A 72,089-nucleotide genomic window follows, 5' to 3' on the forward strand; every position below is an offset into this window, starting at 1 on the left:
GGACTCTTACGTTTCAAAGTCTGAAATTGGCTTCAATTCGAATAGCGATCAATAAAAGAAATACGCCTTAATACTTTACACAATTAGATAATGATTTTACATAATATCTGATGTAAACATGAATAAACCAGGAACAGGAACTTCGGTCCGTCTAACTCAAGGTCCGCAAACACGGCAGAGTAGTTTTCTACGGGCAAACCTAATAATCCAAGAGGCAATTTCGCCTACTTACTTATTTCGTTACTTTGAAACGAGCCGCCTCCAAGGAATCAAAATGAGATGAGCACTTAATATAAAAATGTCCATCTTATTATATTTTCCCTTAAGACATGAAACTTGCGTTATGATTCAAAGTTAATGGTCAGAAATATAAATGACTGAATGACTGAAAATCTTTATTTTCAGGCAACTATCGGCCCATAGATAAAAGCCTTATAAACTAACATACACATTACACCCGTAATAAAGAGACTTAAATACCAATTAGGTACTTCTCGTTGCGTTGTACAGTATGGGTCGATGACTGATGATGATTAAATACTACTCGTGAATGACATTTATTCAGGGACCAAAATTTTATATCCACAACGCAGGCTTCGTCACAATACAACGGTAAAATCTGTAACAGGCTTCGTCATTTAATCTAAAAGTATAAGTACATTAAAAAAACCTTACAAATAAAAAAGACCCTCTAACTAACCGCCAGTAGGCAGTGTGCCCAGCAAGCTGGCCGCATTTCCCCGTCGAATGGCGATGCTTCTTTGGGCAAAATTCTGACCAACCCTTTGGTCATCCGTGGCATCCATCAAACGCGACGCTAAATCCTTATAAAAACGTCGGGCGCTGGGCCCAATGGCCCTAACGTTTCCACCCCAAAATTTAAATTCGTGAAAGCCAAAACGTCCGCAATAGGTACTATTTTTTCACTTTTCTTTTTTTACGATATGAACAGAAACTAAATAAGTTATTTACTTACACCGCTATTTCAAATGCAATTTTCGCTATATCTTGCCCCTGGGAGAACTAAAGAGCAGCATCTGTTGAAAATGCCATTAACACCCTCACCTGCTAAGTAGTTAACTAGGAAGTCGAAAATAAGGAAGATATTTAACTTTCATTGTGTCTTCAATTGTGTGTTCAATCACTTAGTAAAAAAGATGTGTTTTCTTTTAGCAATAAGTATAAACAGCATTTTAATACATATTATATTGTGGAAACACTAACAATCGGTCAAAATATCAATGGAGTAAGTACTTCAAAATAATATGCTTTGGGTATGTACTCGTAAGCTAAGTATTTAAATATTAAGCCGATAGTGGACGATCACTTCTCCATTCAAACGTAGTTCATAAATTCCTCCCTGGGTATTGACAAGAAAAATTATTTTTACACAATTTATGCCCCTTCGTAAATTATTATAAAAGCTGGGAGGTTTTAAAGATTAGAATGGAAATTTCCAGTAATGTCAATATCCAGATAGGAAAAGCGGGAATACTTTTATATGGGAACTGATCGTCTCCTTTCCTCTCAAATACGCGTCTATATATTTCACATTTCCCCATGCCTAATGAAAATACATGAAGTATTAAAGATTTAAATTGTAATCGTCGCGTTCGACATAATGACATATCATGATTACTTAATGTGTGTAAACTTATCCGGTAAGCAAAAACACATACGTCTTTTTGTCTTAATTGTGAGCTTTTACTACTTACCATTAAACAAATTGATTTTGTTAATTACCGCTAGTGTCTTAAGGAAAATGGATACAAGGATAAACTACAGTGTCATGTTTGAAACAGTACGAATACGAATCATTTGCATTAAGCAGTAACAACATTGTGATTATTTCCTTGCGATTGGGTCTGACTTATTACAAATACACCAGTTGGCACCGGTCTTCATATGTGTTACTTAAATTCATGTTGATATAATAATCACTCGCTATGATTAGTGATCATAAGGCTCACTTATTGGAGTCAATCTTCTTCTTCTTCTCCTAAGCTTTTTTCCCATCATCTGGGGGTCAGCTCTCCTTGTCTGTATTTTCCATTTTTCTCTATCCTGCGCTGTTGCTGCGTCCATCTCGGTCTCCTTCAGATCTCTTTGGGCCGTCGTCAGCCAGGTGGCGGGGGGTCTTCCGTGGCGACGCGTCGTGGTGGGTAGGCTTAACGCTGCGTTTACCATGTGATCTGTAGGGCGGGGCGGCGGAGTATATGGCCATACCATCGCAAGCGACGTTCCTTGACCTTGTCAATGATGGGAGCGACTATGTAACTGCCTCGGATGTGTATGTTTCGAACTTTGTCTAGAAGTGTAGCGCCCGCTGACCAGCGTAGCATGCGCATTTCTGTCGCGTGGATTTTTGACAGATGTTTCTGTGTAGATGCCCAGCACTCTGTACCGTAAAGTATAGCTGGTCTTATCGCACTGCGAGTCGGGCAATAATTAATCAAATCATTTAGCGTAATTACTTTATTTGGCAACTAGAGGTGAATGTCTAAAGGCCATCTAGAAGAAGAAGAAGCTTTGAGTGAAGATAAAGATAGGTTAAAGAGATTTAGACGAAAACCATACCAAGTGATTGAATCAAGGTGGGAGAACTATTAGTAAAAGCTTTACAATTAATTAACTATTTTAATAGTGTTGCAAATGTAAAATCAGCGCGATTGTGATGAAAGTACCAGCAGACCAGCAGTTACTAAATTCACAAACAATCATTTTCTCTCATAATTACTACCAATATTTTGTCTTTTGGGTAAATCGATTGTCTATCGATCGATCGATCATCTATTGAGCATATTATTTAGGTAGAACGTAGTATAACATTATCGCCTGGCCTGGGATAGGATAGCAACAAAAAAGTTGATCCACTATTTTCAATAATATTGTTTTGTACCTACTTTTAGTTACTGTATACTGCGGCGCCAGCTTGTGAAGCTTGCTCGTTAGTAGTAATTAAGATCTTAATTATGAAAGGACATGTTAAGATAAGTCTGGCTTATTTTTCGTTTCAGTAAAAATATGCAACAATCTCGGTCTACTCAATCAGAAGAAGTAAGTAAGAAGTCAGAGAACAAAATTTTTCATTTCTCATGCTCTGGCCTTGTCATTGTTGTTCTCAAAAGTTTACAGAATACATTTCTGCACTAGAGCATTTTACTTTCCAAGTACGATTTTTTCATTTTTTTATACAATTTACATTCTAATATTTAACTTCCCATTCCATAAAATAATGATACTTTAGATCTAAGAAGAAAAAAATGTCTCACTAGATCCAATTTGGAACTATACACCGGATCTATCGAGAATGAAGGCTTTTATAAAATAAAGTACCCTCAAGAAATGCTATAAAAAATACTTAGCCATGTTTAAAAAAACACATGTAGGTTTTTTACTTTCAGCGTATTCGTAATGAAAAGTAAAATGTTTTTTTTTATTTGTATACTACGTCGGTAGCAAACAAGCATACGGTCCGCCTGATGGTAAACAGTATCCGTAGCCTATGTACGCCTGCAACTCCAGAGGAGTTGCATGCGCGTTGCCGACCCTAACAAGTCTAACAACCCTCACTCCCCTCGTTGAGCTCTCTGGCAACCTTACTCACCGGCAGCAACACAACACAATGAGTAGGGTCTGGTGTTATTTGGTTGAGGTTTTTTGTATGGTGGAGGTACTTCCCCAGTTGGGCTGTGCTCTGATCTAGAATGACATCCCCTGTGCTGGGCCCTACCACACAAAGCGAGGTGATATTCACAATACCCATACCTCTCTTGTGGGACGTAGTTTAAGGACGTACCCGGGTCCGTATTTGAATAAATATCAATATCAAAAAATATACAGACTGCTTGCCATCAGGCGGGCATTATGCTTGTTTACCACCGACGTAGTATAAAATAAAACTTAAATACAGTGTATAACGGCTTTAAATTTATTTGATCTTTCTAACAACTTTATAATTATCTAAGCAGACGTTATTTCAAAACTACGTTTAAGTTTATTACTCATTAAATTCTAATAGCGAGCATGTTTGATGCAATTTTAAAGCAAATTGCTTAATTTTCTCGAGAATTTCCATAGGTTGTTGCAACTTCGCATGCAAGTTCAAGTTTATTAGCTTTAATTAGAAATTAACCTTGCATCTGCGAATACATTTAGAGTAGTTATACATACATCAGAGTTCTGTGTTAAGAGAGTGCACGACCAATACTCCATGCAAACATAGTCCCCATTACCCTTTCTGGGTTTTGACGATGTACATCAACCACAGCTATTGCCCTTCGTTTTTTTAATTATTACAAAAATTAGAAGCGAGAAAATTTGCAAACTAATATGGAAGCTCGCAATTGATTTCATAAATCAAAATTCAAAAACGTATAAATAAAGGGCATAGCTGTCGTTAATATACATGTGTCAAAACGTGTACAAATATTGAGTCTCTCTAATCTCTGTATACATGTTTACTATAATGTTAACATGTATACAGAGTTGCGATGAAAGAAAAGTCGAATTAAAGTAAAAATCGGTATATAATACTCGTTTCTAGCAAATTTTTGTAACAGATACATATTACTTTTTATAAGTACATAATAAATTTTACCCCAATGGTTTAAGCTAACAACAAATATTATGATCTCACCTTATACCTACAATGTTAAATTCCATAATTTTATTATCTTTATACATTTCATCCTATTTTATTGTGTCATATTTGAACTACACAGAAAACATAATCTTTCATCTCACAAGTCCTCTATGAACTGTATATAAAGCTAAAACCAGCAAGTCCCCTCCATAATGCACAGAACCTTTCAACGTCAAGGTAGCTGACCCGAGCTTAAGGTTTTATCCTGCAGCATAAGTGTGCTATATAAGTAAACTATACTCCTATAGCCAATGGCGTAGCTGAAAGGTTTATAGAACCAATATACTACCTAGCTTCACTAGATAAAAAGACATAAGTCTTAAGAAAGTTCCATAACGATGTGCCTTTTAAGAATAAGAATAGGAACACCAGCTCACCTGGCCGCGACAGTTATTGGCTCTGAACGCAAAATACTTTTTATCGAAAACTGTTCTACGAAATAAAACGCTGCTGGGTATTTTTATTTTTCAATGACTTTCAAGTTTTAATTAATCTTTGCAGTTTATGAATGCTTAAGGAATACACCGTGTTTCATTAAAAAAAGATATTGATAACAAGTCAAAACTATAAAAAAATAATTTTGTTATTTCCAACACATCTCGCTTGCACCAGAATAAAGGTACGTATACGCGTGTTCGCATGCCTAAATGAGATCAAATAATCAATGTTTATTTAAGTTAGAATCAACCTTCTAACAATTTCATGGAGTTATGAGTTGATACAAATATGATTTCTAAAATTATACATAAACAAGCCAGACAAACATCAACATAATAATAATACTGCAATTTAAACATTAGTTAAAGTACACTTTATCTCTCTACACGTCTCTCTCTGAATTCTGAAAACAAAACTATTACCTAATGTTTGCGGTAACCGAGATTATATAGTTTACTAAATTAACTTCTATAAATAGAAGTAAGCGGATTACATTTTAAAAACGATGTTGAGGCGTGTTCTGATTGTAATAACGGTTATGAATTTGATTAGGATTTGTTATAGATATAAATAAACTGACCTTTCTGGGTGAAAAAAGTCGCTTTTGAAGTCTCAAAAGCGACATATCATATGCATAAGAGGCATATCATATCTATAACGTTAATTGTTAAATCAACAGCGTAGATCTCCACGTGTCTAGGTAGTCATTTTGACCACCAATCAATCTGTTTATTGGTTTGAATTGCCAAATTAATCTGTTTATTTAAACATAAAAGATTTTTAATATTGATATGGTCACTATAAGATGTTGTTAGGTTAGCTAATTACGTAATAACATAAAACAGAAGGTCCCTGAAGTAGGGACTGAATAAATTAACCGACTTGATATAACATGGATCTCATAAATTTTTACGGTAGAAGAACTGAGTTGCGAGATCGGTTTTTTTTCACAAGTTATATTTTAGATCGCTTCTTAGCGATAAGACCGCCTGTTGTTACCTAACTTTTACGTGTTTTTTCATTTCCTGTCTATTTTTAAATGTATGGTGCACAATAAAGAATAATAATATTTACTTACTTACTTACCTCAAGAAACCATTTGAAAATTGAATGATATTGTACAAATATGAAATAAGCAAAGTCATTGTGGATTCATTCTTATCACACTAGCTCCAGAACACACCTATCTCAATCTAGGAATCCCAGAAGCTTAGCAACTCATCCTAAGGACCGCAAAATATTCGATCAGGGCCATTATTCAAATTGAAGTTGCAGATTGCCCTCATAGTGACGTACCACGGATTCAATACTCTTTGCAAGAATAACTTGTTAATGCTAAAACTTCATATTAATTTTGATTGATTGATCTTAATCATAACAAAATAGCAAATAACCTACCTATATTTAATGCATTTTTTATTTTTAATGGCAGTCGATAGTTTTGTCAGATTTACATAGATATGATTCGGGTTGATTTATTCTACGGTAGTTTTATTTAAAGCTGTTTTTTTTACTCAAATTTGAAAGTATCCCACAGGCTGACACAATGTCCCTTAGATTTCCACGACTTCCGGTGATTTTACGGCTAAATGCTGAAGAAGGCGCCAATTTCATCCCGTCATCTCTATCTGGGTCTGCCACGTCCGCGCTTAACTTGCGGCATCCACTTGATGGCTATACTAACCCTTATATAACTTAACTTATCTATATATTCATAAATCTTTGAAGCTATATTTTGTGGAATTATTTGATTATTGTCTTTCAGTCATATGTATAAAATTTCCGAGAATCTTATTCAGCTGAGAATATTCCCAAAAATTCCTCCCATATGTCTGTAGACACATCACTAGCCGTTTCTTAAAGGTTTGACGCTTACGCTAACCTGTGGATGAGCGTGCAAATTTGACCATTTAAATGCATTAGATCGCGTATGAAACGTTGTCGTACGCGTGAATATATCTCGAGTAAATAATGGAAAGATGTATAGTTAAGATGAAAAGGTGGAAATCGACTCACACACCTGTGTTTAATAATTGAAACGAAACGCTACAGGTATTTCGAAGCAGGCGAGAGACTCGGAGCTGCAAGTACTTCTGCTACATATTCAATTAGAGTTTTTTTCAATCAATACTCGGGTTAATATAGCATGCAGACATAAGAAAGATAACATGTATATAACATATTTATATTAAGAGACCGTTATGTAATCCGTTTAATAATATTTTAAGTGAGAAGATACGTTAAGTTTGCGTGATTGTGCACCAATCAATGTTACCGATTATCGATTAAAAATTAAAAGTTTAGGTTATATATATTACAACTGAATTACTTCTCAAATCTGTAATGTCTTTAAGAGATATTACACTTCTAGTTTTTAACCCGCTTCTCTTTAAGTTCCATGTCAATGTAGCCGCCAAACACATCGTTTCCGTTGTGGGTGAGGTTTCCGAAGATCCGGCCCTTTGTGAACGGGAACCCTGAAGGTATAGCGGCAGTGGGGATACTCATGTTGTACATGTGATAGTCGCCCTGCGAAACCAAAACTTACAGTGACACCAGATTTGCAATGACAAAGTGTAGTACTGAAAAAATGGAAAATTTTAACCTTGAACATATGGTGACACTACCACACTCTGACAATGCCAAGTGTGTACCAAGTACAAACACAGTTGGCTCGCTCCATCAAAGTCGTGCGTGAGATTCGCGCCGATCACCAAGACAATCGTCACGGTCGTATCAAAACCGTTACAAGTTGTTCAATCCAAATCAGGGTCTTGGTAAACCTTATTTGCCCTTAAAAATGTCTTACCGGTGGATATGGACACGGCTCCTTAAGCTTGCCCTGTTTCATCGGGGCGCCAAAGAACGGGTCATTATGAATTAGAAAGCACCACCTAAAGTGCATTTCCACGAAGCTACGGCGATACTCGTTGCTCAGAAACTGGTAGAAGTAGAAGTCCGCCTGTAATATTTAAACTGCTTTAATTACTACTGTAATAAGCTTTTAGCAAAAAAATCTACTAAATTAATAAATTTTATGGCTTTTGCTACCATAGGCAACTTATACTCATCAAGACAATTCTAAACACCCCAAACATAATTAGGCTACGTTGCTTCCATCATGTCGTCCTGTCTTCGTCATCAGATCACCTCCATGGTACCATAATAATACATTGTCACCCGACTTTTTTCTTGGCTAATATAATGTTATGTTACTTGTTGTTTCTTTTTTTTTACCACGAATAAACACTCTACTCTAATTACATATGTATGCAAATTTTTAGGTCTATCGGATAGTGGGAAGCGGCTCAAATTTAGCTTTCAAGATTTGACCCACACTAACATACATACATACTAGCAGCGCAAGTTAAATAAAAGCTTGTAAATAAACGGACAGACAGACGGACATGACGAATCTATAAGGGTTCCGTTTTTTGCCATTTGACTACGAAACCCTAAAAATGGCAGTTAAGCCTCTTGTGTAGTAACTATTGTGAAACCTAGAATTTACGTTTGGAGGGCTTGAGTCAAATCTTCTTTAATCTACCATAAATAAATAATAAATAAATATTATAGGACAATTTTACATAATATTAACCTAGTCCCACGGTAACCTCAATAAGGCTTGTGTTTTGGGTACCTACTAGACAACGATAAAACTAATACATAGTTTTATATAAATACTTATAACTTATAAAAAGCGCTGGTGGCCTAGCGGTAAGAGCGACTTGCAATCCGGAGGTCGCGGGTTCAAACCCCGGCTCGTACCAATGAGTTTTTCGGAACTTATGTACGAAATATCATTTGATAGAAGGAAAACATCGTGAGGAAACCGGACTAATCCCAACAAGGCTTAGTTTTACCCTCTGGGTTGGAAGGTCAGATGGCAGTCGCTTTCGTAAAAACTAGTGCCTACGCCAAATCTTGGGATTAGTTGTCAAAGCGGACCCAGGCTCCCTTGAGCCGTGGCAATATGCCGGGACAACGCTAGGAAGAAAAAAAAAAAGACTTATATACATAGAAATACATAAAAAGAAAATACCCAAGCGACGCATTGCTAGAACTCGCTGGTAGCGTTTGAATGGACCCTAAGAAAGTGACTTCCAAAAAGCCGCGATAGGCCTAACCTAAGTGCTGATTCACAAGATTCAGTGGATGCTTGCTGGAATCGGATCCAAGCAGAAATAACTGGCGTAGGTAAGCGTGTGTTGGGAATTTCTAAGGGAGGCCGCGTCATCGACAAATAGACATGGCTAGGCTAGATACCGTAGAAGTACCGTCCGGATTCAGACTAGACCAGCATTACTGCTAAATACTGCTGTAGTCATGATAGTATATATATATAGTCCTCCTCATCGTTTTCGACGACGGCGACCCTAAATAAATATTATGGACTTTGTCTAGCATGAGCCCTAATGTAGCTGGCTAGGCCGAACTTGCTCTTAAATACTCTATGCAACGCTTGATAATAAAATTGGCCAGCTGCGTTAAACGTGCACACGTAGGAGAGCTTAGGGCCAAGGGTATCGTGGATACGACGTCGAATCGTGGGTATGTGTGTGCCCCACGATACTACGCCGTAACGTTGCACGACGCCGCAACGTGAGACGACGTCGTATTGTGGGTATATGTGTCGGCCCTTAGGTCTCTCTTTCCGTAACTGGCGTTTTATATCTAGGCTAGTGAGGCTTTCGTCAAAATAAAAAAAAAAACTTGCTAGTACTCGTATAGCTTGAATTCAAATACTTTCCTTAAAAGTATCGTCAAATTGAACCAGAGAATTGTAGTGGATGTCCACGTAATACATGGGGCTCCTGCGGTTCTTCCTAGACGCAGTGAAATTACAGTACGACACATATTGTGGACTGCAGTGAGTGATCACAGCGCGCTCTGTTATGAAATAATATGTTACCTGTGAAGAGAAAAAGTTTATCACACTTAACTAAAAAAAAAATATTTCTCTTTTCTCTCTCTCTCTCTCTCTCTTATCTAGAAAGCTTATTCTTCAGCTTATAATTTACTTCTCCTCTGATTGCACGCACAATCAATGTACGACACTATTATTTTCGAGTTTGAAAATACCTTCCTGAATAACTTAAGACAGCTAACTGTGTAAACTATCATAAAAATAACCCTACAATGTAGGTATAGTACCTAGATCATCTACTGAGAATACGTTTATGCAATGTTTATTTTTGAGCAAAATCTTTTATTAAAGATTCCTAAAATAACAAAAAATATGATATAATTGACACAAATCAGTTTAAAAAATATATTTTTTTAAATGTACATTATCCACATGTAGGATAATTTACACTCTGTTAACAGAAAATTATCACATAAGTTGTGACATATCCAGAACGTTGTGTCATGTCATACATTGGATGTTTAACATTTACTCGTCAAAAACGGAAATGGCTATCATAAAAATGTTTTTTTTTTTAAATAGCCTATTTTGTGTCCCACTGCTGGGCAAAGGCCTCCCCTTTTTTCCGCCACTCATCACGGTTTGGAGCATGTTCCCGCCAGTCGCTGCAAAAAGCGTCGAGGTCATCCCGCCATCTCTTTTTTACCACTATATTCATAATATTTGTACAGTATGTACTATAAATAGTAAACTGTGCAAACCAATGTAAGTGGCGTACGGCAAAACCCGACGATATTTCTAACTAAGTATATAATTTACAGTGTAATTTTTACCCTAAAATAACAAAACACAGTAGGCACTAATATTAGCAAGCATAAAACTGTTATTTTCATGACTTCACTGTAATTTTACAACTGAAGCCAACTACATAGGTACAGCATTGTAAATACAGTGATTGGGTTGCCACTACTATAAGTATATGTACTATATGTATATGTTCGTATGTGTATATATTATAACTGGATGTAATTTTGTTCAGAATGATGGTATGCAGAAATTACAAATCTTTATAAAACTAAATAAATAAAAACTAGTTTGATTATTAGAATATTTTATTATCTGATTACTACTTGAAATTGATCGTCAGATAAATTAGAGAGCTGTAATTAGGTACATTTCCGCAAAGTGTATTTACTATTTTCTTTATTATAAATTAAAGGAACGGGTCCAACACATTTAAAAAAAAAGTTACTTCTGTTCCGTGTCAACGACTCTGGTGCATATACATATATACCGTTTTACATATGTGAGTCTCAGGTACTGAAAAAAATTATCACACCTATTAGGGTGAAGTGATAGAAAACATCACGTGATCACCGACCAATCATCCTATTTATTTCGGTTTTTTGGATTGCCTAAAAATATTTAAAAAATTCAATGTGTTTGAGCAACCCCCTTGTATTGAGATAAAGTTACAAAACTCGATGTATTTTACCAACATAATAAGTGTTACAAAATAAGTTTCTGACGGGTCACCCCCGTCAGAAAATAAAAAAATAAAATTTTTTGACCCACCCTAGTTGCTTTACGCCACCCTAAGGTGTTTGAGCATTGAGGAAACGAACAATGGTCGCAGGTTCGAGTTCTACCGAAAATGTAATTTTTCAATTTTTCTTTTAATTTATAAATTTATGCTATAAAATGTATATGACCTGAACAAATGAGTCTAAAATAAACGCCAGCGTAGGAACAGTTTTTTTTTTATGGTAGAGGATGCAAACGAGCAGACGGATCACCTGATGGTAAGGGATTACCGCCGCCCATGGACACCTGCAACACCAGAGGGGTTGTAAGTGCGTTGCCGGCCATTAAGATGGGAGTACGCTCTTCAATAAAAAAATATCTACATTCTACCTCTTTTTCTCCTGTTGCGCAATTCTTAAGACTGTTCTACCGTATCGCAATGAGAAACAGAGAAACCTCTCTTACAGTGTTTAAATACCACGCAATATTCAGGTCAGTGGGGCCCTTGGACCAAAATTATGTAATTTTAAATGAAAAAAAAAAATGAAAAATTAATTTATTATTGCACACACAAGCATGGGTTCAACAGTGGGGAATATACACTAAGTTGAGGTTGCATGCATACAGCGATACTTTTATAATAAACCGTTTGAACAGCTTATATCAATTCAAATAAATGCATTGTTTGAATTGATATAAGATGCAGTTCAAATTGAGACTACATACCTAATCTATTAAATTACCATTTTACGTTGGCACAAAATAATCATTCGACAGTTTTCACAATCCAAGACAGGTGTTTGTTAAATTTCCTATCCATTTTTCCATAAAATATTATACAATTTTAAGTAAAACAAATTTTAATACAATAGCATAATGTGGTCCATAGCATATAATGGTGCATACTTAAAATAATTACATATTGTAAATATGATTTTAAAATTCGAGGCAAAGTAAAAAAGATAATCATTTCGTAATATAGGGTTAATATTACCTTCCACATAAAATGACATTCAAAATATAATTTTGATACAATTTCATATCAAGATTAAATCCAAATCTTTGGTTGATACATAACATATAATTATGTAGTTATATCATTTGCAATCACACGCTTAAACGCACACGCAATATATTACCGTTAATTGGATTGTTAAACCTTTGCGTTCAACTTTTAAAAATATAAGTTTAAATTGCATAGACAATAGAATCTGTTCTTAATAGAGAAAGCGTTTTTAATCATTTTGAAAGTAAATTTTGGTGGACTACAGTTTTTATAAAGTTTTAATGTTTAATAAAAATATTTAATAAGTTGCCTGAGGACATTAAAGACTAACTAAAATACATTTTTGGCGTTTCATGCCTTGCTCCATGTACAGTCAAGGTATTAAATATCGACACGGACAAAGTGCCAAAAATATGTATACACGGTCTTATTGCCCATACATTATACTAGTGTACATGTACATATTTTTGGCACTTTGTCCGTGCCCAAATTTAATACCTTGACTGTTCATACGGACCCTTTGGGCATGGAACGTTGCATTTATGAGCCATCGCAGCCTAAGGCTTGAATCAGGTCGAGGCGATTGCTCTAGTTCACGCCAACGATAAACAAATTACTGGTTGGGCCAAAACATGTATTCCCATCGCTTTCAATCGAATACGAGTCATATGTCCAGGCAATAGTAAACTTTATTGAAGTGTATTTAGGTTTATTTTGTACTGTATCTTAGTAGTAGTTAAAAGGGCTGCAAACCATAGCAGTATAATTTTAGCACAAAATAACCAAGGTATCTGATGAGTAACATTTTTTTAATAAAAGTATCAGAGTAATTGAGAAAAAAGACAGAAACCCGCGCGACGGCTTTATCTTCCGTCAGAAGCTTCGCGCGGCACGCCATATCTTTTGTTTCCTTCTGATTTCCTGGTTTTACCTCTTTATATCGTGCGAAGATCGCTAGTAGTTCTCCCATCACGCATTTTACACATACGGCCCGATTCGAAGAATGAGTTACGATAACGATAAGTTCTGGGTTAGTTAAGTTCTCATTTAGATATCGTTTGTATGTCGTATAATTGACAGAAGCAGCTCGATTCGGGCAACCAATGTCACTTTGACGTTAGAAATATCGTAGATAGATCTTATTGGGATCACAGCATTCACAGCGGAATCGAAATAAACGTCAATTTTGACATGTCGTTTAGTCATCAATCTTTTCAAGATCTTAAACGTGTCTTAATCATTCTTCGAATCAGGCCGTCATCTCTTTAATGACGCGTTCTATTGATGGAGCTGAAGGTAAACATTTTACCTCTATATTAAAGGATCCGCATGCATCCTCGCGATCGCGATCCTTGATGAACTGAACATCACAACCAGGCTGTCTACTATCTCCTTACGCAAATTGCTTGTATATTTTGGCCACATTGCGAGAAAAGACAGTGATAGCCTGGAAAACTTGGTAATCACTGGTAAAACCAAAGGCTATACCAAGACGCAGCCCAGTGAGGTGGACAGCCCTTCACTCAGCTCTGCATGAGACGCTCCACGGTGCCCTACATTCGGCTACAGGCAGAAAGAAGTGGCGGCAAATTGTGAAAGAGAAGCTGTTCCCTAGAAGTGGCCACGACCCTCAGTGGAAAGGAAAAATGGAAAAAAAGATTCGCGCGCTTCTGGTAGGCTTCCATAGCTCAGTTGGTTAAGAGCGATACACGGATTGTAGAGGTTTCAGGTTCAAGACCTGCCGGAAGCGGTAAAATTTTCAATTTTTCTTTTACATGCAATTTCTGAAGGTTAAGAAGGAAGTATGTTTTTATTGGTTTTCCGACACAGCTACTCGCTTCCATTTGATAAGAACACCGCAGCAACATAAAAATTGAGCTTTACCGCTCAGAGCATCTACTGTAATGAAATTCAAAACAATATCTATCCCTTTCTAACATTATATACCAAGTATATAGCGAAAGAGACAAGGCTAGCCCTGCCAGGCGAAGAGGCAAATTGCGTTGACTCTGCGGGGTCTAATTTTATAACCTAACAAGCTGGTGTTTTACGGTTTGAAGTTAAGTAGCAGACATGGGAACTTGCTGAAAAATGTAGACACTTTATAAAATGTAAACTATGATAGTTTATCTTATAAAATATAAACTATGTATGTGTATATTTTACGTAAATTAGCTTAAGCGTAGCCTAGCGGTTGGTAGCCTGGCGTTAAACACGAGACTTTCAATCTGGAGGTCGCGGGTTAAACCCCTGCTAATGAGTCGGAACTTATGTACCTAACGTCATTTAATATTTACCAGTTGCTTACCAATTAAAAAATGGTAAGGAACCCGGACTTATCCAAATAAGGCCTCTAGGTCCTCTAGGTAAGATGGCTGTGGGTTCCGTGAAAAAAAAATCTTAAGCCTACTTCAAATCTTGAGATTAGATGCAGCGTAAACTCCAGGTTCCCATGAGCTGCGATACTTGGATTATGGCTTTGGTTATATCAAGAGAAACAAGGTAAAAACACAAAAACATTTTATTTAACATTTAATCAATGCCCAGACAAAAGAATACTTTGTTCGCTCAACATCGTAGACAGAGGCGCTATCTCTTGGTGACAAAATGTAAACCTAAAACTAGACAAGTATTTGTGTGACCAGTATTCGATTTTATAATTATGGGGAGCGTGCATGAACTGTAGGAGGCAGCACAGGAGCCGTCAGATTTTTGGCGCGAGGTGTAAATGTGATGTTTATTGTTCCGATGTAGCCCACAAGATGGCAGAACCTACTATGCACAAGAAAACATGTGACGTGTAAATTTAATGTATATGTTTATGGTTCCGATTCAGGCCACAAGATGGCAGACCCTCCAACGCGCACGGTCCCTATAAACAACTTTGTCAGTAGCAAAAGCAAAATTAAAATTTGAAAATGGGACGATAACACTTCGCGCCTACATTTTTTAAATTTGCCTCTATTTTCTACTGACGGAAATGGCTTGACATACTATATTATAACAGTGATGAATAAAAATAAGAATAAGAAACCATTTATTGCCACACAATAAAAAAAAAACAGATAGGTAACAAAGTAAAAAGATTAACTTAAAAAAATTGGCATGCGTGCAAAAGGAACGGGCTCAGCATATGCTGCGTCAGCCATTTCATTACAAATTGACTGCGCAGCGCTGTTTTGTAGTCCGTCGCCTTCACTGAACCACATTGATGATAACCAGGACCAAGCTGGAAGATGTCGATGAGCTTATCATTGATTATCAAAGGCTTTTCGATTTGACTGAAATGAAAGGAATGTAATAAACTATTTTGTTCCCTACTACTTACTTAAATAAAAATTGGAAATTGCAAACTATGTGTTACACCGACCAACAGCCGGTTTGTAACAACAAAATCGGGTTTAGGATAAGTATCCTACATTTTTTTCTTGATAACTTTTTTTTTAATTACCCAATGAATTCGGTTAATTATTTCTTTCAGTGTGACTTTTTTATTCTGCTACCGTCAACGGGAGTGAATAGGGACGGTTTAGGCGAATAGGGACAAAACTTAAAATGTTATTACCTGAGAATTTGTTAGATAATACCCACACAAATTGTATTATACAGGAAGGAAGGGGAAAGAGAAGCAAAGCGTAGCCTTAACAATAGAAGTTTCAATACGTTCTTCATTTCCCTTGTAGGTTATTCCTTGCCATATATCAACCAGTTTATTTACTACGCAATATATTCATGATTAACTAACCCTTCTTTTAAAAAACAAGAAACATTTGTAGGAAATCCTCTAATTACTATTTGTATGTTTCTCGTACCATACCTTACCTTAACTGTTAAGCATTTCCCTAGAAAGCACTTGATTCCTTTGAAATAACAGAATATTCTCATTCAAACCGCAATCATATTATCTAAACGACATCCAACCTACACTCTGTCATAAACATGTTTGCATATTTACGGCTTATTCCAATGACATAAGATTTGAAATTCTATACAAGCTTAAAACCTTAACTTGGTCTTATTCAAAAACACATTTTCATATCTCGTAAAACGTAGTAATTTTATTTAACCGATGGAGTACCCACAAAATCAGGGGCTCCCAGAAAAAGCTTAATCTGGTTAGAGGACGGCGTTATGCGAGATGAGACATATATTTTATTGGACTTGGAATTTTTAAAGACTTGAGCATTTGTTGGCTTACTTGAATTTTCTTCATCGTTTTCTTCTTTTTCTTCTGCCTTATCGATGTAATTTAAGGATATTACGTACCCAATTAGGCATCGCAAATATATATATATATATATATATATGACATTACCTAACGGTATCGCAAATATTTGTAATATTATCTAACGCTCTTTCGACGACTAGTGTTTGTTAAAATAAACTTATCTTAGAATTGTACAAAAAGCCGTAGTAGATGGCAAAAAATTGTATTTAGTGCATAATCTGTGCATTCATTTCATATTAAATATTTAACACATTACTTGTATTTTTTTTACAATAATCATTATTTTATTTTATTTTACGTTGTATGAATAAAACAACCAAATTAAGGAACGGAGCAATCTGAGTCTATCTTTTGTTTCAATAGGTACAATATATTGTTATACCTATCTTGATACATGACAGTAAAGTTCTAGAATCAAGATATTACACTTTTGAATAACGCGATCCAAGAATCTTTTCCCTTTGACATTTTTATTCGATTCGTTAGTGTGTACGAAATTCGGTTACCGAATATAAATTGATTAATTTTAGGCCTTCTACTACCGCTAACGAAATGGTAATTTCTGAAGACATTTTCTTATTGCTTATACATATATTTTATATAAACACAACCATCATCTACATATCATTGTACTTTGTAGCATTTCATATAGCCACGGCTCAATCGTGGATCCTGGGGTGCGCACGGCAACCTTATCCAAAGAATTGGTACTGGCACTAGTGTTTACGAAAGCGACTGCCATTTAATTGACCATACAAAATAAAGGGAGTAGGGAGGATATGCCGATTCCAGCTCACTTTAGGTATTTATCTCCCCCTCCCCCCCCCCACCCCCCCTCACCCCCTCCCCTCCCCCCCTCACCCCCCCCCCCTCACCCCCCCCCCCCCTCGCCCCCCCCCCCTCACCCCCCTCACCCCCCCCCCCCCTCTACCCCCCTCACCCCCTCCCCCCCCCCTCCCCCCCTCCCCCCCTGCGCCACTTGGTAGTTCGGCAAAGATCCGTTAGAGGGCGCCACTAGCCCCCTTCCCCGCCGCCTCCCCGCCCTCCCCCGCCCCCTCCCCGCCGCTGCCCCTGGCCCTGCGCCCCTTGGTAGTTGTGCATATATCCTCGCCAGTTGGCGCTACTTTCTATGTTTAAGGTATTTATCTCCCGAGGGAAAACTTCGCTAAAATAGATGGCACCACTTTGTACGTGTACGACAAACAAAAAGTGACGAGGTGGCCTCCAGTGGCGAAGGTCGGATTCGAACCAGCGTCTTTAGCTAACCGGGGCGTCTTTAGCCAGTTAACGTCATGAACCCCTAGGCCACCCCGTCACGGTGAAACTGGTCCTAATTTCTCGTTACTGGCTCAATTTAGGTATTTATCTCCCGACGTGTTGCATCAGCCGCCACCGTGGCGCCGACGGCCACCTGCAAATTCCTACGTGGGCGTCGAGGTCGATCGAGATAAGAGAGAGAATAAGTTAGATTTAAAATATGCATATATATATTTATATGTTTATATATTGGCGCTACTTTGTATGTATCTGACGCCACAGAGCACGTGTACGCGTCAAGGTCCAGGTCGATGGCATCGGCTTGCTCCAGGTGCGGTTGGTTTTGGAGCTTGTGGTCAACAAATATATGGACTTTGTACTTTTCCAACTGCCCAATAAGTTTGTTTTAAAATATGCATACGGGCATATTTGCAAGAGCACATAATATAGAGTGGTTAAAACCGGATAGAAAAATGTATATTTTCTTGAATACCTGGGTATTCGATATTTATCCAGGTACTAGTCGTAATGTTAAACATACATGTTTTTACTTACATTACGGGATGTTTCATGTTAATCTAAAAGTTGTAACTATTTCTAGTTACATCTGGTAACATTTACATCACACTTTTTAGAAAAGGGAGTTTCTAAACCTAAGTATGTCGTTAACTAGCAAAGTCGAGTATATCTGTATGTGAATAATAAATAAATATCGAATATCCAGGTATTCAAGAAAAATACATTTTTATATCCGGTTGTAACCACTCTATATTATGTAATAGGTATTTTTTAGCTGACCTAATTCCGATTCCTGGTACTGGTGAACTTATTTATACCACGTCGGTGGCAAACACGAATACTGTCCGCCTGATGATAAACTGTCACCGTAGCCTATGGATGCCTGCAACTTTTTTTTTTATACCACGTCAGTGGCAAACACGAATACTGCCCGCCTGGTGATAAGCTGTCACCGTAGCCTATGGATGCCTGCAACTTTTTTTTTATACCATGTCGGTGGCAAACACGAATACTGTCCGCCTGATGATAAACTGTCACCGTAGCCTATGGATGCCTGCAACTTTTTTTTATACCACGTCAGTGGCAAACACGAATACTGCCCGCCTGGTGATAAGCTGTCAACGTAGCCTATGGATGCCTGCAACTTTTTTTTTATACCATGTCGGTGGCAAACACGAATACTGCCCGCCTGATGATAAGCTGTCACCGTAGCCTATGGATGCCTGCAACTTCTAAGTTGTTACATGCGCGTTGTCGATCACTGGTATTGGTGAACATTTTTATACCACGTTGGTGGCAAACAAGAATACGACCCATCTGATGCTAAGCAATCACTGTAGCCTATGGATCATGCGCGTTGTTGATCATTAAAGTATGCGAAATGTTGTGAAATTGCATACGGCGCGACCTGCCTGATTGTAAGTGTAGTCAGTGTAGCCTTTGGACGCCTGCAACTTCAAAGTTGTCACATGCGCGTTGCCTCGCCCCAGTTTGCGTGTTTGAGGACTACTAACGTATTCTAATCTAGAAGAACTTGTGTTATACAACTATATCTACAAGTCATGGAATTGAATAAATATAACATCACCCAATTTATCGATCCTGCATTTTATATGTACCAGTGGCGGCACGTCACAAATATTCATAGGGAACCCGGAGCTAATTTTGCTTTCCTTTTCTCCATGAACCGATCGTGAAAGTACTCAACGGGCTGAAATTAGACAAGCCGGTGGGAATCGAGTTCTATGAACGATCCGCCACTGATATGTACTGAGACGTCGGTGGCAAACAACCATACAGTCCGCTCAAGTAAGCACCCTAGCCTATGGACGCTTGCAAGTACTATTGTATGTACTGGTGAATGTTTATTTTCGGTTGGTTTTGGTCAGATAAACGCCAGTCCATACAATAAGTATGACCATTGGGCGAGGTTTTCGACAGAGGGGTAAGCTCTTAAAGGCGACTCCGGTTTAAATGCTCTAAGGATTGTAGGCATTTAACGGAAAATTTGAGGAAATATTCAACCTTAAACGCTTTGAAATAAGCTTCATTAATAATTCACGAGAGCTGATATTTGCTTGTAATTTCATACAAAATATTAAGGACAGTAGACCTTATTAACCTTAAATACGGCTTACCATATTACCATACCGTATTAAACCTTAAGCACTTTGAAATAATACAATACTTAATTCACGAAGACTGATATTTGCTTGTAACTTCATACAAAATATTAAGGACGGTAGATCTTATTAACCGTAAAACTCTATCTGTCAAAATCAAATATATTCTAGATTAACATAAAGAATAATGACAAACAACGATCAACTCTAAGTACTAGAAATAAAGTAGAATTTTACTCAAATCGGCCGGCTGTAATGCGACATGCATAATTGAGGCGATGGAATAAAAGTTTCACTTTAAGGGGCTCCCTAGTGCCAATGACCTTCGATCTGAATCCCCTTAGTTACCTTACCATAGCTAGTAGCCAGCTTACCATATTTACTTCAAGTTTATTGTCTTCGAGATATTTGGCATCAAAGTTGAACAATTTTAGGCCAAAAAACTGGTTTTCTGGACATAACTTTTGTGTTAGTTAACTAGTTAGTTTAAAATTAAATTCTCTGACGAGTTTTTAGAGACGACAGACGAACCCAAATGTGTAGATTTCGTGTACGTAAAACCCTTCACAGCAATCGAGTAACGAAAAAAGTGTTTTTATAGACAATATTTAAAAAAATCATAAATAAATAAGTGTTCATGTTTCTTTTAAAATCGGCAGACCAGAATGGAGATAAAATATTGAAGACCCGATAGCCGTTCGTCATAAAATTCTATCTATTGTGCACATGTAGGAGTAACGACTCAAAACTTGTCAAAAATCTGGACTGGGGACTGTGACAAGAACAAACAATAGCAACGCCTTCTCTGCTACTCCTACTGAAAGATAAATAGGACTATCCCGTTCGGTCATTTCCCCCACCGCTCATGCCATGGTTCAGATAAATGTTATCATAAATGAGACCACATTACCGGCAACCTGCCACTAGCGCATACGCATTCTAAAATTAATTAAAAATCAGAAAATAACAATGGAGTACGTAATTGAGCTCGTTGTGAGGCTGTGGTTCAGTAACAAGGGGTTGGGGTATAATTATAAATGCGGAGATAGCGACGGAACAAATATTGCTTTCATCTCATCAATCGAGGCGCTAGCACCTGACGTGGACATCTACAAGTGGGAGGCAGCCCGGAGCGATCTGAAGAAGCTGATCAAAGAGATTTTGGAGGAGAGGTCCGTCCTCCAGTTACACTCGGGATACCATGCGGAGGGGCTACTGCTGGAGGTGCTAAGGAAACACAACATTAGATCATTGCTCTCCGTGCCTGTCAAACAGAAAACTTTAATCTGGAAAGACGCGGGGTTGTGGTTCGTGGAGGTGATTAACCCGAAAATCATAAAAAAAATATATGTGTTTGCGGACTAAGAATAATTGTATTTGTATGCATTCCGAAAATAAAAAAGTTTAAAAGTGAATGACTAATTATTTATTTATTTACCAATCATTTAGGTATTTTATAACGTCCCCATGCAAAGGTTTTAATACCATCGTCTAAAATTAACCCTTTACCGCATACGAAGCTATGTATGGCGGATATGATATTCAACTATATTGACAACTGTTAAAGTTCAAATTTCAACAAATATCTTTATAACATGTGGTAAGGGGTTAATCTCTTTTTCATTCTTTTAATTTGTACATATTGTGCTTCATCATCATCATCTCAGCCAAAAGACGTCTACTACTGGACAAAGGCCAAATTATACATGTTATCATAAAGAGGTTTACGTAAGACTAAACAGCAAGAGCATTTATTAAAATTTAATCGTTGTCGTACAGGAGCGGCATTAATACCTTTCGTTTTTTACACATTTTAATTTTGTTTATTTATGTCGTCTGAGGCTAATATACACGCATACATTTTTTGGTCTTAACGCAACCAATTCTCGCACTATTCTCCATTTGTTTTCATCCTTCATCATGCCTAAAACTTTTTATTGACTTGTGGTAAATTATATACATTGTTATGAGAGGTCACATTAGAGTAAATTGTCTATTTATAAGGGGATTCTACGTGTTTGCTTCGGCTCCACGCACGCATACCAAATTTCAGGTCCTGAGATTATGTAAATGACAGAGATAATAATTAAGTAAGTAAATATTCTTTATTGCACCACAAACAAAACAAATTTTAAAACATATTAGGTAGCAACAGGCGGTCTTATCGCTGTAAGCGATCTCTTCCAGACAACCTTAGGGTATCAGGATATAAAGAACAGTAAGTTTTTATAACAGGTAGTGCACGAATATATTAGAGGAATAGGAAAATTACACAAACATTAAGCAGACAGTACATACAGTACATTTACAATTTAAATAAACAAATAAATATAACAATACATACCAATATTAAAATAAATGAATATTAGTTACATATCTAAATATACATACATACATACATACCTAATATAACACAGTGACACATTAAGAGGGACAAGTAATGATTTTTCAGTAGGGTTTTAAAGCTAATTAATCCCTTGCTTTTAGATTAAATTGTCTTAAAGGACCTCTGCGCTGTTGGCTTCGGCCCCAAGCATGCCTCCCAAAGGTCCCGAGATATGGAAAGGACAAACAAACAAAATAACTAACTAACTAATAACTGGAACTGGAAGAGATCCCCGAAAGGGATAAGTTCGCCTTTGTACACATGATGTGTTTTTTTTCTGTTTTATGTTTCTTTTTGTACAATAAAGTGTTTTACTACTACTACAATAATAATAACTCTAGACCCTAGCTAATTACGAGCGTGAGCTCTAATATGCCCTCGTAAAGCCGAAACTCTGTCGCAGGTGGGGTAGTAAAGTTGACGAGAATCATTGTAGGTATAATTATAGGAGGGTTTCGGTAGGGATTTACCTATCTGACGTTTCGCATCAAGGTCAATGAGACTCGTGCCTTCAAAGTTCTTTACACTTGTTTCAAAACGAGAACGTCATTCTGACCGCAGAGATGCATAAGTACTCCTCCCATTTGTCAGGTGGTATAGCGTAGGTGGCGCGTAAGCACGTCCTTATTACGTAGGTGCTGCCCACATTGCTTCCGATTACCAGTTGATAGCTGGGAATAGAAAACGGCTTTCCAGTCCAGTCTGCAATCCGCCATACGCTAAACATGCCTACACCACCTTAGCTGACCCTTCATTAAGAGCGCCTCCATGTCAGGCATAGGGAATGCTAACCGGTTAACCGGTTAACCGGTTACCCGGTAATTTGACCAATATTACAGTCGGTAAAATACCGGTAATTTCCAGCCGTAACCGGGAATTTACCGAACGTTGTATAGGCAAATAAAAATGTAAAAACCTGTTGAATTAGCCCATCTATGTCTTCGTACTTACAAAAAAAAACAATTACTACGGTTTACGATTACGAAGAGACACTTAAAATACTTACTTTTCTGCATCTTATGATCTCGTCGGAGTAGGAACTATTTAGGAAGCAATGTTTTGTGACAAATGAGTGGTCGCTAATCCCTCGCCCTTTCCCTTCTCGCCACCCCTACCCGACCCGCCTTACTATGTTCAGTGTCCTTTGTTTTAGTCTGTAGTGTCCGACAAGTGTAGAATGCGAAAGAACATTTTCTACCGCTGGTTACTTGTGTTCAAGATATCGTTCACGAATGTCTAAGCAACGTTCTAATTAATCGCCTAGATATTTAACAAACGCAATTATTTTACATATAATTAACAGAATGATCTGATGATCACATGTTCCTGATTCTAACTCCTATCTTAAGAGCCCGGTAACGATTTTAGATCAAAAATTTTAAATTGATAGATTTAGTCGTTGGAATTGTACACCTTTTGTTACGTAATATCTAAATAACAAGTATTGGTTTCTATTAGCACGTTTTTTCGTCTTGCCTTTTAATAATGAGGTCGCAAGCGTGCGTCCCCGGTAGTGGTGACGAGAAGGGATATTTTTTTTAAATTCATATAAATTATGGTAGTAAATTATACAAAATGATGTATAAGAACAGTTTCAGCAAATGTTGTAGATTGTTTAAGTATCAAAATTACGTTGAAATTAAGTCAATTTTCAGAGAAATTGTCACTTGTTTTGAAGTAATTTCTGGAGAAAATTGATTTCGTCTAACTTTCATTTACACTACTTCAAATTTATACTAACAAAAATGTAGTTTATTAAAGTTGAAGCACACGATATGTGTATTACAAAATTACCATTTTTAGCAGTTTACAAATAATTACCAATTTACAAATAAGATCGACAAAATCACTGCTTTTCGCGCGTTTACCTAAACGTCCATCAGAAAAAAAACATTACTAATTAAGTGAGTCTGTTTTAAAAAAAAAAAAATATTATAATGAAAGATAACAAGACGTGCTAAAAGAAACCAGTACTTGTCATTTTTAATAGTAACCAAAAGGTGTATTATTTCATGCGCTTAATCTATCAATTTGACATTTTTGCGACTAAAATCGATAACGGCCTCTTAAAGTGCAATTTTAAAGTAACTAGTGTTAAAATGATATGAAACTAATCTTGCTGTTAAATTTTTTTTTCTTATATTTACTAGATTTTAATGAATGTTGATTACGGTTTTAGTTACTTTAATAACAATATTATATTGATAGATGTGTAAATGCAAACTTGTATGACATTTAAATGACGACTGTCACTCTTTAGTTATAATTTTTGTTACCCTTTGATTACTGCGATTTTTAAAGAATTAAAAAAGTTTGATGTTGCTTATTTAATGTACAAGTTCATTTCGCTTTGAAATGATACATGTTTGATTTTTTATTTAATATGATTAGTAAATATATCTTGTTTAAAGTTTATAGTTTATTTTCATTATTATGTTTTGTCGATGTTTCTATAACGTGCTGTCGATTACTTTTAAAGGATACTGACGAAAATATTGCAAAATCAATGTTTTTTATTTCATAAACGTATAACCGGTAATTTACCGGTTAACCGGTTAGTGGGACCTCGCGTCGGTAAATTACCGGTAATGAAAAACGCCCGGTTATTGCATTCCCTAGTCAGGCATCTTGCATCGACTAAGAACTTCAGTGTTGGGCACGCGATCTTACCATCTTAAACGCAGAATGGAACGTGGCTTGCAAGCGAATGTCGCCTTTGTACAAATACCAAGAATCGAAAGAACCATGGCTCTGTACATCGACAACTTCGTCTGCAGCTTTAGATTATGCGATCCCCGGATACGATGTGTTAACCGACTGAAAGTGGACGCAGCAATCCTAGTTGGGATCTCGGAGGCTAGTCTGTTATCCTTTCTGATTTGGCTCCCAAGACACTTGTAAGAAGACACTTCTGTTAGGAGTTTCTCTTCTATAGTAATAATATCAAGGACCGAGGCACTTTAAGAAATAAAGAACAAGTAATGTTGAAAGGTCTTGTAATGAAATATGTGCTCTCTCACCATGATTTGAGTAGAATCTAGTGGGCATAAATGTTTTTAATGCAGTCAGGGTTTCCTAAATGAGCCCTTGACCCCACTGTAGGAGAGCAGGGAAGATCCCATCCGGACCAGCCGTCTTGTAAGGATGAAAGCTGTCAATGGGCCCACGCCTGAGTTTTTCAGCGGTGACGAGATTCTGTACGCCATTTGTCAGTTGTACTGTATTCCTCGTCCTGCTGATCTTCATTGTTGAGACTTACGCGTCCTGGAAAGTGGGTTACTAGCGAGAGAACGCGTTGGGTCTCTGTAGGGGAAGATGTGTATGTACCATCGGGCTGCCCAGTTGTGCTGTGGGCTTGTTTTTCGATGCTGCTGCAGACGTTCCTCCATGATCTCCAGTACCGCAGTATGTACCTGGCCTTGGTTTCATAGTAGTTGTCCCAGTCCATCTGAGCCGTTGTGTTCATGGCCCTTATAGAACATACCCCATTCTGTTAACTATTAAAACAGACCAATTCCAAAACAGGTCACAACAGAACAGGCAAACCAAAATAGGTTAGAACAGGTTTCCAAAACCTGTTGAAACGAAGTTGTCGATGTACAGACCCATGGTTCTTTCGATTCTTGGTATTTGTACAAAGGCGACATTCGCTTGCAAGCCACGTTCCATTCTGCGTTTAAGATGGTAAGATCGCGTGCCCAACACTGAAGTTCTTAGTCGATGCAAGATGCCTGACATGGAGGCGCTCTTAATGAAGGGCCAGCTAAGGTGGTGTAGGCATGTTTAGCGTATGGCGGATTGCAGACTGGACTGGAAAGCCGTTTTCTATTCCCAGCTATCAACTGGTAATCGGAAGCAATGTGGGCAGCACCTACGTAATAAGGACGTGCTTACGCGCCACCTACGCTATACCACCTGACAAATGGGAGGAGTACTTATGCATCTCTGCGGTCAGAATGACGTTCTCGTTTTGAAACAAGTGTAAAGAACTTTGAAGGCACGAATCTCATTGACCTTGATGCGAAACGTCAGATAGGTAAATCCCTACCGAAACCCTCCTATAATTATACCTACAATGATTCTCGTCAACTTTACTACCCCACCTGCGACAGAGTTTCGGCTTTACGAGGGCATATTAGAGCTCACGCTCGTAATTAGCTAGGGTCTAGAGTTATTATTATTGTAGTAGTAGTAAAACACTTTATTGTACAAAAAGAAACATAAAACAGAAAAAAAAAAACACATCATGTGTACAAAGGCGAACTTATCCCTTTCGGGGATCTCTTCCAGTTCCAGTTATTAGTTAGTTAGTTATTTTGTTTGTTTGTCCTTTCCATATCTCGGGACCTTTGGGAGGCATGCTTGGGGCCGAAGCCAACAGCGCAGAGGTCCTTTAAGACAATTTAATCTAAAAGCAAGGGATTAATTAGCTTTAAAACCCTACTGAAAAATCATTACTTGTCTCTCTTAATGTGTCACTGTGTTATATTAGGTATGTATGTATGTATGTATATTTAGATATGTAACTAATATTCATTTATTTTAATATTGGTATGTATTGTTATATTTATTTGTTTATTTAAATTGTAAATGTACTGTATGTACTGTCTGCTTAATGTTTGTGTAATTTTCCTATTCCTCTAATATATTCGTGCACTACCTGTTATAAAAACTTACTGTTCTTTATATCCTGATACCCTAAGGTTGTCTGGAAGAGATCGCTTACAGCGATAAGACCGCCTGTTGCTACCTAATATGTTTTAAAATTTGTTTTGTTTGTGGTGCAATAAAGAATATTTACTTACTTAATTATTATCTCTGTCATTTACATAATCTCAGGACCTGAAATTTGGTATGCGTGCGTGGAGCCGAAGCAAACACGTAGAATCCCCTTATAAATAGACAATTTACTCTAATGTGACCTCTCATAACAATGTATATAATTTACCACAAGTCAATAAAAAGTTTTAGGCATGATGAAGGATGAAAACAAATGGAGAATAGTGCGAGAATTGGTTGCGTTAAGACCAAAAAATGTATGCGTGTATATTAGCCTCAGACGACATAAATAAACAAAATTAAAATGTGTAAAAAACGAAAGGTATTAATGCCGCTCCTGTACGACAACGATTAAATTTTAATAAATGCTCTTGCTGTTTAGTCTTACGTAAACCTCTTTATGATAACATGTATAATTTGGCCTTTGTCCAGTAGTAGACGTCTTTTGGCTGAGATGATGATGATGAAGCACAATATGTACAAATTAAAAGAATGAAAAAGAGATTAACCCCTTACCACATGTTATAAAGATATTTGTTGAAATTTGAACTTTAACAGTTGTCAATATAGTTGAATATCATATCCGCCATACATAGCTTCGTATGCGGTAAAGGGTTAATTTTAGACGATGGTATTAAAACCTTTGCATGGGGACGTTATAAAATACCTAAATGATTGGTAAATAAATAAATAATTAGTCATTCACTTTTAAACTTTTTTATTTTCGGAATGCATACAAATACAATTATTCTTAGTCCGCAAACACATATATTTTTTTTATGATTTTCGGGTTAATCACCTCCACGAACCACAACCCCGCGTCTTTCCAGATTAAAGTTTTCTGTTTGACAGGCACGGAGAGCAATGATCTAATGTTGTGTTTCCTTAGCACCTCCAGCAGTAGCCCCTCCGCATGGTATCCCGAGTGTAACTGGAGGACGGACCTCTCCTCCAAAATCTCTTTGATCAGCTTCTTCAGATCGCTCCGGGCTGCCTCCCACTTGTAGATGTCCACGTCAGGTGCTAGCGCCTCGATTGATGAGATGAAAGCAATATTTGTTCCGTCGCTATCTCCGCATTTATAATTATACCCCAACCCCTTGTTACTGAACCACAGCCTCACAACGAGCTCAATTACGTACTCCATTGTTATTTTCTGATTTTTAATTAATTTTAGAATGCGTATGCGCTAGTGGCAGGTTGCCGGTAATGTGGTCTCATTTATGATAACATTTATCTGAACCATGGCATGAGCGGTGGGGGAAATGACCGAACGGGATAGTCCTATTTATCTTTCAGTAGGAGTAGCAGAGAAGGCGTTGCTATTGTTTGTTCTTGTCACAGTCCCCAGTCCAGATTTTTGACAAGTTTTGAGTCGTTACTCCTACATGTGCACAATAGATAGAATTTTATGACGAACGGCTATCGGGTCTTCAATATTTTATCTCCATTCTGGTCTGCCGATTTTAAAAGAAACATGAACACTTATTTATTTATGATTTTTTTAAATATTGTCTATAAAAACACTTTTTTCGTTACTCGATTGCTGTGAAGGGTTTTACGTACACGAAATCTACACATTTGGGTTCGTCTGTCGTCTCTAAAAACTCGTCAGAGAATTTAATTTTAAACTAACTAGTTAACTAACACAAAAGTTATGTCCAGAAAACCAGTTTTTTGGCCTAAAATTGTTCAACTTTGATGCCAAATATCTCGAAGACAATAAACTTGAAGTAAATATGGTAAGCTGGCTACTAGCTATGGTAAGGTAACTAAGGGGATTCAGATCGAAGGTCATTGGCACTAGGGAGCCCCTTAAAGTGAAACTTTTATTCCATCGCCTCAATTATGCATGTCGCATTACAGCCGGCCGATTTGAGTAAAATTCTACTTTATTTCTAGTACTTAGAGTTGATCGTTGTTTGTCATTATTCTTTATGTTAATCTAGAATATATTTGATTTTGACAGATAGAGTTTTACGGTTAATAAGATCTACCGTCCTTAATATTTTGTATGAAGTTACAAGCAAATATCAGTCTTCGTGAATTAAGTATTGTATTATTTCAAAGTGCTTAAGGTTTAATACGGTATGGTAATATGGTAAGCCGTATTTAAGGTTAATAAGGTCTACTGTCCTTAATATTTTGTATGAAATTACAAGCAAATATCAGCTCTCGTGAATTATTAATGAAGCTTATTTCAAAGCGTTTAAGGTTGAATATTTCCTCAAATTTTCCGTTAAATGCCTACAATCCTTAGAGCATTTAAACCGGAGTCGCCTTTAAGAGCTTACCCCTCTGTCGAAAACCTCGCCCAATGGTCATACTTATTGTATGGACTGGCGTTTATCTGACCAAAACCAACCGAAAATAAACATTCACCAGTACATACAATAGTACTTGCAAGCGTCCATAGGCTAGGGTGCTTACTTGAGCGGACTGTATGGTTGTTTGCCACCGACGTCTCAGTACATATCAGTGGCGGATCGTTCATAGAACTCGATTCCCACCGGCTTGTCTAATTTCAGCCCGTTGAGTACTTTCACGATCGGTTCATGGAGAAAAGGAAAGCAAAATTAGCTCCGGGTTCCCTATGAATATTTGTGACGTGCCGCCACTGGTACATATAAAATGCAGGATCGATAAATTGGGTGATGTTATATTTATTCAATTCCATGACTTGTAGATATAGTTGTATAACACAAGTTCTTCTAGATTAGAATACGTTAGTAGTCCTCAAACACGCAAACTGGGGCGAGGCAACGCGCATGTGACAACTTTGAAGTTGCAGGCGTCCAAAGGCTACACTGACTACACTTACAATCAGGCAGGTCGCGCCGTATGCAATTTCACAACATTTCGCATACTTTAATGATCAACAACGCGCATGATCCATAGGCTACAGTGATTGCTTAGCATCAGATGGGTCGTATTCTTGTTTGCCACCAACGTGGTATAAAAATGTTCACCAATACCAGTGATCGACAACGCGCATGTAACAACTTAGAAGTTGCAGGCATCCATAGGCTACGGTGACAGCTTATCATCAGGCGGGCAGTATTCGTGTTTGCCACCGACATGGTATAAAAAAAAAGTTGCAGGCATCCATAGGCTACGTTGACAGCTTATCACCAGGCGGGCAGTATTCGTGTTTGCCACTGACGTGGTATAAAAAAAAGTTGCAGGCATCCATAGGCTACGGTGACAGTTTATCATCAGGCGGACAGTATTCGTGTTTGCCACCGACATGGTATAAAAAAAAAGTTGCAGGCATCCATAGGCTACGGTGACAGCTTATCACCAGGCGGGCAGTATTCGTGTTTGCCACTGACGTGGTATAAAAAAAAAAGTTGCAGGCATCCATAGGCTACGGTGACAGTTTATCATCAGGCGGACAGTATTCGTGTTTGCCACCGACGTGGTATAAATAAGTTCACCAGTACCAGGAATCGGAATTAGGTCAGCTAAAAAATACCTATTACATAATATAGAGTGGTTACAACCGGATATAAAAATGTATTTTTCTTGAATACCTGGATATTCGATATTTATTTATTATTCACATACAGATATACTCGACTTTGCTAGTTAACGACATACTTAGGTTTAGAAACTCCCTTTTCTAAAAAGTGTGATGTAAATGTTACCAGATGTAACTAGAAATAGTTACAACTTTTAGATTAACATGAAACATCCCGTAATGTAAGTAAAAACATGTATGTTTAACATTACGACTAGTACCTGGATAAATATCGAATACCCAGGTATTCAAGAAAATATACATTTTTCTATCCGGTTTTAACCACTCTATATTATGTGCTCTTGCAAATATGCCCGTATGCATATTTTAAAACAAACTTATTGGGCAGTTGGAAAAGTACAAAGTCCATATATTTGTTGACCACAAGCTCCAAAACCAACCGCACCTGGAGCAAGCCGATGCCATCGACCTGGACCTTGACGCGTACACGTGCTCTGTGGCGTCAGATACATACAAAGTAGCGCCAATATATAAACATATAAATATATATATGCATATTTTAAATCTAACTTATTCTCTCTCTTATCTCGATCGACCTCGACGCCCACGTAGGAATTTGCAGGTGGCCGTCGGCGCCACGGTGGCGGCTGATGCAACACGTCGGGAGATAAATACCTAAATTGAGCCAGTAACGAGAAATTAGGACCAGTTTCACCGTGACGGGGTGGCCTAGGGGTTCATGACGTTAACTGGCTAAAGACGCCCCGGTTAGCTAAAGACGCTGGTTCGAATCCGACCTTCGCCACTGGAGGCCACCTCGTCACTTTTTGTTTGTCGTACACGTACAAAGTGGTGCCATCTATTTTAGCGAAGTTTTCCCTCGGGAGATAAATACCTTAAACATAGAAAGTAGCGCCAACTGGCGAGGATATATGCACAACTACCAAGGGGCGCAGGGCCAGGGGCAGCGGCGGGGAGGGGGCGGGGGAGGGCGGGGAGGCGGCGGGGAAGGGGGCTAGTGGCGCCCTCTAACGGATCTTTGCCGAACTACCAAGTGGCGCAGGGGGGGAGGGGGGGAGGGGGGGTGAGGGGGTGAGGGGGGTAGAGGGGGGGGGGGGGTGAGGGGGGTGAGGGGGGTGAGGGGGGGGGCGAGGGGGGGGGGGGGGGTGAGGGGGGGGGGGGTGAGGGGGGGAGGGGAGGGGGTGAGGGGGGTGGGGGGGGGAAGGGGAGGGGGTGAGGGGGGTGGGGGGGGGGGGAGGGGGAGATAAATACCTAAAGTGAGCTGGAATCGGCATATCCTCCCTACTAAAGGGTTATCTTATTTGATATTTCAGGATGAAAATCAATCATGTAATCTCAATTAGTTTTGATTGAGTGATTGCTAATTATCGTTTAGGTTTTGTTCTCTTTAATTTAATCGACTTTAATGATGTTTACAAACTAATTAACGCACAATTTTACCGGAAGTAAAATCTACTCTATCCAAAAGCCGATACGAAAAGAAAATTGAAACTAGATTAAAACAGGTCTGAAGGGACCTGTGTTTCTACCTTGTTATTTTTAATCGAAAAAGTTTTTTTTAACGAATTGACGGGACGCGGCGTAATAAAGTAAACAAACTTTGCGTTTGCTTATTCAAATTATGGCAATTTTCATTTTATGTGTGTGGGAAAGCAATTAGCATGATCTATTTTCAAACGGGCACCTAGAGATCAATATGCCGAGTTTGCTTAGTGATATCAAATTCAAGGAATTTTACATTCAAATCAAATTCTAGGTATATCAATTTAGGTTTGCGCTAAGTTGTTATCCAATACAGCTCATAATTCGAAATTTAAATCATATTCAATTGGAACAGAGTTGCATTTGTTTTGTTTCGCTCAGTTTTCAAACAAAATAAAATCAACAGTATTCCCTGCACTATAGGTTCAAATTTCAGTGGCAATTTTTTTGTTTTTTCATTTGTGGCTGGGCCGTGGGAGGTTAATGTACAATAATTTTGTGACGATGCTTGTGCCGATTACATTTGTGTTTTGACGAAGATTGATGGTCATGAAAAAGTAGAAAGATTCATAGGGTATTTCCAGGATAATTGCCCCAATGGGATAGTTTCCTCGATTTTAATTTCTACTAGTAGTCAGCAGAACTGTGGGTGTAAAACTCCACTACGTAATAGCAAGGGGTCCCCCAGCAAGCCTCACTGCAGCTGTGAACATAAGCGCAAGCGCACGCGATTTTTTTTTACACTACGCCGATGGCATACAAGCATACGGCCCGTCTGATGGTAAGCAGTCTCCGTAGCCTATGTACGCCAGCAACTCCAAAGGAGTTACATGCGCGTTGCCGACTATAATCCATTCCTCATCCATAATCCATTCATTCATCTCGATTTGTCCATAAGTGTCAAAACCTTCCGTGGCTACACTTCAAAGAGCGTGAAAATGATATTGGTAAGTATTTGTTATCAAATAGCTTTTGACTCGCTTATAATTCCGGTCTTTTATGAATTGATTTGGGTGCACTGAAGCTTAAGATGCATAGATTAATATATTTTATTATTACTTTGTTTTTATTGATAAGGGAAACTATCCACTGCTAAAAGTATAGTTAGTATAGTTGCCCCGTTTTCGAATTGCCATAGAGCCCTAAGGGCATCCTTAACATGTTTCAAATAATGATTGTTTCAGAAGGGCAAAATAGCTCGTTAATATAAGAGAACATGTGGAATACCGTCTAAAACACTAAGACAACGTTTTCAAAATAATGAATAAAAAAGACTGATTGTTAGCGCTGTGGCAACACCGCTAGTTTTTCTACAACCAATGATTGATGGAGATGCGGCTCCAATCTGCCAACATAGACGACAGAACGGCGGCCAACCAGAGAGCGCGATGCCAGCGCCGAAGTTTCGCATATGAGACGCATCGACGTGCACCGCGACCCGAGCATCGACCTCTTGCATCTTAACCACTGAACTGAACGCGCGTGTCCTAGACAAAGAACCTGTAGTAACTTCTTGTAATACACCATTAAAATAATGGTACTTCTTTAAACACTTGTCTTTTATTTAAATAGCGTAATAACGCGCTAACATTTGGCGACCGCGGACAGGACACGCGCGGAATATTATAAGCATTTTTCCAGTGCCTGAGCAAACGCCGCCATATTGGGACGCTGTGGGCCTGGAGCCGACGCCGACGCCGACGCAAATCGCCAGCGACCATCACCGCCAGCCATCGCCGCCAGAAGTACAGCCCGAAGACCAAGGAGGGACGGCAGCGGCGACTGGGACCGGATCGGAATAACGACGAACGACGGCGCCTAGCAACAAGGCGGCAGCGCGTGGCGGCCGGCGAAACGAGGGAAGTGCCGTGAGGGGTGCCCGTTCCTTTCCTGTTTCTTTCCTTGTTTATTCCTACACCTTTTTCTTTAACTTAACTTAAATCCCTTGTCCAAAAATTGCATCGTAAATTTAAAAACTTGAACATTCCTAAACTCAGTGCATTGACCTTTACTTAACCTTACATGACAACTGACTTTAAACTTAAAGAACATTGAATTCCCTTCTTAAAAGAGTGCTTATTGTGTATTAATTGCCTTCATTTGTGTTTTACTTTCAGAATAGTTCTTCAAAGTGTGACAATCGTGTGTGAACTCGTAAATTTCTAACCTCTTAAGCCACGTTTGCATATACCTACTGTTAACTTTATTTCTGCTTAAAACGCCTATCGGGGCTTTCTTAATTACATAAACTACTGTGAAGTGCTATTATACATTCCAATTTTAAAGACGTACTTTTTTGTAAAACCAGTGAGATTGCATGTGCATCTTTTTATTTCGTGAAGAAAACGTTTTGACCAAGCATTTACGCTCAATTCTTTTGCACTTAAGGACCCACACGTGTGTTCTTTTAAAATTTCACTTAAATTGTAACCCAATTACTTTCGCCAACCTAATCAGTTTTCTTTCTAACTTCACCCCTGCTTGCATCTTGGTTGTGTTCGCATATGCACATATTCGTTTGCACGATTTCAGTGGACAACCTGTCGAAGTGCGTGCCGCGTGCCACGAATATACCGTGCCACGCACACTTCTGTCACCGCGTGGCAAGTTATCCAGTGTCAAAGCCGCATGCTGCTGCTACACGCCAAGTGCACCTCTGCGTAGCTGTTGAAGTCAAATAAGGGGCGTAAGCTGTTTTGCCAATTTTTATTTTCTTACGTGGATGACTTTAAACTTTGATTTAAAATAAAATTTTATTGTTAGACGTGCTAGCTCAGCTAAAAACATAATTCAACATGGCTGAAGCTGCAAAAAGGGAAGCTCTTCTGGCAGAACTACGTGTTAAACGTGGCTCAATAAAGGGTCAGGTTTCTAAATTCCGTGGTTACTTAAGTACAATCAAAGATGATGAAGTGTTAACCGGTGTTAAAGTCAATGAGCTGACCTTAAGATTAAATAAAGTTATAGAGTTATCCACGCGCCTTGACGAGCTGCAAACTTCGATAGAAGTAACTAACTCTGATAATCTTGAAAGTGAACTTTCAGAACGGGAGATCAATGAGACCCATATTAACTCAGCTATAGCTACAGCTCAGAGTATACTTGAACGCTCTCAGGCTCTAAAAACATCACCAGAAGCTTCTGTCAAAACCTGTATCTCAGGTGGCTGTAACTCGGAGCATCTCGGCTTCAAGCTTCCTCAAATTAAAATCTCAAAATTTGATGGCTCTTATTATAAATGGATGGAATTCAAAGACCTTTATGAATCTTTAATTCATAATAATGAACATATTAAGCCCATCCATAAATTCCATTATTTGAGTTCCTATCTTGAAGGAGAGGCCTCACGAGTCATAGCAAATTTAGAAGTTTCCACTGACAACTATACTGAAGCCTGGAAACTGTTGTGTGACAGGTTCAGTAACAAAAGGCAACTAATTACTAACCACTTAAATGCTTTATTTAATTTAGACCCCATACAAAGAGAATCGGATAAATCTTTAAGATTTTTGAGTGACCATGTTACTAAAAACCTCCGGGCCCTTAAAACATTGGGCCAACCAACGGAACACTGGGATACAATGCTAGTTCATTTGTTATCTGCAAAATTGGATACCAATACTAATTCAAAATGGGAAGAGCATTGAAACACTCTTAAAGAATGGCCAACACTTGATGATTTTAGGGAATTTCTAAAGAATCGTGCAGACATTTTAGAAAACCTATACCGCTCAAAGCGGGACAAACAAGCTAACCACAAGCCAGAGCCTGTGGCTATTAAAACTTTATTTAAACATAATAAAAACATAAAAACTTTCATGATTTCAGAAAAACAAAGTGACCACAAGGGTCGGCCGTGCGTCGTGTGCCATGGTGATCACAGGGTGTATGACTGCCCAACCTTTAGAAAGATGTCAGTCGACGAGCGCTGGTCACGGGCGTCCAGTCTGAAGCTGTGCCATGTCTGCCTCCGACCGGACCATGAGACCCGTGCATGCAAGTTAAATGGCTGTCGCGTATGTAGAAGACGACACAATACATACTTACACAACACACCAAATAACGCTTCTTCTAGTGGAGCTAGCAAGGAACAGACAGTCCAGGCAACCAATAGTGCTATGGGAGATGTCGCTTGCTCCTCCACTATGCTAACTTCTGACAGTGCAGAGGTGCCAAACACCTTCACTGCTAATACTTTGCTTACCAATAGTGAAGCACTACTTTCGACAGCTCTAATTGAAATAGTTAACCCTTTCAATAATAAAAAAGAGACTGTTAAGTGTCTCTTAGATAGCTGTTCGCAATCGAACTATCTTACTGAAGCATTAAGACAACGTTTGCAACTTGATCTTCAGCCTCTAACTGCCTCAAATGTTACAGGAATAGGAAATACCCCTCTGACCTATAAGCCTGTACGTTGTGCAGCCCATATTAAATCTAAATTAAGCGATTTCAATGCTAATCTTGACTTTCTAGTTTTAGACCAAATAACTGATCGCTTCCCACAGAAATATGTTGATGTTAGTCACCTTAACTTACCTGCTTATATACAACTTGCAGATCCAACCTTTAATGTTCCAGCCCAAATTGATATGCTGTTGGGAGTGGAAATGTTTTGGGCAATAGTAACAGGTGCTGCAAAAACATTGCCAACGAGCAAGCGCACCTACCTAATCCCATCTAAACTTGGGTGGCTTGTAGCTGGCCCGGTAGAGGGAGCTACTACGCATATAAACACATCAACCACGCGTAGTCATTTTTGTTTAGCTGATCTGTCGACCCAGATGACAAAGTTTTGGGAGACAGAGGAGCTGCCGCCAGAGGCAGACTCCATCAAAAATGGGATTGAGTTCGACTCTCATCCTATAGAAAGACATTTTGTGGACAATACCTATCGCCAATCTGACGGCAGATTTGTAGTGCGTTTACCTTTAAAAGACACACCAGACTGCTTAGGCAACACATTTAACATAGCTAAGAAGCGCTTACTTAACTTAGAAAAGCGTTTTAGTAAACAACCTGCGCTTAAATCAATGTACGTTGATTTTATAAATGAATATAGAGATTTAGGGCATCTGTCGGAGTCTAGGCAATGTTATACAGCCAACCACCTCCCTCATCACCCGGTGATGAAGGAGAGTGAATCTACTCGCTTAAGAACTGTATTCAATGCTAGTTGCCCAACCTCCTCTGGATATTCTATCAATGATATCCAGCTGGTAGGACCTAATATCCAAAACTCTCTGTTCGATATATTGCTTAGATTCCGTCAATACAGGTATGTGCTCTCCGGTGACATAGAAAAACAGTACAGGCAAATTTTAATGAATGAACTAGACAGAAACCTACAAGTGATTCTATGGCGCGAAGACGAGCACTTACCTATACGCTCTCTCACTTTAAATACCGTTACGTATGGCTTTGCTTCATCGAGCTGGTTAGCGGCTCGATGTTTGTGGCAGTTAGGGGCTGAGAGCAAGGATCCTTTGGTTAGGACCATTATACAAAATGACTTTTACTGTGATGACTTATTAACAGGGGCAGACTCTGAATCAGAGCTGCTTCAAATACAAGCTGGCGTCTCACAGTCTTTAGCCTCTGGTTGCTTTAATCTGCGTAAATACCGTTCAAATTCAAACGCGTTACTAAAGTCAGATTTCATTAATCAAGATGATCATCTAGCTTTGAGTCAAGCCTGTCAGACACTTGGACTAGGGTGGCAACCTAGCCAAGATATATTAAATTTTTCAATTAAAAATGATCACTCTGATGAAAAGGCCACAAAAAGAACAATTTTATCTAAAACCTTCCAAGTATTTGATCCCTTGGGTCTTTTAAGCCTATGTACAGTCAAACCTAAAATATTAATACAAACTTTGTGGAAAGAAGGCAAATCTTGGGACGAACCAGTTTCTCCTGAAATACAGCGAATCTGGTCTCGATTTATTAAAAATTTGCATCACATTAAAGCACTCAGTATACCTAGATATGTATTGTGCGAGGCACCCTCCACAATAGAGTTGCATTGCTTTTCTGACGCTGCAGAGACTGCATATGCAGCCTGCATTTATGTAAAAACTATTTCTGACACGGGTGAACAACAAGTCCACCTGTTGTGTGCGAGAGACAGAATAGCTCCTATCCGGCACACAAGCATACCGAAATTAGAATTAGCTGGATGCTTGTTAGCGGCACAAACATATGCAGCCGTAGTAAGAGCCTGGAGGCGTCCTGTCTCTCGCACTATATTCTGGACTGACTCTAGCTGCTGCCTGGCTTGGCTAAAGACAGACAGAGCCAAACTTAAAACGTTTGTAGCAAACAGAGTGGCCGCTATAGCCAGTCTCACGTCCGGAGCCACCTGGAGACATGTGCCTACAAAAGAAAATCCAAGTGATCTTGCAACACGTGGTGTGGATCCACAGCATGTCTCTGGGAACGCTCTGTGGTGGGGGGGCCCCGAGTTTCTATTAAAGCCTGAAAAGGAATGGCCAGAGCTAAATTCAGTAGAACCGGAGGTCTTGCCTGAACTCAAAGTAACGTCTATGCTAACAAGCATCGACAATGAACCATCTATCATAGATTTTGATAGATTTTCAAAATATAAAAGGCTACAACATACTGTGGCTTATGTGCGCCGTTTCATAAATAATTGTAAGCCTAGCCTGCCCAAACTAACTGGCTCGCTATCGTCACAAGAACTTACAGACTCTTTACATACTTTAGTTAAAATTGCACAACAGCAGTCATTTGCCTCTGAACTTGAAACGATGCGCAAAGGTCACAGGTTGAGTCCTAGATCACACGTTATAACCTTGAACCCATTTATTGACTCACAAGGCCTCTTGAGAGTCGGGGGAAGGCTAGATGCTTCAGATTGTAGTTATGAACAGAAGCATCCCATGTTGTTACATGCTAAACACACACTAACCAAACTCATTTTTACACATGAACACATACGTCTCCTACATGCAGGACCACAGCTATTGCTATGCTCAGTGCGGGACTTGATATGGCCGGTCGGAGGCAGAAACCTCGCGAGAAGCACGGCCCACAATTGTGTCACTTGTAAAAGAATCGCTGGCCAAACTTTAAAAAATATAATGGGCAATTTACCAGCGCAACGCTTAAATGCTGATTTTCCATTCACGTCAACAGCTGTAGACTTAGCCGGTCCTTATTTAATAACAGATCGCCGTGGGCGTGGATGTAAAATCACGAAATGTTATCTGTGTCTATTTATATGTTTAAGATATAAATGTGTTCACTTAGAGGCTGTGAGCGACTTGTCTAAAGATGCATTTGTGCTAGCACTCCGCAGATTTATCGCCAGGCGCGGCAAACCTGCGGAGCTGTTTTGTGATAATGGTAGAAATCTAGTAGCTGCAGCTAAAGAAATAAATGATTTCTTTAAATTGTATGAAAACGATATATCTGAATTTGCAGCTGGTCAAGGTATGAAATTTAAATTTGCACCAGCTTATGCACCTAACTTTAATGGCTACGCTGAGGCCGGCATTAAAAGCGCTAAATTTCACCTCAAACGAATTTTGGGTAACACACATCTCACCTTTGAAGAGCTTTCGTCTCTTTTTAGCCAAGTGGAGGCAATTTTGAACAGTAGGCCTCTCTGCCCACTCTCCTCCTCCCCTAATGACTTTTACCCCCTTACTCCCGGGCACTTTCTCATTTGTAGGCCGCTCACGTCGCTGCCGTCGCCGCCCCTGCAGGACCGGAACCCGAACCGCCTGGACCGCTACCTGAGGCTGGAGCAGCTGCGGCAACACTTCTGGAAGCGCTGGTCGGCCGAGTTCGTGTCCCTGCAGCAGCAGCGCTACAAGTGGCGCGAGAGGCAGCGCGATCTACGGCTGGGAGAACTCGTACTCATCAAGGAGGAAGGCTTGCCGCCGTTGCTATGGCGCATGGGCAGAGTCGTCAAACTATATAACGGAAAGGATGGCGTGCCACGCGTTGCAGACATCAATACCGCTAGAGGGATAGTCAAGCGAGCGCTCAACCGAATGTGCCCGCTGCTTGTACAACAGAGAGAGTCCTGAAAGATGGATCTTTCAGCGCCCCGGAGTATGTTAGCGCTGTGGCAACACCGCTAGTTTTTCTACAACCAATGATTGATGGAGATGCGGCTCCAATCTGCCAACATAGACGACAGAACGGCGGCCAACCAGAGAGCGCGATGCCAGCGCCGAAGTTTCGCATATGAGACGCATCGACGTGCACCGCGACCCGAGCATCGACCTCTTGCATCTTAACCACTGAACTGAACGCGCGTGTCCTAGACAAAGAACCTGTAGTAACTTCTTGTAATACACCATTAAAATAATGGTACTTCTTTAAACACTTGTCTTTTATTTAAATAGCGTAATAACGCGCTAACACTGATAATTTTTATGTTTGCTTGTTTGATTTCAAAAGGCATCTATCCTCTAGCCTATTTTTGCCACGAAGTCTTCCCTCCCCCACGGTGCGCATCTATCCCATTTTTAAGAGGTCAAAAAAAAGTACGATTTATACAAAATCTATATGACTTATAATGAAACAAGCACAGTAAAATAATACATTAAGGACCATACTTATCATACGTATAGAACACAATACTATAAAATGATGAATTATTGAGTTATAAAGCTCTTTCAGAAAGTGGGGCATCTATCCTGGAATTACCCTATATACGCACCGTGTCTAAGATTGCCTTGTGCATCTGACTCTTGATTCAACTACCTAGCGAAAATGTCTCAAAATGTATTTATGGATTATTTTAAAATCAACACAATACACACCTAACCTTATTTAGGTTCAGGTTAAGTTAGATAAGCCTTTCTTTATTTCTGCCACTTTTTGTATGTGACCTGTTTTGCCACTTTTGTGTTATTTCTAGTCAAGATCACGAGCTCTTTACCCATTATAGGAGAAAAAAAGGGTCCCAAAATTTCCATACATTTTTCTAACTTTCCTTTTTTGTTAACACAATAGGAAAAAACTTTGGTACATTTTTTATCCTATTGGGATTGAAAGAGTATAAAAAATACAAAATTTATGAACAAATACAAAATTAATGTTAGTGGCATTTTTTTAAAGAAACACTCAGATTATAATATTTATTACCAAAGATTACAAAATGCTATTTTTAACTGTTTTAAACCCAATTTACAATTACATTCAATTGACGGAGACTTTGCAACCCTGAAGCGAAAAACGCTGAGTATTTTGATCGTTTACTTATTTTATGTTACGACCCCGTTCGAGGCGTAGCCCTTTAGTAAAACTGTCTAAAAAGCTTGAAGTAAATCGTAAACCACCTTATGATGAGGGTGTAAGAGCGATTTTCAATTGACGTGACAAAATTGTTAACGTTGTCGTTTTTGCAAAGTCATCTTTTCAGCGCCCCAAATTTTGGTGTCCCTTATTAATGTACAAATAGAGTTCAAATTTCGAAGAATTTTTGTAGACTAGTAGAAAATAGAAATATGTCAGATCGCCAGTAGGTAATGTAGACTTTTTAGTCCCAATGTTGTCGTGGTGAGCTCAAGGATTTTAGGATCGTGTTTATGGTCGGTGGATCTTACTGTAGCTACAAGATTGAACAAGGATATAAAATGTGTACCTGTTTATTGGCATGAAGAAATATTGAACTTTTACATAGGTATAGTTGAAAATTGAAGGTGACGTTCGGATGTTAATTGCAGCTGCATTACTGTTGCGGCGTCGTAGTTGTCCCCGCAGTATCTGTCAATTACCTTGATAAAGTTAGTGATGTTAATTCCGTCATTCATTTTATCAAGGAAATTGACAGATACAGCGGCGGCAACAACAGTAATGCAACTGCAGTTGACATCCGAAATAATAATATATCCAGGAGCGGCGATTATTAAGAGAGGTCAACCTACATGAATCCAGTAGCGCCTTTGGAGACCGTATGGTGATCAAATTCGGAAAATCCTCTGCTTTTACGACAGTTTCATACGTCCATAGGGTTTACTGGATCAGGAGGCACTTTCTTTCTGGTTTACACTTAACAATGCAGCGACAGACTCGAATTATGATTTGATGAATTATGATTGAATGTGAAGTATGTATGCGTCGCTTTCAATGGCCGGAGAAGTTTTTTTTTACTTCCTTAGCTGGCGCAGTTGTCGCGCCGGACACAGGGCTTTGGGATAATGTTAGTTGCCATCTCAAAATATGCCAACCACTTACAAAAAAAATACATTCTTCCTTAATTGTGTTGCTTTCTACGTAAGAAAAAAATACCTATTTAAATATGTATAGAAATTAATTAATACTAATCTGTTCCTCTTACGAAACATCACTTAATAATAAAGGTGACACTCGCATGTCGCCCGCAACGGTATCGGTATAACTGTAGCAACTAGGGTTTGCACGACGCATCTGAAATGTATGGGAAAATCCGCGGATCCGAATCCAGATAACTACCTACAATTGAAGCGCGTCTGCTTCAGAATAACGTAAACTTTTTACTGCATTTTTCAGGAAATAGTAATACATTAGGGAACAATGTAACTTGAAAAGTTTCTGTTCGTGCAGCTTAGAGACGTAAACTTGTTTTGATCTAATAGTTAAATGCGTGTTCAATGCGTTATATCACCAGCCTATGAATGTAGTCCCATTGCTGTGAACATTCTCTTCTCATTATATTTCAAATTGTTAAAATTAAATATAACAAACTACCTAAAAAAAAAATTAAATGTTTTGTATATTGCTATTATAAGTTAAGAAGTAAATATACCTAAATGTAATCTGAGTGTTAGCATGTAAGGTTTATCTGTTAGTGCTAATATTATATATATTAAAAAAAAATTAAAAAAATCTTGCATTCGTACGGATACGGGTACCCGTGAACAAGATGCATGTAGTTACGTCGTAATATCGAGAGCTCGAAAACAATACAAAAGAAAATCACGGTCAGTATCCCGTTCACTATAAGTCAGAAATGTATAGTCTCTAGGGTTAACAAATTTAAACAAACTCGTCTACTCTTAACTGTTATTTATAAATCCCTGTTTTAAGTCAACACTTTCCTAATCCCCTTCTCGCCATTCTCCAATTTTTCCGCCCCCAAATGTGTCACTTTGCGTTGACAAATGTCTGAACTTACTCAACACTACAACTAAGTATGCGTGGAAGTGTTAAAGCATTTTCTCAGGATATTGCTCATCAATCATGGGTAATTTTAACATTATTTTTTCGCCTGACTTGTGAAATATTAGGGCGTCGTGTTGGTTCGGTTCGGAGTTTTATAAAGATGGACGTGTTTTTGGGGAAAGTGGGCGGATTTTTTGTGACAATGATGTGAACGAAGAGTATTCTTCTGAATTCTTTCACAACTGAGCTTGTAAAACTCTAGTAAGTTTAATTTAATTATAGGTACCCTTACCACGACTGCCTTAGCAGTGTCAAACTGACATATTCTCTAACTCGCACTCGCACTGATATGCGAGTACGAGCGAGATGCATGGAAAGTAAGTTACGCACACGCTAGCAAATATGCCAGTGTCAAACTGGTGGCAGTCGTACAGATCTCCTAATTCTTCAACAAAAAACAACACATAAACGACTTAGTGAATCGCACTAAAGTTGGATGTAAAAATAACAATAAATTCTCAATACAACCATGACCGCCGTAACCTTATCGCTTTCGGGGTAATTGAAGTGTCAACACTACCCGGTTTGTCTCCCCTGCGCCACAGACACGAGAATACAAGAGATACGGTTTGCGACTAGTTCCATCATTTCTTACAAAAAGTTAAAATATATGCTGTAGTCTTTGGCCATTTGGAACTTCCAAGTACGCGCTCCATACTGCACGATCTTCACCCATCCGACCGCCCATGCCGTGCGTGGTCTTTTGTGTCGGAGGCTCAGATACACTTCAGGTCGCTGCGCCACAGCAGTAAGTACCTAAGTAAGTATACGAGTATACTGTAGTAGTTGCAAAACGTTATCTAATATTTGTTTTTCTAAAAACTAATTCACTGTCAGTGTGAGCTACGCTTGTATCCGATACCGATAACGTGGTTTGTAGCAAAAAGCGCCTACCTACGAAGAGAGAACCCACCGTGCGTATTGTAACTATTTGGCTTGGCACCGACTTCAAACGTTGCGGTTGCTAGCACATATAAAAGGCTTATTCTTTTATTTTATACTTTTTTAAGTCGGTTTGTCTTTTTTTAAGGTTATTTTATCATTCGCCCGTACGTTTCGCATGCGCCGGTACATATATACACAGCTGCAAAACTGCATACCCACTATATGAATGAATTTCGTTCACAAATTTGGTATGAATGCTGTCATATCAAATTAGTTAATATCAAACGGCGAGCGGCGCGACGAACCGCCGCTGTCGTCTAAATGAGGCTCATTTGAACGACATACTACTATTTTGAGGTTCATTTGAACGACATACTATTTTGATACCTAAATAAATCATTTTTCATTTTTTCATTTTTTCATTTTTTTCATTCAAGTCCATACATTTTAATCGGAACAGGGTGGCGCGAGCGGCTAATCCGCGGCCTTAAGTACTAACAAAGTGAATGCACAGTACATAATATTTCAATAATGACACATCTGTTAGATTCAGATATCTGTGTCAACATCCACATACACTGTTTAGAAGACAAAGGCCAAGGTCCGTCTTACTATCTCTTAGCTGCAGATAAAATAGTCTTGAATCGACTCCTGACGAAGCCTGCCTTATCGTCACCCTAGTTCACAATCGTAGGCACTGATTACGCCGAAATTTTTGTTGTAATTAGTACCATAGTGCACAAACAAAAAAAGTAAGTAAATATTCCTTATTGCACCAACAATTATACATTTTACATACATGTAAAAATACGAATAAACTTTTAAAGGAAAATAGAACCAGGTAACAACAGGCGGTCTTATCGCTAAAGGTCTATATATTACGACCAAATTTTTACGATTCTGAACTGGTGACGATATTCATATTATACACTTTATCGATAGATAAAGATAAAGAGAGGACTGAAAATGTCGAGTTTTGCAAGATAAGCAGAGGTACTTACTACGAGAGGTACTTCTTATTAATAAGAGCAATAGATGAAGTTATTTTCTCTTTATTTCGCCAATAACGGATAAACTGTAGTGGTCCAGGGTCATTCCCTAGATCCGACTTTCTTTTAAGAAGTTACTTCAATTAGAATTTAGGCCAGTAAAAACTGTACCTAGGATAGATTCTGATTCTGATATTAATATACAAATCGACATATATAATCGGGATAATTTTATGAGTAGACATCAGACGCTCGTTCCTTTGATCTTTCTTCTTATTATTGAGATATAAATAGGAGTAAATTAGCTTTTCCATTTCAAGTAGATCCTATGAATACTCGTAGGTATAATTAGTTTAAGGTGCCCTAAAACACCTAAATATTAATATTGATAATTATACTCTCTCTCTTGACTCATTTTTGAATGAAAACGGGAGTCTGCCTGCGACCAAGATCGTAACTCCCCTCTTAGTTTAAATTTTAAGCCCTGTTATTTCATAAGAATGACCCACCAACGTTTATTTTCTTATCAGAAGCTATGGATTTCAGCTCGAATGCCCACGGCTCCGTCAGGCACTGATATCTATCCTGAGAGTCAATGTTGGCAACGACGTGGCCTATTAAACGCGGGTCGTTTTACTTTGTGGCCAAATGTTAGTGGTTACGTGCGTTGAAGGCTTTTATGGTGAGAACTAGAAGTCTACGTTGTTTGTTGTTATTTTTATAGTAAGAACACGGGTTACTTTTATAGGGTTCAGGGGTATATTATGCAATTCCATGATGTTTACGCAGATAGTAGTACTTGTTTGTATTACTTTTTATCCCATATGTATGTATGTTCGGGTCAAAATTTGCAAGCTAAAATTAGACCAACTTCCTGATATTCTATTGAGCTTAAATTTCACATACTTATACTACTTCTGAAGTTAGTTGTGCTTTAAATTGCAAATAAATTACTGTATCTAAGGAACTTCTATCGTACTTACGTAACTTTCTTATAGGTACTTACTACTTACCTATATCATGAACTGACATAGAAGTTGTTGTGGCAAAATAAAGTGTTTGACAAAATGAAATATCGACATGTTTGTTATCCATGTTACCTTAACGTTACCTATATGTATACCTATATTTTATGAAGTGAAGATAGCTACCGCAAAATACACAACACTTTCGATATCTTCCTTAATTTATTGGCTGTTTTCTATTCTTTTAGCACTGTATACTACGGTTTACGTTTTTATTTTTAAGTACTAAATAAATTATGTAAAGATTTGTAATTAATTTTTGTCTTGAAATTTCTCGGTTATATCAAGCAAGTACAATTTACATTTTTAATTATTAATCTATGACTGACTTATCGATAACAGATTCATCGATGTTACATTTTTTCAAACACTCGTTTTTGCCACAAAAGCTTCTATTTCTGATTATGAACATCGTGACTTCTAACAATCTAGATTAATTAAGACAGAGCCACGTAGACGTGTGGTTGACAGTTACATATCCATCAACACGCCGCTTCGAGGCTTTTCCCTACGTAGCGAACATTTATCAAAATAGGTGTCTCGTAAATATGTCCGGTTCATACTCCTAAAAATATTAGAAACATACGTAACTGGTCGCATATTTTATGCTCTTAAATTCCTACCTAGATTTAATAACTTCCGACGCGCACACATTTTTAAGAGAACCTTTATATTTTTCTCACTGCACCCACATTCGAAACTTTTTGTTTTGCCCTATAAATAAACCTTTAGTTTAGCCATAATGAAGGTGTATACGAGTTTCCAGCTTATTATCTCACATTCCGAGGTTGACACCGTTTTTGGGCTCAAAATGACAGGGCAAAATGTGGTTAATTAGGTTACCGAACAAAATATACTTGTCTTTATTATGAGATCACAATTAGATAAAAAAAAAGTAACACATCTTTCTATATTATACGGAAAAAAAAACTTTATCCAGCTATTTATGCTGACAGTAGTTTGAAAAATGATCATCAACTGATTTCCAGTGCGTTATTAGTATTTTATACAATCGTGATATAATAGAGTGCTTTTCAGTAGAGTACCGTGTTCAGGCAATGAGTCTTGCTGAGTTGCCTAAGTAAGGTACGAGATTGAAAAGCTTGATTATAACAGTATTCTATACATTACTTTTTCTACGAGTCATCTAAAATAATACTTTTTTTTATATAAAACCTAAACATTTAATGAAAATTGGTAAGTATCTCAGTAGACGAATATGTAGACATAAAAGCGCGACTCCCGTCCCGCGCCTCGCGCCCGTTTTTTGGGAACGCGGCGGCACGTGGTTGGTCAATTGTATTTACAGTTTACTACAGTGTATCGAAATTAATCTTATAGTTGAGTGGGAGCCCATACATGAAAAGTACGCAACTATAGTTTGGTATACGAAATCATTATTCTACCATTACAGTCGACGTGTAGAAAATAAAATCTTTGCTCGTAATATGCGGTCGCTTTTATTATTTTGCTATTAATACATTTTCAAAAGAAACTTCAAATAAAGGTGTGAAAAAGTAACGATACCTTTTCGTCGCGTTGAAATTCCCTGTTATATATTATTAACGGAGTATAATTATTACCAAACTTTGAGCATCAAAAGAGTCTTAAATTTTTTAAATTAACTTTTTAAATAATCTTTTTAATTTAGTAGCGGTTGGCAGTCATATTTCAGCTGTGTTTAAGACAGAAGCTTTTTGTTGATACTTACGATTTTTTATTTGTTCTGTGCGAAATTTATGAGAAAAGTTTTGTTGTTCATCATTGCTATACAACTGGTGCTTATCTGATGTGCTTTCTTTATAAAATCCTATCTATTATCGTAGAGCTTAGTATTTCTGGCGGCTGTCCGATCGACAAAGATATTTTAGTCAAAAAAATAAAATACTGACCTCTAAAATTCAATAGTTATTTGTACAACAAGAGAGCAAAGTTTATTTCTTCGAGTGCTTGTTTTGAGTCCCGTGCAAGCGAAAGATTCTATAATACTCGCTACGCTCGTGAATCTAATTTAGAATCTTGAGCGTAGTAAGGGACTCAAAAGCGCACGAGATGTAAATAACTTTGATCTCGTGTAGTACACAAAAATTTTCACGTCAGTCAGCCATCTAAAAATACAACCTGAAAAAATGTAATCCAGACGGACCGATCACTATTTCACTCATGTTTTCTGAAGGTATTCTAACAATTAACTATAATTACCGCAATAAAACAAAACGAAAGAAATTTCAATAAAATAATACGAAAATAATGAATTAACGAACATCAATTGACAGTTCAATCGACAACTTTTTTTTTGTAAAAAAAAACTTTGTAAGATCCGGTCCGAATTGCGGATACTACTATTTGTCAACCATTTCGAACTTGTATTAGGATCCAAATATTTCGAACTTGTATTAGGCCCCGCACGTTGAAATGACATTCGAATCTAAAGGTCACTTGAATGTTATTTTGTCTCACTCGGTGAGCAAAATGCGATTTTGCTCACTGTTTTTAAGCAGAAAATTACCCTTGTTCGAGCTGCTGACGTGAAAAAATAATTACTCTAATATTTTAGCTGTATGAGTTGTGCAATAAAAGCGAATGTATAATAATATATAAATTTACTAAGAATGAAGATGAATAAAAATTCAAGAATACATTTTAGAATTTGTTCTCAAAATCCTTCTATTTGAATAATATAATTGACCGAGCGTTAGCGTAGGTCCCGTTTCAGCTTGGGCAAAAATGCTTTCGTATGTCTCAATATATAATATGTTCGCGAATTTTCGTGAGCAGGTTTGATGATTAAATAGATTTTTTGTCAATTCAGTTTTGAAAACACAGTCTACAGTTTAAAGAGCCACTAGTTACCTTAGTTTTTAACTATATTAAAGTGAAATAAACTAACTAATCCGTACTACTCGTAAAATTGTACGTAATTGATAACATATATACGAAAGTAATTAAAGTACGAGTATTACGAAAGGTATGTTGTCTCCCAAACGCCCCAAAGTAATGATAATTTCGCGCCTTTTCTCGCCTGCTACGGATTTTTTTTTTAAATCGTCTCAAGCATAGCTAGAATACAATATTTTAGTAATCAAACTGCTAACAATGTAGGTATCTACGCCCACGCCCTACGACTGCTTCTTAAACCTCGTCCCTAATATCACCCACCCGGCGCGAGGGTGCAGCATGATTGATGGGGCATCAGCTGACTTTGCGGTGTGCTAAACTTTTCAGACATACGCGTATGTATTCAAAGCACAGACATTGTTACATAGACTCCACATTAAGACTCGCAGTTCCCGAACATCTGTATTCGTAAAACGCGGTGAGCTACACAGCAGGGCCATTTTATATTTAAAGTTGTATTTTTCGATCCTAATAGAAGGAAAAGTGTCCTAAAATTTCGTTACCAACTCACTTCTGTATGGTGTTCTGTACTTCAGAATGGAAGAAATGAAAAATGAACGAGAGTTCTGGAACATTTTTTCTTTTATTAGAATCGAATGTGCTCGTCGTTCTAAATATAAATAAAGAAGTCCCAAATTTAAAAGAAAAATGTAGTGTAGGCACAGTCGCCATCAGATATATCGAAGCGGCCGAGGTGCTCACAAATATCTGAATACGCTTATATTGTCAAGTCGTTATAGTGCATGTTTAGATATTATTGAGCACCTCGGTCGCTCGAATATATAAAAAAAAAATTAAAATTTAATCTGTTTATTTCATATCAAAAAAACATGCATTTTTTCTAACTTAACTACTAATCTTAAATTAAACAGATTTTTTGAGTTAAGGAGATATCTGATGACGACTATGCAACTATAAATTAAATGGTCCACCACTAAAATGCATCTTACACTATTTTATTTTACAACAGTTCACATACCGCTGAAGAGGTGTAGTAGAAATAACTAAGTGAACTTAAAGCCCTCAACTGCAATAGGACAGAGAAGCCTGGCGGTGTTTTTTGGTGTCGAAGGCCAAAGTTTTACTTTGAGTCATTGCACCATATCGGTAGGTAAGTCCAAGTGTGTCTGTAGAGTTCATTTTTGGTAATGGTTTTTATTTCATTTGAATTTATACGCATAGACGCAACTGAAATAAGCGGTGACGCTCCTAAACTACCTAGTATTTACCCATTAGTAAGGGACCATCAAACGTCGTCTTAAACTTTTCATCTAGTAGAGAAGCGATCTGTGATTAATTGAATATATATGCCTCAATTATATTTAAAAACTATTTCGATAATGTGCCTTATTCTCTTGGCATGAAGTTCAGAATTGAATAATTTTTCCAACGTATTTACTGCAAATATTGAAACTAAGCGTAAAAGTATACACCTACATAAAGACTTACGACTTTTTATTATACATTAGTATGTTGGATGATATCGATATTGTCTTCGCCTTGACTTTCAAGAAATACAGAGTAACCAAAAAACACGATAACTGACGAACAAATTATTAATTTTTACGAAACGAAGATGAAAGCGGATTTCATTTTTTTTAACACAATTTCTAAACTACACCTTCACTGTGTACGCACTCCCCGAAAGTATTCCGCATAATCTGAAATGAATATGCCGTGCTGCGATAGGTACCAAATGAAAATCCTTATATATACACCTTAATAGCATGTGCACGGCGGCCAGCGGTCTATTGTTACTAATCAATCCGCAACACTCATCCGCAATCTGCTTCTGGATACCCTGTACTTTTGTTTTCCCACCCTGTATGATTTGTATAGTCATACAATACATGTGATTTTTATGTCATACGTGTACAGTCACGTCTGAAAATATCGATATGAAAAAAGTGCCAAAAATATGTATACACTACCTTGATATATGGGCAATAAAGTCGTGTATACATATTTTTGGCACTTTTTTCGTATCGATATTTTCGGATGTGACCATACGTGTAATGTGTTTGTCTGCACTAATGGTGCGCCAAAGTAAAGGTTGGCGCGGTGACATTTTACGATCTTTTAACCCCTATTTATACGGAGCTATAAAACCGTTATCGTTCTCTCAAAACAGTTATGAAGTTTTACTCCCGTATTCATAAAACAATAGCAAACCTGTTTTAAATTTTGTTACTTTAGTAGCAAACCTGTTTTAATTTTGTAACAACAAGGCCAAAACGATGTATAGGGACCAAAGAGAAATGAGTATAGAGGCGTATTGTCAATGTAAATTTTGCTATTTGACCCATGTAATTTCACTGATATGTGTTAAAAGTTAAAAAAAAACGGTGTCGCCATCTATTGGACTATATGCCAAAGGTATTATCGCTGTCTGTTCGAGCATATTTTTTTCTTAATTTTTCGAAACAGTTTTTTTCTTATCTTATACGTACTTATATATATCTTTGACGGGGACAACGATTGTCAACGGCATATTAGATTATACAGACGTTTATGCCTAGTGCCATTATTTTATTTCCTATACTTACGTCTTATTCAAGATTTCTGGTTTAGCGCAATGGTGTCGAGATGTTTTTTGTTTTTCTTCATTAATATTGTTTGTAGTGTAATGCTGATAACTTATTACGCAGGGAAATAATGTGGAACGCATTTCAAGATTAATTCTTCATTAACTGTACACCAGTTAATGAAGAATTAATCTTGAAATGCGTTCAACCTCTTTTAGTCAACACCCGGCAATCCATCGTGGCTATTTATAAGTCTAATTTTCACTTTACTAAAACTACAACTACCGAACTACGGAAGGAGATAAGGAATGGAATCTCCATATACCATAAAGTGTCATCAAAAAACCTTAAATAGGTGACGCTACAATACCTAGAATACTTGAAAAAAAAAATCAAATCATAGACAGCGCACTTCACTCCGTCAATAACGCCTAGGTTCTTAGCTACTCTACCGCTACTCTGGAGAGATTTGGAACTATTATTTATAGCTGACCACTGGACACTTTTGCATAAGTACTGCCTTTGGAGATTGCGTTCCTTAACTCTACCTTCCATATACCGAACAACGTCATGCTCTATTGACATTTGACATTGGCGAAATCATCATACTCGTGAAAGTGGAAGCAATTTTCTAAAAGCAAAAGAAAAACTTTTATTCTGAAAATACTATGATACCATTTATGAAGTATTTTTAAATGTCTATTTTGGGCGAAAACAAGTAATTAAAAATTGCTGGTCTTTTCAAGAAACCGTAATAACTGAAGCCGGTAGAATGTTTTTATAACCACTGCGTCGGCGTAGTGACAAATGCAGGTTAATAACCTGGAAGCCGATTTAGACTTAACAACTTATTACGGATTCTTATTTTGATACGACCTCTCTGCTTGGTGCACACGAAGTGAAGTGAAAGTCGCTAAATGCGCGCTAATCACCAACACGACCGTTAAGGTCATATCAAACCCAGTTCAAAAGCGTACCGTGAACTCAGGTAACTTTAGTCCACAACCTAAAACTATACTTAGTCCAAAATCAAATTCCAGTAAAATATGTAAGTATCAATATTTTAAAAATTATGTTGAGTATATAATATAGAATAAGTTTTTGGCAAAAAATTCATTTTTGGTACAAGCTTTTATTGCTGACTGTACTTTTCTCCACAGGCAACTAATACTCATCGAGACAGTTCTAACAACTCCAAACACAATTAGGTTGCGTTGTTTTATCATAGAGTTTCTATGGCCACCTTCTGTCTCCATCATCAGATCAGCTCGATAGTACCATAATATTGCATTGTCACCCAACTTACGTATGTATGCAAATTTTCAGCTTCACTAGAAGTCGGGAAGTGGTTCAAATTAAACTTGCGAGATTTGACCCGTACAGTCAAATGTAAAAAAATAGGGAGTACACATCTTACTCAAAAATATATCCCATAGCATCTTATTCCAGTGTAATAAGAGCGTAGTACCATATTTATGAGACGATTCTCTCGATACATATTTTTGCAGCTGACTGTACATACATAGGTACATTGCAAGGTAATATAAAGCTTGTAAAAATACATTAGTATATATAAGCTCGAAAATAAATATAAGAGTACAAACCAAAAAGGCTCGTTAATAATCAACGTTAAAACTGGACCATAGTTGTATTATACTTAGGACTATAGACACCTGAGTTTACGGTAACAAATTGTTAAATTAAAATCGACCCTGCTCGTTATAGTATATTAAGGCATGTTTATCTACTTAATACTTATTGTAAAGGGTTATTAACATTTTTTCTACAACAATGTGCAACTATAATACAAATACACCGCTAATTGTAATCCATTATAAGTAATAAATAAAAGAGAAATCTTTTAACTTTGTATTAGAACTAACAAAGCTTAATATTACATCAAAACTATAATCTAGTATGAAAGCCCATTAATAACGCTAAAGAACACAATAACATTTCATTATGACTGAGCCTCAACTTGAAAGTAACTTGTTAATATTGCTGGACTTTTTTTTACATAACGTCACATTTTAGTCTAAACGTGGCCAGCAGTGGTAAATGGTTCGTAACACCAAAACTTATATTTAGTACTTAATATAACTTATAATTGCACACTTCATGAAAACAAAATAACACAGAAAAAATAGCAAGCAACTCACTAAAATATTTATAGGTGGGTGGATCAAGGTTTTAGTGTCTCACACGTTGCCATTTCTAGTCCAGTATCCCTAGTTTAACTTTGATCAACATCATAACGTGACGAACGCGTTTGCGTTAAGTCTCATTTTGTATAGGATTTTGAGGTTCCAAAACGTCCCGCTTGGCGCGCTCTTTCGAAATCCAATACAAAATGAGACTAAACGCAAACGCGTACGTCACGTTTGGAAATCGAATTTATTTACACTAGGGGTACTGGTTACGGTTTTTTTCCTTTGACAAATACGCTTGAAATCCAAAAAATACCATAAAATCAGGTATTTTATGCAATTTCTATAACAGGTCATCCACTGAGCATGTTAGGAAATCGTCATAAAACATCTCTTCGAACAAACTGTGCCAATATTGTCCCTTGGTCAACGGGACAGAATAACAACACAAAAAAGTTGATTCGCCCAGGTAAGTCTAAACACAAAACGTTCCGTTACAACCTTAAATTGTTACAAAATTATATGAATTATCCAATACTTACCTTTACTAGTATCTTATTTATTTACTTAAAAAACTTTATTGCACAATACAAGTGCACATACAAGCAAATATATAAACGTTTACTTTATCTGATGAACCAAGATGAACGCTGAATAAATTACCAAGGTACTGACAGATTTCTCGACAGCTAACTACTAATCTAACTTCCTTTGGGCATTGTCTGCTTCCTCGCTCCCTAGTATCCTTATCTGGCATAACTAAGGAACCTGTCGTGCCGAACGGTATCATAAATAATACAAGATTCCAATTTTGATATCGTTGCAGCTCTTCAATCTTGTTAACATGCGAACCAATGCGGTTATAGGGACTAAATAGCTGTTACACAGTTAAGTTCTGTTGTTTATACTAAGTGAGTGACGATATTAAGCTTAGAATAAATTTAAAAATGTAACAAATACTGTCTTGGGTGATACTTGAACTTACAGCATCTGGATCGATACTCCAGCGCTCTGCCATCTGAGCCACCAAGACCTCATCCATAGGCGCAGCAAAATTTTCCACCATATGGGTCTAGGGGATTATTCGCAGACGTTTCTGCTTGTTAAAAATTAATTGAGTGACGACATGTCTTAATAAATAATTATCCAAGATAAAACCTAAACATAATTATCACGATAATTATAGCCGATCCAAATAGTTTATTTGGCCAAAGGCGGTACGTACATGATACAACAGTAAATACGTCTTTATTAGTATTTTATTTCTTATTTGTAACTTAATCTAGATATATATATATTGCTACGCGTAATTGCCAAGTCCTAGTATGTACCTGTAATGTATGTTTAGTAAAATCTCTGTACCAATTCGGATTTAAATTATTATTTTTATATTGATAAGACACGATAGGTGCACCTCTACATGTTTTAAGGTCATAATTTGATTTATAACATGATTTGTTATTAAATCAAGTTGACATTGGCTGATCGACGCCTCGGGAGACCATAGGGCTTGGCCTCTCCCAGCGTATATCGCTAGCAATTTAGAGAGGCAACGCGGCCAGCGTTAGGGGATCAATGCCGCAGGCGGAGGTTTTAGAAGAAGTATTATTTTTATAACTTATTTATTATTAGTATAATATATCTTTTGGTACCACTTTAATTGAATATTAATTTATTTTTAAGTAGTTTTATAATATTGCTACTTTAGTTTTAATTTTAAAGGTGACATTTCTAACTTAGAAGTCTTAGAACCCGCCTCCTATAATTTTAACTCTCGTAACACAGAGATGATGTAGGATTAAATTTGTCCGATCTATTAATTAGGTAATCACCATAGGTCACTAATTTCGGATGTAACAAGGGGCAAACTATTCCTCTATAAAGCTTGGAGTTGTGTGCCGAGCAAATACTCAACAGTTAATAGAGGCGTGTTTGCCGACATCGGAATTGGGGGCCATTTCTGGAGTAAAGTGCCTCTAGACATTCTAATTGATTATAAAGAGGTTCAATGTGTTGCCTTAGGCGTTGGATTATAACATGTATTTGGATTTATTATGGGAAATGTGACGTAATGTAATTTCATTGCAGGTGTACTGAAGGACAAAGGCCTATAATGTTCCCGCGGGAGTTATGAATTGTGAAAAAACTCCCTAGGGAGTAATAGCTTTTTTTATTATGTCACTAACTAACAAACCAAGTAGCGTAAATGAGTTTAAAGTTTAAAATACTGACGATTATACTTTAATATTTTTGTTTACGTTTTAAAATAGTTAATTTGATTATTTTTTAAACGTTAGGCACTGGTCCCACCGCCGGCTACAAACTATAAGCGAGTGAAACTATAAACTACAAACTAGTGGGCGAGCGGCGAGAAGCGAGTATAGTTTTACTAGTTTAGACGCTGAGCTATAAGCGAGTGTTTGCGTGCGACGGGCGATTACTCGCTCCACTAGCTCAGCCGGGTGGCCCAGCATAAAGGTAAAAAACTTAAGAGGGCCCTATTCGCCAATGACCTATACAGGGTGGAAATAGATTTTGGGTCAGTGAGTGCAGCCACCAGATTCCGTACTGCTAAGCGAAAATGGTCTTAGAAGACCTTCCTTCTATTTCAAATTAATAAAGATTGGCGTTTAAAGATTTTTGAAAAAACATACGGGGTGCGAGAAAATTTTTGACAAACTTTTTTATTATGTCTATCGATTCTATTCCTATCCAGTATCAATAGTTTCCGTGGGTCAGCTTTCGGTAATGAACAAAAAAGTCAGAAAAAAAAAATGTTTTCGTACATTTACTATGAAGAAAAATTTACAATTGAGTGTTACAAAAATAGGTACCTTATTAGTGCGGTAGAGACAGGTAGATGCGATTAACCCGCAATTTTTTCCTTTATATAATAAGTTCGATCGACCACTTGCAAAGTATGGTTAACTATGTACAAGGTATATTTAATTGCCGCAGCCAAGGTGTTAAAAAAAAGAAAATCCTAATCAAAATGTTTGTTAAATAAATCGATCTCTTTCAATTGGCACATGGCACACGTCAAAATCTATCAATCTAAAAAAAGTATAGAATTTTTTCATTTTCGTATAAGCACTTGCTTATGCTCGGCCTCCTAAGGAATGAAATCTTGATATCCTCGGAAAAAATCACTTACTTATGTTTATACTATCACCGAGAAAAGTGGCTTGCTTCCATCTAAAAATGCAGCTTTTTTCATAACATCTTCTATGATCCTAGCAAGGGTCGGGATTACACTATCTGAAGGAAGGGGTGTATGACTAAACATACTGGACCCACTGCATTCTTTTCTGAAATAATTAATTTCTTGCATCCAACATTTTCTTGTCATTCTTTTTAAAATATCTTTTTTTTTCTTCCGTCTCTTCAAAATTGCCACTGCCACTACACACACGCTTTTATAAAATACATCATCATCGTCATCCGAACTGGACAACAAAGATAGTTCATATGATTGTTTTAAATTCATTGTAAATACGTGCACTCGCATCCACCTCATAAGGTAAAATGATCGGTCTGATCGCCAAGCAGGCACCGGCGAGTACCGCTGAGCTAGTTTTATAGTCGATAGCTTTTATCGCGGCGGTCAACTAGAAAACAGTGGTCCCACCGCCAACTATCAGCGAGCTCGGCTATCAACTAGTAAAATTATGTACTAGAAACAGTTGACAATCAGCGGGCGGCTAGTAAACATTGTATGGAATTATCGCTTACTCGCCGGGCGGTGGGAGAGTGTCTTCGCCGGCGGTGTGAACAAGCCAGCTATGAACTATAAATATATATCTCTCTCTTTTATTTACACGAAAGCGATTATCTTTTGTTCGTTTCTTGAGCTAGAAAATAGCCGATAGTTCATAGCTTACTCGCTCGCGGTGGGACCAGTGCCTTATATTGCCGGTCCAATGCGTTACCAATTCCAAAGATGTGGGTTTCAGTCCTACGCTAACCAGAGTTTATTATCATTGATTTTTTTCACTGTGATTGACATCTGTATATACAATTTATAGATTGGGATGTGGTACGTCCACAGTAAAAAAGTGGCTGTGACATGATCGGACAGACAGACGGACATGACAAATCTATAAGGGTTCCGTTTTTTTGCCATTTGGCAACGGAACCCTAAAGTCGTTGCATAGGTCTTTCAAAGCTTCTATATAAGCCCCCAAAAACCATTTATTGAAAAAAAAATATTTTCGGAAATAATCGTTCCGAAAGAAAAAAAAATGGAAATCCCCCCACCCCCTCTAACTTTTGAACTATGGATCCAAAAACAAATTCGTAATACAAAAGCTTAATAAATACTTTGAATGAAAGCTATAGCGCACATGATCCGACCAGCCGTTATTGAGTTATTGCAAAAGTCTTAAAAGACGAACAATGCGCTGATAGCCCCCATTTAGCCTATTTTGACAGAAGTAACTACGGAACCCTACACAGCATGGCTCGACCTGCTCTAGGCCGATTTTATCTAATTATTAACTATATTATGTATGTCGTTTCACTCCAGTCACTATATTTCCAATAGTGCCTAAAGTCATTAGCTATTTAAAATTAACGTTGAAGAATGACAACACAGATCCCGTCTAAGCTAACTTTATGCCGACTTGAACAGAACAAATTGAGGAAGTGTCAATTTGTCACTGTAAATGCCATGCAAAGTTAACTTGGTCCGACTAGATTTATTCGGTATGTCGTAAAAACATAATTACATCCGGGTTCCCAATAAATATTTGGTGTTTTCGAGAGCATAAAATATTAAAAGCATAAAGCGTATGATTTAACATCTTATATAAATAATGAATGAAAAATGAGAAACTTTTCTATTTATTCTTTAGCTATAACAAAAGATTTCTTTATGAAAGCAGGTACGCTACGCCGCAGTTCACAATGAGAGGGAATTAAGTCTGTTCAGCCTGTAAGTCCTTGCCGCTTTTCTAATAAGCAGTATCACACGATTCGGCCTCGGATTAAACAATATTCTGTTTTGTTTATTTGTAAAAACGTAGTAACTAACAATCATGTCTCCTCGAAATACGCCTTTTCAAAGTGAGAATAACAAGACTCGTCTTTTGAAACTTTCAGGCTGAGACGGCATTGTCTTGTAACTTTATCATTAATAACTTTTGTTTATTGTGTCAGATAAAACACAGTATTTTGAGATATTTACCGCTTAATCTCATAAACTTGGTCTTCGCTACTGATCAATTCTATAAGAAAATAAATAATCTTTAATAGAAAAAACCGACTCTTTAAAACTGTTTTAAATGCCGTTTTCATTATTTACTCGTATTTAAAAACTTTTGTCGTAGTTGTGTTCCATTCTGGCCTTCCTAACCAGTCCCATTTCACCAAATATCAGATTCTAGATAAGTTTTTAGGTAAATCTCGGTCCAGTTCTAGATCCGGGTCCTGGTCCAGTTTCGGGGTCACTTTATTGAATTTAAATGCTTTATTTGTTAATAAAAACACAAAATCACTTATTTAAGATTTGGGGAGTTCCCTCGATTCCTCATGGATCCCATCATCAGAACTGTGTGTTATAAAAACGGGACCAATTTTTATGTATACAATACTTACAATCGCGAAAACAATTTTTAAAGTCGGTCCAGAAATGACGTAAATATGGAGTAACAGACATAAAAAAACATACAACCGAATTTAAAACTTTCTTCTTTTTGATATCTTGAAGTCGGTTAAAAAGACGATCACTTAAAAATGTGCCATAACCATACCTAATATCAGTACAAATTAATTGACAACTCATTCATTAAATGCGGCAACTTTTTTTAGATTACTTTTACCGTAATCTCAAAATCGTCACACTCACATACATACAAAGACTACTGAAACCAAAACTCCATCTCTTTGCCGGAATCGGGTAAAGTTCATTGGTTTCCAACAATCACCAAATCAGAACGTCAATTGAATGATGTCAATTTTCGGCGACCGGTCGGAGTCGAATGAAAACAGGCATTCATTTTTTCAGTTCATTTCATCATAATTCGAACTACATATACAAAAAATATAAGTAAGCTAAACCCAAATTCGATTAGTGAAAAACGTCCAAAACCCCACGTTTCAGAGCCTTTTAGGGCAATATTCATCTTTAGAGCGAATATAATCAGAAGCAATAATGTATTTTTTTATTTTTCAATATCAATGTTTATTTCGAAATGAGAAATTTCTATTGTAACATTGTTTGTAAGTAAAGACAGCTAATGGGGGTATTCTTTGTACAATGCAAAATAAATAAAGTGGAAAATTTATATTAAATAAAATCTAGGTCTATTGAAAGGTTTTTTTATATCGCTTTCGCAATAGTTATTTACAGACAAACGATTTCTTTGATACTCGTATTCGCATCGTTAGCTGGAAAACCTTCCGATTCAATAAGTTTGAGTTACTTTTGTAGTAGTATTATTGTTTTTATTTTTAAATTTATATTTATTCAATGGATAGATAGGTAGATCGAATTTTTATTGGTATTAAAATTAATCATACACTATCGGTTACATAATAATGATGAATCACAAAATGTTATGTCATATGTTAATAATGTCAACAAATTTATAATTAAGCTATGTTAAAAGATTAAAAACAATAACAAAAGATATAATTCAAATTGTTTACTCAAACCACTCCACTTGTAATTACACTAAAAATAGTTACAATTCCATTAATGCACATGTTCGATATAATACCATGGGCATTTAAATAAATAAATAAATAAATATGATAGGACATTATTACACAAATTGACTAAGTCCCACAGTAAGCTCAATAATTCAAAATATAAATTCAAATTCAAAGTTCAAAAATGTATTCTGCAAGTAGGCCTCAAGGGCTCTTTTACAAGTCAATACAACATTTATAGTAACATCATAAAGTGAAAAATGGATTATTGAGGAATATGCGCCTTTAAAAGTAGTTTCAAAATACGTCAAATACCATTTTTCAAAAAAAATCACATGTTGGATTTTACAAGCGCAGCGACGATATAGTGATATGAAAAATACATACCTAACAACATTTATAAATGCAACAGCCAATACCTGGGTAAACATTACATTATAATAATCTTATAAATAAGGCTTGTGTTGAGGGTACTTTTGACAACGATATATATAATATATAAATATGTATAAATACTTAAATACATAGAAAACATCCATGACTCAGGAACAAATATCCATGCTCATCACACGAATAAATGCCCTTACCAGGATTTGAACCCGGGACCATCAGCTTCGTAGGCAGGGTCACTACCCACTAGGCCAAACCGGTCGCATTTGGACATATTAATCTTCCAGGGATTCATTCACTGCGTAGTAGGCCATGTTTGTGCAATACATTTTGAGCTTGCGAAAGAAAGATACGATTGCACTATGTTTGAGTGTGTTCTAATTATTTTTGACCAGACCTACAAAATTTCGGATTAAACACGGTGGAGTTACCTCAATTATAGTTCAATTTTTTCACCTTCATAACTCTTTGTAAGTTATGAATCAACATTATGTGTCTCTGCTTGACCCAATGACCCTTGTAGAAAAGGTCTTTTGACATTTAGTCCGTCATTTGTATATTTTTCCTTGTTGGTTCAATAAAATTTTAAAAAATAACTAGGAAACAAAACTCACTATTATTTCGTCAGGTGACAATCAAAACTCACTAATTACATAACAATAATGAAACAAAAATCAACCTGTTTTGATACTACTATGGTTTTTTTTATACTACGTCGGTGGCAAACAAGCATACGGCCCGCCTGATGGTAAGCAGTCTCCGCAGCCTATGTACGCCTGCAACTCCAGAGAAGTTACATGCGCGTTGCCGACCCTAACCCCGCCCCCCCTCGTTGAGCTCTAGCAACTTTACTCACCGGCAGGAACACAACACTATGAGTAGGGTCTAGTGTTATTTGGCTGCTGTTTTCTGTAAAGTGGAGGTACTTCCCCAGTTGGGCTCTGCTCTAGATCTGTAATGACATCCACTGGCTGTGCCCTACCACACAAAGCGAGATGACATTCACAATGCCCATACCTCTCTTTTGGACGTAGTTTAAGGACGTACCCGGGTCCCGGGTTCAAAATAAATTTAAAAGTGGAAAAATTACTGTCTTGGGTGAGATTGAACTCACGGCCTCTGGATCGATACTCCAGCACTCTGCCATCTGAGCCACCAAAACCTCATCCATATGCAGCAAATTTTCCACCATATGGGTCTAGGGGACCCTAGTGACATCTACCGTAAGAACATTACACTTCTTAGATGGCTACCAAAGTTCCAAGTCATATTGGAAATTCACCAGTAACGATGTGCTACCCATACTAAATTCTGCGAAGAGACGTTTCTGCTTGTTAAAAATTATTTTACTATGGTTCACTTTTGCTCTAAACTTGTGGTAGTAATTAGTGAGTTTTAATTGTCACCTCACGATAATGTCCTGACTTAACAGACGTTTCTCATCATCATCATCTCAGCCATAAGACGTCCACTGCTGAACATAGGCCTCTCCCTTGGACCTCCACATGTACCGGTTGGAAGCGACTCACATCCAGCGTCTTCCGGCGACCTTAATAAGGTCGTCTGTCCATCTTGTGGGTGGTCGTCCAACGCTGCGCTTGCTAGACGACAGACGTTTCTACTTGTTAAAAATTATTTTACTATGATTCACTTTGGCTCTAAACTTGTGGTAGTAATTAGTGAGTTTTAATTGTCACCTCACGATAATGTTCTGAATTATGTAAAATTAGAATTTGTTGTAACATAATATGTAAAAAAATGATGTATGTATGTATATGTCATGTATGAAAGAAAAAGTGACCAAGGCCAGCAGCCCCCAGGACTGGAGACTGGTCAGAAAGTAAAAAACGAAACAGAAAGGATTTTTCTTTTCATTAAAAAAATAGTCAAAATATACAAAATAGTTAATGGTTAAGATTATGCCATGTATTTTGCCATTATATACGTACATTTCTAGACATTTGATTTATAAAATCAAATGTACTCCTAAACTTACGATGTTACTAATAATAATAGGCTGTCTACAGCAAACTATTACCTTTCCTAAAAAAAATAATTTTTCACTACAAAATTATCTTTTCCATAAAAATGGCAAACAATCTCAAATGGAACTTTTCCCCGTATTCTATCGATACGAGTAAACGGTAGTAGCTTTGAAAATTGCTATCAAAAAATTCAATGCAAAAACTAACAATGGAAGATTGTTAGCCGATGAGACAGTGGAGAGGCATTCTCTCAATTTCCAGCGAATAAATTGCCACGTACAAAAGAAATGGATAAGCATGAAATTCTTTGTAACGAGGGTTCCATTGAGTGGAGGGCACTAGAAATATTTCCCGTTCCGAGTTTGAACTGCGAATTTTGTTTCGATTTGTTGTTGTTGGTTGTGTTTCTCTTCTAGGGAATTCCGTTTTTAGGGTTTCGTAGTCACCTAGAAACCTTTATAGTTTCGCCCAACTGTAGTCTGAAATAAATGGATTTTATTTTACTTTTTATTTTATAGCAACAGAGCGGTAAAATAAAAACTACAAAAAAATTTAGGGTACCTCCCATATAAAATGATATTTTTAGATTTATTTTTATTTTACCCAATAGTGTCGGTATCGACTGTCGTAGGATCTTTTAAACGAATAAGGGTCTCGTTCATTCAAACATTTTTTGATTAAGTTAATGTTTTAAGAAATAATCGCTCCGAAATATAATAAATATGGGTACACCCTCCTCTAACGCTTGACCCATGCATCGTCAGTATTATCATCAATAAGGGTCTGCAAAAATCATTTTTTGATAAAGTGAATATTTTAGGAAATAATTGCTCCGAAAAAAAAATATGGCTCCTCTAACTTTTGACCCATGGGTCCAAAAAATATGAAAAAATCGTAAAACAAAAACTTAGTAAATACTTTCAATGAAAACTATAGCGAACATGATTGGTTTAGCCGCTTTTGAGTTATTGCAAAAAAATTCTCCTCTTAGTAAAAAGACGTATAAAGCGCTGCGAAGGTATTCCCTTATGCTTGTAATGTACCTACATGATACTTACTAATTAATAGCCCTCGTTTGGCCTGTTCTGACAACATGGTAACTACGAAACCCTACACTGAGCATGGCCCGACATGCACTTGACCGATTTTTGCTGTATAGTGAATGGAAGAATAGCAGCAAATGACAACCGCGGAACAATCAAAATGTTCACCTCTATTTATGCGTTAAAACATGTAATTGAAAAAATCTTGCACGACTCAAAATGAGACTCTATGTTGTAGTTGCAGGCACTTTCTCTTGCATTAATAGGCACTTTGCTGAACAGCAATTCAATAGTAACTAACAAATATGGCGTTGCCAAGTGATGACTATGTCACAGCCATTACGGTCATGCTACCATAGAGCTGCAGGCCTAAAATGGTCGCGCTTTCATTGTCTGTTATATCTAACAAGTATTTACTCGTAAGTACATCATGTCCATACTGGGAGCATTCCTCTGCAATGCGTGTCGACATTAACGTTTTTAACGGAAGAGTCTTTGTCAGTGTCAGCAGACCTAAACACCGACAGTCTGACTTGCTCTTGCTTGTCTGGACGGGACTAATCTTTTTCACACCGATAAACAATAAAAATACTACTCGTACCAACACAATATTCGTACTTAGGGGAATTATAGGTACCCCTAAAACATGAATACGACAGACGGCACCCGAGCTGCAGTCTGGCTCGATTTACATTCGGATTACAGACCTATCCTGATACTTGATTGCATACTTTCCATTTATAAATAGAACGACTATTCTTACAAATCACTTCTTTTATTCCTATCTTTTCTTATTATTATGTCTTGTTATTTTGTGAGAGCGATAGAAAATTGTGTTCTTACTTTCTTTTCGTGTCTGTTGCAATATTTTCTTTTGTAAGTGTGATTTTTAAGCTAAACTTACAAATAAAGGATTGTCTAGTGTAAAAGAAGAAAAGAGCGTACTCCTTGAGTGCCCGCAACAAAATTCAAAAAAATATTCTGCAAGTAGGTCTCAAGGGCCCTTTTACAAGTCAGTACAACATTTATGGTAAGATCATAAGTGACATGAAAGATACATAACAACATTTATAAATACAACAGCCAATACCTGGGTGCAGTTACATTATAATAATCTTAAATAAATAATTACTACAATACAACAGATGGTATGGATCTCTATGGTAAACTAGACGTGTCCGCGGCTCCGCTCGCGTAAGTGAGATAAACAGTTTGTCTTATGTTTAAATATGTACCAACCTTATTATGTAAAGTATAATTGAAGGGATGTTTACAAACATTACTACATTGGGCATGATTCTCCAGGAGATTGATACAACTAAATTTCTCTTTAAATAATATTGTTCTAACGCCATTGTTTAGGTTACTTCAATTTAATATTTTTTTTTTTAATTTAATAACAAACATACTTCAGGCTACTTGAATTTACGTATAATACATTACTAAAATCCTACTCTAAATACATTTGCATGCTGTATGAAGACAGCTGGAAAAGGTGGAACTATATCTAACATAATATTAAGACATGTAACTAACCCTTTTTCTGCAAATAAATATATCTTATCTTATCTTATCTTATCTTATCTTAGAAAATTTGGTCTGTTTGGTCATAGACTAAGCACTTTTGATATTTAATTTTACTTCGAGTAAAAAAACACGGATAAAACAGCATACCAACATGATGAACATAATTTGGACTACTTAAACTTTGTAGACGTGTAGCGAAACCAACCGAAAGTTGCCGAAAATGACCGATCATCGTAAAATGAAGTTTTGTGATTTTTTTTAGCTGATTGTGAAGTAAATACACAGCGAAAACAGTAATTATTATGCTATTGTTCTATTCTCATACTTAAACAATAGATTTGCATAGTTTTTCACATGATACGTGCGCCGTATTCAACAAACGTGTCACTAAAATTCCTAAAATGTTGTAAGGCGCCATCTCGCTCCGTCCTTCGTTTTTTCCCTTTCTGGCTTTTTCAATTTTATATAGTAGATAATAGATTGAATCTGTAGATGTAAAATGTAAGAATACTAATATTAATAAGACTTGGAGGTGTACAGTCTCTCCAAGTGTCAAAATGAAATTAATACTAAATAAATAAATCGTGTCTAGACTGTTAAGCTAGCAGTCTTACAAACTAGTGCTATAAATACGCACTTACAACCCCTCTGCTGTTCCATGGGCGACAGAAATCGCTTATTATCAGGCGATTCGTTTGCTCATTTGCCCTAATAGTGTTATAGTTAACAGGAACACGTAAAATATCAATCACGTGGTCATTCAACTATTGGGCTAAACAGACACACGTAAATGTGAAACAAAGAGAAAATAAAGGTACAATTCTAATTCAGAGTTCAGACTAATACACCATCCGAACGTCACCTTACGGCACATGTTTTTTCATTTCACCTACATTTTAACATTTAATCTAAAATATTGAACTACCATACATGTGATATAGGCTTTTACCTTCGTTTTATAGCACTTATTTTCTGCCTTTTATGTCTTAACTTTAGAAAGCGAGCGTAATACCTTAAACAAAATGTTCATCTGAAAAGGAATATAGCTACCATGTGAACTAACTTAAAGTAACTGCAATTTTCCATTTCATCAGGATTTATGTAAGTGCTGGAAAAAGTTAGATCCAGTGAAACCTAAAAGATGCTAAAAGCTCGAAATCGATTGATTGTGATAAGAATCTTGAGGCTAGTAACACCGCTATCTAATTCATGGGTTATTGTTTTTACAACTGACCAAGAACTTTAAATTTATAAACTTGAAATTGAATAAACAAATATCTTAACAAGCAAGGAAAGCTGACCGCCCGAGCCTAATTTATTGGAGCAAGACGATACTCGAAGCGAAAAAGTGGGGAGTCTACAATAAAGCAAGTATTATTATCGACCAGCATAAAAAGTACTTTGAAACGCTGCACTGCACGCTGGTGGCTTAACGTTAAGAGCGTGCGACTTGAAATCCGGAAGTCGAGGGTTCAAACCCCGGCTTGTATCAATGAGTTATATCAAAACATTTACCAGTCACTTTTCGATGAAGGAAAACATCGTGAGGAAACCGAACTAATCCCTAGTATACCCTCTGGGTTGGAAGTTCAGATGGCAGTCGCTTTCGTAAATATTAGTGCCTGCACCAATTCTTAAGATTAGTTGCCAAGCGGACCCCAGGCTCCCATGAGCCGTGTAAAAATGCCGAGATAACGCGAGATAGGTCAGGATGAGCATAAAAAGTACTTTGGATGTTTTTCGTCCCATACACACTATCACACAAGCTCCGAGGAATTGACAAGCATCAATATCAACACACGTAGGGAAAACAGAAAACGCTTCACGTACTCGTCGAGTCTGCACTCAAACGCCGGTTAACTTTAGTTTACCTGGGCCTTCAGTATCTGCAATATTAACACTTTCATTATGAAAATGGAGTAGAAACCCTTCTAAACTTCTCGCTACGTAGTAGTACAGTTAAGTGAAAAGGTATCGATCAAGGTTCATAGTCAATCTCCTTGGGTAAATCCATTGGAACCTCTTGGTCTGACCATTTGCATATTTGGCGTTAGTTAAGTAATGTACTCGTATCTATAACTAGCTTTAAGGCCCTATTCTGGATGTATTTGTATACCCAGCCTTTAAATTAATAGTTTAAGGTCCTGTTCCACAATGTCAAAGTCCTGAATAAGCTACTTGCCATTTATCTGACGAATAAAGTCATCGTTGGCGTTTCACAATATTCAAATAACCTTAACTGGTAGATAAAGCGCTAAGTTTTGTAGGAAGTTTTATCTGGCAGTTAATTTATTCGTTAATTAGCTATCCAATACTTCACTTGGACATTGTGAAACAGGCCCTAAATAGCTGATGGAATGGGACCATATTATCTACCTACTTCTTCGCAGACGAATCCACGGGCAGAGCCTAATAAAAAATAATGAACCATTTCAACACGATCCTTTTTTCTGTTATTGACTATTATTTCTGCTGTTACAAATGATAGCTTCCGATATATTGACAATCGGATTTTAAGTACTTAATTAAACCAATAATTAACACAAAATTGACAGTCGGCCGTTAATAATTAAGTACTTTATTAATTATCCTGTTCGCAATTACAATAATTTAATATTTACACAGCGATTGTCTGAATCTCTTTGGAATATTTCCGATGACATAACCTCAACCAATAATGATAATTGTTTAAATAAAATTTTAACGCTTGTACTCGTATTTATGAATGAAATGAGATCAGGTACAAGGAGGTATATTGATAGCGCCAAAAATTCTCAGTTTTTTCCATTTCATCAATGGCGACTTGAAACCTGATTCAGATTTAATAACTTATTATGGCTTTGACCTAGTTTTGATACGACCTTGACGATCGATTAGGTGATTGGAGCGCATCGCACGCACTTCATTTCATTTAACATGCACCAAGTGTTGTTCTTGTTGTCTTAAAGCACCCCAGAGGTGCAAAGGGCCTTCATAAACTCGCGCCACGCCTTCCTATCTTCAGCTCGCCTTCTGGCCTCGCTCCAACTCAACCCGACCGCTCGTAGCTCTCTTAGGACGAATCGTTGCCAAGAGTGTACAGGACGCCCGGAGCCATGGCTTCCGTCCGGCGGTTTCCAAGCGAAAGCTATGGTAGCATTATTCGTTTCCCCTCTTCGAATAGTATGTTCTATCCATCTCCATTTCCGTGTCGCGATTTCTTCGTCAATGGGTGTTTGTCTTCATTTCGAATGGTTTTTGGCTAGAAAACGCGAAGAATCGACCTGATCGACTTGTTGACGAAGACCTGCCTGATCTTTGCACCAATTAGCGTAAGCGATCTTTAAGTTCGTATAAAAAAAGGTTAAAACCGTGACAAGTTCTTGAATCTGAATCGGGCTCTAGGATCAACAACACACACAAAGTAATGAGGATCGAGCACTCGCGAACCATTTTTGTTTTTGCTCGGGCAAAAATACCTACTTACGTACTTTTGTCCGCTGTTTTCATTTAAAGGTCGCATTATTCAACCGATTATTGGAAACTTTGGTGAGCAGTTTGGATATTTTTCATAGATTGGTTTATTTGTTTTTTTTTTTTTTTTAAGTTAGCAAAGCCTACACATTATTCTCGCGAGTTTAAAGCTCATACAACCGCTAGTATTATTTATGCGAGTATAATATCGGAGCCAAAGAGAACAAATATGCTTCACTACCCTATTAATGTGTGATAACAAAAGGGGCATTGTTTGGACTTTAACATCTGTGTGTGACTCAATTGTCAAATCACTTCAATGGAATTGTTTTATCTGCATCTAACTCATCGCAGATTATATACTGGTTTCGGGAATTTTCATTGTATTCAATAAAAACTAATTTAAGAGGATATAACAGCTGAGCCCCTTCTCAGATATGAGAATATTAGATAAATAACGGGGGCGGCTCCTAAAATTTGTGCTATTAAGGACAACTGCAACTTAGGCGACAAACCGTAAAAATATCAGAAGTCGAGGTTTCGTTCTCGGCATTTTCCCACACCAAAACTTAATGAATCGGAACGGAATTTTAGAAACGGAATGATAAATAAATTATCTGTCTGACTGTTTTGATTTTTGCGTTTATTGTTGCTAATTTTGTATGCTAGGCACGGCGTTTGTAGTAAAATAGTTCTTATAAAAACTAGAATACCTTCCTTTTCGGTTTGCTTGCATCCCGGTCTGCACCATGTTGTTCCGTAGGTCCCATTCGGTTTCCATGGGTCCCATTCGGTTTCCGTGTGTTTCACGGTAGACATATACAGCCACGTCTCACTTAAGCTTAGTGGTCTTGTCACCTACATCTACAACTCGAGTTCTGCAATGCGTTGGATCGATATATCGCTCGCTGGCAAATCTTGAGTTTGAACTTTAAAGCCTTAATTAACGGCGATGCTTGAGACACAGGGCAGGTCACCCTTCAATAGCGCCTTCATGGACCAAAAGCTCTTCTAGCTGTTTTCGATACGTGTATCTATTATACCGATACCGTGTGGGAGAAGAGTACAATATCGTCGGCAAAGCGCGGGTAGGTTAACCGTTTATTACCGATGACAATGCCCAACCCTCCCATGAGCTGTCAGCTTTTTGAACATCCGCAACTGGTGAGCAGTTTAGTAGACAGCGGGTCGCCTTCTTAAACGCCTTTCTCAATTTTAAGTATACGAGTAGGACCAGGTGCGTCTAATTTAATGTTGGCTGTGCTGTTATTATAAATTGTTCCGACGAGTCTAACACTAATAATTATTAATACTAACTATCTACTAAACTGTTAGTTACTAGGGTATGCTGCGTCTTCGTAAACAGCCCTCTACTCTACCGTCTCACTCTTAAAGGTACCGTTTCGACCCAGACCATACCAGCATTACTGCAGTAGTAATGTAGAGAAGTATTGCTACCTACCGTAGGTACATTGCTGTTATGAATTCATTGTTAGTATTTTATTTTAGTCATGGCACAAATTTTCGTTGTATTCACTTTATTAGCAAGCTCACCACACGCCTCGGCACCAAGTCAGAGCACACGTCAAGTGCATCACAGGATATTTTGAAAGCGTTGGCTGCAAGCAACAAGTGACCCGAATGGAACGATAACAGTCTAGAATATACGCTGTACGGTGCATACATTCAGCCTACAAGTAAAGTGAGTGGCTTCTCTTTCTATAACTCATTACCTATATGTTTATCTAGCGACTACGCTGGAAGCACTTTATACTTTAGAAACACTTACCAAGGCGCCTAGATAAGCATTGTCAAAGTTTAAAGTGCTTTTCCGGCCACGGAAAATCCGGGACTAAACCAGTTCCTCTAAAACTTTTCCTTACTTTTTTGAAGCGTTATTACTTCATGGTCACCACACATAGCCAAAATTTAAAGGTGACATTGAGATAACGTGGCGACTTTACTGCTGCGGCGTAGACTGGAACTGTCAATTGACTTCATAAAAATGATGGACGTTCGCCGCCTCATTACACAATCGATTAGGTCGTTCAATCCGTCACTTAATTTATCTAGGCAATTGACAGTGACAGCAGCGCCTACGTCAATGCTTCAGAAGTAATGCCGCCACAGTAATGCAGCTGCCATCCGAATGTCACCTTTACTTGTAATATGCTTCTTCGCGAGCAACACTACTGAACCGCATCCAACACCATTTTATACTATGTCCAGCTCTAAAAGTATTTTAGTACATATTTTTAATTTACATACGTGTAACGAATGACGTTGGTATCAAATGCGTAGCTCACGAGTTGAATAAAACTCATTAGCAAATATACTAATATTCTATGATGGCTGATCGGTGATCACGCGATGTTTTCTATAGAAAACAAAATACCAGCCCGTGTAGCCAACATGCCAATATTGCCAATCGTTAACGCTCCGTAGCGTAGCGTAGCCATCTCTCTCTATCACTCTTCCATATTAGTGCGACAGTGACAGTTGAGTTACGTTCGCTACGGAGCGTTTAACGTTTGGCACGTTGGCTACGCGGGCTAATGCCTCGGTCCAGACTCGGACCGTTTTAACGTGAGTCATCCTTTATACTAATGCTCTAGTTTTGTAGTTGAGTTGATCTGTAGATCAACTCAATGCATTTGTATCAAATGCGTAGCTCGCAATAGGCGACCCGATACTAACCTCATGGTTTTATTTCCCAGTGCATATCCTTTTAACGCCGACGTCACCTGGCTGGCTCGACTACCTTCGAGCCAGCCAGGGATGTCACTTACGTGGAGCAATATTGCAGGAAAGGTCAGCCAATTCAATTCAAGCTAAAAGATTATTATTATCTTTATCTATTTTTTCGAAGTAGTCACCGTGAACACGTATACACTTTTCCATCCGTCTAAACCACTTAGAAAATACCGATGACCACTCTTCTTTAGATACCTCAGAAATTTCATAATTATACGCAGCCAGGGCATCTTCTTTGTTCTCAAATCGCCTTCCTTTTAATTTTTCTTTAATTTTGGGAAATAAGTAAAAATCGCAAGGGGCTAGGTCGGGGGAATATGGCGGGTGGGGCAAGATAGTCACGTTTTTTGAGCTGAAATAGTCAAGTGTTCTAGCAGAAGT

The 72,089-nt window shown here is 37.6% G+C and overlaps 2 protein-coding genes across 2 annotated transcripts; one reads left to right on the forward strand and one right to left on the reverse strand.

Annotated features, from left to right (window-relative positions):
* Nucleotides 1–7,450: 7,450 nt before the first annotated feature.
* On the reverse strand, nt 7,451–13,450 carry LOC133529873 (uncharacterized). The gene is made up of 3 exons (XM_061867675.1): nt 13,331–13,450; nt 7,893–8,045; nt 7,451–7,612 (listed from the first exon to the last, which is right to left on the reverse strand). Exons 1-3 carry the CDS (start codon nt 13,448–13,450, stop codon nt 7,451–7,453), a joined length of 435 nt encoding a protein of 144 aa, XP_061723659.1.
* Nucleotides 13,451–36,042: 22,592 nt separating this feature from the next.
* On the forward strand, nt 36,043–40,611 carry LOC133529599 (uncharacterized). Its single transcript, XM_061867348.1, has one exon. It carries the CDS (start codon nt 36,074–36,076, stop codon nt 40,310–40,312), a length of 4,239 nt encoding a protein of 1,412 aa, XP_061723332.1. The 5' UTR covers nt 36,043–36,073; the 3' UTR covers nt 40,313–40,611.
* The last annotated feature ends 31,478 nt before the right edge of the window (nt 40,612–72,089 follow it).

The sequence above is a fragment of the Cydia pomonella genome, chromosome 21, assembly GCF_033807575.1.
Source record: "Cydia pomonella isolate Wapato2018A chromosome 21, ilCydPomo1, whole genome shotgun sequence".
Taxonomy (NCBI): Eukaryota; Metazoa; Arthropoda; class Insecta; order Lepidoptera; family Tortricidae; genus Cydia; species Cydia pomonella.

Bases quoted from the DNA above. Each gene is read 5' to 3' on its own strand.
- LOC133529873 (XM_061867675.1), bottom strand. From the start codon at position 13,450: ATGGGAGAACTACTAGCGATCTTCGCACGATATAAAGAGGTAAAACCA. The intron at 8,046-13,330 runs GTTTCTGTCTTT...TAAATATTACAG, and splicing joins AAGATAAAGCCGTCGCGCGG to GCGGACTTCTACTTCTACCA. The intron at 7,613-7,892 runs GTAAGACATTTT...TTGGTTTCGCAG, and splicing joins AGCCGTGTCCATATCCACCG to GGCGACTATCACATGTACAA.
- LOC133529599 (XM_061867348.1), top strand. From the start codon at position 36,074: ATGATTTCAGAAAAACAAAGTGACCACAAGGGTCGGCCGTGCGTCGTG.